Source organism: Taudactylus pleione, unplaced genomic scaffold, assembly GCF_031769625.1.
Source record: "Taudactylus pleione unplaced genomic scaffold, aTauple2 ptg000454l, whole genome shotgun sequence".
Taxonomy (NCBI): Eukaryota; Metazoa; Chordata; class Amphibia; order Anura; family Myobatrachidae; genus Taudactylus; species Taudactylus pleione.
Window position 1 is genome coordinate 17,936,947 of NW_028284856.1, and position 72,089 is coordinate 18,009,035.

Sequence of the window (72,089 nt, forward strand, 5' to 3'; positions counted from 1 at the left end):
GATTTAGTATTTGACTTAAATGGCAGACCTGCAGATTTTGAAGCCGCCATAGTGATTATATTATCCAACTCTGCTCCAAAAAGTACTTACCAAATAAAGGTAAGACTTTCAGGGCCCTCTTTGATACTGTCAGCTTTCCAAGATCTCAACCATAGGGCCGTGCATATTGATGCTGCTGATGCCCTAGAAGCTAAAATTCCAGTATACACTACAGCCCCTCCAAGATAGAATTCTGCTTCCCGTATGTGGGAGATATTCATCACCTGTTCTCTGGTAGCATTTGGTAGCGAATCTTCCAATGCCCCTATCCATTCTTCAACAGCTTTGGCTACCCAGGCTCCAGCCATAGCTGGACGAACAACTGCTTCAGATGACGAAAATATTGCTCTATGGAATAGGCAATGTAGCATTTCTGATTAAATGTGTTACATGAGCATCCACAGTAGGAGGTACCTCCCACTTAGTACATACAGATGGTGGGAACAGATACAATGATGCTATTCTTTTATTCACATAAAATCATTTATCTGGGTTACCCCATGCCTCCTCGAAAAGCTCTGTAAGCTGTTCAGATACAGGGAACTCCGTTTTGACCATTTTCCAGTGGTGATTAAACATTGGAGCATTCTTACTATGAGCTGGTTCATCTTCCTGAATATCTAGGACTGATCTAACCTCCCTCACCAAAGAAGGAACATTTAGCATGGATGGATAATCCTCCTCACCAGAACTATATCCTGGAGAGGAACCCTGTGCATCATCTGATTCCCCTGATGATGCGTCTGAATCCAAATGTTGGGCAAACTGATAGAAAGATAACTTGCGCTTAGTCCACTACAGTTCTATCAACATTAGATGGTGCCATCCTCTGACTAGAATGGCCATAAACATCCTTCCATGAATGATGCATAGGAGGTGCAAACATAGCATACTGTAGACACCCCATCCAAGCAGGCATCGTGGGAGCAACCATACGATCCACAACCTTCATCATAACCTGGGAAAAAGAGGCAATCCAAGATTGCTCTTGTCCAGGGACAGGTAAACTGGACTGGTGAGCTGGCTCTTTATAACAGACAACACACAAACCATCCTTTACCTACCGAGAGGACACATAAGCTGTACATGATTTACATGCAATCAGCATAGGCTGCTTCTCTTCCTGTTTCCCTTTATCTTTTGACATGTTCAAAGTAAAGGCAATAATTGCAATGTTATGTGACAGCCTTCACAAAATCTCAATGAATGTGAAGTACTCAGAAAGAAACCTCCACCCCAAGAGGATGGAGAGAAAACAGTGATAGTTACAATTGACAGATTTAGAAATAAAAGACAGTGTCAATCAACAGCTAGCAATCAGTCACATACAATGCATGTAAAATTGTCTTTAAATCAACTACCACAATGCAAAGGAATGGTAGGTCATTGAGCACCATATACCTTAACCATGGGAGAGGTATACAGGGAGACTGACCCAGACCCTCCTGAGACCAACCATTACAGGGTGCACTGAGCGTGGACGTGAGTGTCTCATACATGTAGAGGGTAGGCGGAGCATCTGGGTCAGAGGAGGAGCTGCCGGGGAAGCGTCTACCTTCCCTAAGCTGCATTAACCAGTCAGGTACGCTAGCCTCATGGCAGCAGATAGCGTCTGCTGCCGATCTCCGGCATCAGACGATAAGGCCCCGGCTGGTGTAGTAAGGACATGGATAATCCTGGGCCCTGACAGGCAGCAGCTTCTGGTGCATCTCTGACACCAAAAACAAGGACTGCTGCGCGCAATTCCTCGTAAGTGAGGAATCTCCTTACCTGACATCTCTGAACATCCGATGCAGTCCAGGTCGCAGCATTGCTACCTAAGCTCAGCTGCGATCCGCCGAAATCACCAGCACAATAACTGATGCTGCGGCGTGGCGGAGGTAGATGGAGATGCAGTGCGTGCATCTTAGTTCAGACACTTGGTACTGCCAACTCAGAAAAACATAACATAACATAAAATAAAAGGTTAGGACTGCTCTAAGCAGTCCTCCTGTTACAAAGATGTGTCTTGATCTTGTCGCACCAAACAAACAACTGAAGTCCTATGGCTAGGGGCGGGGTATATATGGGGAAGGACCTGGGGCATTCTGGGAGCAGAAGCTTTAACGGTTTGGTACCTGGTCTTCCAACCATAATATTCCCCCATGGTATCCCTGTGCATCCCTATGGACCCCAAAGAAGAAATATCAGAGTGGGCCTCCTCTAGAGATTGATGCATGGGACAAATGGGAAAGGAGGGTGATAGTATCTCAAGGTGCTGTTTCGGCTGCATACATTTTATTCCTGATGTTGTCCAACACTTTGTTTCCCATTTTATTGAGAATGTGTCATTACCATACTTCGGTCCAGTAGAATGTTTCTTGATACACTAGGCAAAGCTTCAGCCCAAAACCCCCACCACCCTCTCAAAAACCACTCCTCAGCTCATCACACACTCGACTTTGGTAAAACTAAAATAGTAAGTCTAATAAAGCTTACCTCCTCTTGGTTGACAAGGTTGCAGTTCCAATGTCTGATACATAACACTGTTCAGGCTCCACTGCTGCCCAAAAATCTAATATACTGTACACTTTCTGATTCAAGAGATAAGCAAAAAATAGCAAGTAACTTTGGCCCTCATTCAGAGCCGCTCGTTAGCGGCAGTACGCTCGTTCCGAGCGATGTTTGCACATCTGCGCATGCGTACGCTTTTTAGTACGCATGCGCGAACCAGTCAGTGCGGCCGAAAATCGTTTGTACGCTATATAGCGAGTGCCTGCTATTTTGAGTGACAGAATGAGGCGTATGTGGGTGGTAACAGGGGAAGGTGCTTGAAAATGGGGAGTGGAGATCCGAACGCAGGCGTGCTTAAAGGTCAAAACGGGCGTTTTATGGGTGTGTATATTTAAAACAGCAGCGTCATTGATCACGTCACTGGGTTATTTTAGAGCCAGAACTGCTCGCAAATTTGTGGTAGCAAACACCAACCACAAGAATAGCGAGCAGTTCATACCCTTGTCGATGTACTCGATTAATCTAATAAATAGCGGACATGACGTAGGATGCGAGCGGCCAGGGGGCGTTTTTAACAAATAAACGAGCGTATGTTTTGCTCGTTCGTTCAGACTTAGAGGTGTGAACAGACTGCAATGTGCGTACGGATCATTTGAATAGCCACCCCTTGTTTTTAAACGAACGACCGCAAATAGCGAACGGCTCTGAATGAGGGCCTTTGCTCCTTGTCAAAACCATGGTGCACTGCAGGTGGGGCAGATTTAAAATGTGCAGAGATTTAGATTTGGGAGGGGTGTGTCCAAACTCAAAACTAAGGGCCTGATTCAGAGCCGGACGCTATTTGCGGTCGTTCGTTCAGAAAAAGGGGGTGGCTATTCAAATGAACCATTCGCTCTTTGCGGTCTGTTCACGCCTCTATGTCTGAGTGAGCGAACAAAACTTGCGGTCGTTTTTTGGATAACTACGCCCCCTGGCCGCTCGCATCCTACGACATGTCCGCTATTTATTAGATTAATCGAGTACATCGACCAGGGTATGAACTGCTCGCTATTCTTGTGGTTGGTTTTTCCTACCACAATCTTGCGAGCAGTTCTGACTATAAAAGAACCCAGTGACGTGGTCAATGACGCTGCTGTATTAATTATGCACACCCATAAAACACCCGTTTTGACCTTTAAGCACGCCTGCGTTCGGATCTAAACTCCCCGTTTTCAAGCACTTTCCCCTGTTACCACCCACATACGCCTCCTCCTGTCACTCAAAATAGCAGGCATTCGCTATTTAGCGAACAAACAATTTTCGGCCGCACTGACTGGTTCGCGCATGCGTATTACGAACCGTACGCATGCGCAGTGAGCCGGCTGCACGACTGTTAGCGCCGCACTAAGCTGCCAAACAGCTGCTTGCCCGGCACTTTTGTTGGATTTCTCCTTGCATCCCCTGAGAATTTAATAGCTTCGGGAGCTCCCTCCCGCAACTATTCATCATCATATTGAGTAAAGCCACTATAGAAGCAGACTGAAGGTCAGAAAGAAGCTATAACTGGCCATCTTAGAAAAGTGATCCACTACAACCCAGACGGTGGTGAACTAATTTTAGGCAGATAGATCGGTCACAAAATCCATGTGGGTTCAGGGACAGACAGAGGTAGAGGTAGTCCCACAGGAGATTGCCTAGAACTCTTGTGCTGGGGACATCGGGAACAGGCTATCACAAATTGATGTATATTCTGGAGGAGTGTGGGCCACCGGTAACTCCAGAGAATAAATGTGTAAGTCTTACGTATCCCTCTGGATCCCTATGGACCCTGAAGAAAAAAAATACAGTTATGATAGACTTACCTAGATAACTCCTTTTCTTCAAGGTCCATAGGATCCACAGGACACCCACCCTGAAGCACCTGGCCACATGGGTAGTTTTTTCTTTTGGTCACAGATTCCCTCATTTTGTGTAATAGTGTTTCTGGTGTACGATTGCTCTTCCTTCTCCTCTTTCCTGCTTCTGCCTTGAGGCTTGTTAAATAAACTGAAGTCCTATGGCTAGGGGTGGGGTATATATGGAGGGGGACCCAAGGCATCCTGGGAGCTGAAGCTTTAACTGTTTGGTGCCTAGACCTCTCCAACCATAATATCCCCATGGTATCCTTGTGGACCCTATGGACCCTATGGACCTCGAATAAAAGCAGTTATCCAGGTAAGTCTACCATAACTCTAATTTTCTATGGGCAGATGGGTTTTCTTTAGTGCTATATGGGTGTTTATATTAATATATATATTAATTAATATATATATTAATATGTATATTAATATTAATAATGTAAATATTAATATATCTGGATATCTATTAATGTGTTGTATAATAACATTGTGTGTGTTTGTATACTAGTTTTGGTATGTAGTCAGGAAGCCGGCGGTCGAAATGCCGACCACCGGCTTCCCAACAGTGAAGTCCCGGCATGGCACTAAGGATAGGTGTCTAAATACCAATGTCTGTCATAAGCCCCACGACGAATTCATACCGATTCCCTAATTTTGTATTGGTGTATAGCTAAATTATTTGGGGGTGGTGTGTGTGTTTTCTTTTTTTTAGAAGTTGAGGAAGGGGATGCTTTATTGTTTAATAAGTACATACAGAGCACATGGGATTATATATATATATATATATACAGTCAGGTCCATAAATATTGGGACATTGACTGAATTTTCATATTTTGTCCTCTATTCACCACCACAATGGCTTTGAAATGAAACAAACAAGATGTGATTTAACTGCAGACTTTCAGATTTAATTTGAGGGTAATTACATCCAAATCAGGTGAACGGTGTAGGAATTACAACGGTTTCTATATGTGCCTCCCACTTTTTAAGGGGCCAAAAGTAATGGGACAAACTAAACAATCCTAAATCTAACTTTCCCTTTTTAATACTTTGTTGCAAATCCTTTGCAGGCAATTACAGCCTGAAGTCTGGAATGCATAGACATCACCAGACGCTGGGTTTCATCCCTGGTGATGCTCTGCCAGGCCTCTACTGCAAATATCTTCAGTTCCTGCTTGTTCTTGGGGCATTTTCCCTTCAGTTTTGTCTTCATCAAGTGAAATGCATGATCAATCGGATTCAGGTCAGGGGATTGACTTGGCCATTGCATAACATTCCACTTTTTAGCCTGAAAAACTCTTTGGTTGCTTTTGCAGTATGCTTCAGGTCATTGTCCATCTGCACTGTGAAGCGCCGTCAAATGAGTTCTGAAGCATTTGAGTGAATATGAGCATATAATATTGCCCGAAACACTTCAGAATTCATTCTGCTGCTTTTGTCAGCAGTCACATCATCAATAAATACAAGGGAACCAGTTCCATTGGCAGCCATACATGCCCACGCCACGACACTACCACCACCATGCTTCGCTGATGAGGTGGTATGTTTTGGATCATGAACAGTTCCTTTCCTTCTCTTCTCTTCCCATCACTCTGGTACAAGTTGATATTTGTCTCATCTGTCCATAGGATGTTGTTCCAGAACTGTAATGGCTTTTTTAGATGTTGTTTGGCAAACTCTAATCTGGTCTTCCTGTTTTTGTGGCTCACCAATGGTTTACATCTTGTGGTGAACCCTCTACATTCACTCTTGTGAAGTCTTCTCTTGATTGTTGACTTTGACACATATACATCTACCTCCTGGAGAGTGTTCTTGATTTGGCCAACTGTTGTGAAGGGGTTTTTCTTCACCAGGGATATAATTCTTCTGTCATCCACCACAGTTATTTTCCGTGGTCTTCCGAGTCTTTTGGTGTTGCTGAGCTCTCCAGTGCATTCTTTCTTTTTAAGAATGTTCCAAACAGTTGATTTGGCCACACCTAATGTTTTTGCTATCTCTCTGATGGGTTTGTTTTGATTTTTCAGCCTAATGATGGCTTGCTTCACTGATAGTGACAGCTCTTTGGATCTCATATTGAGAGTTGACAGCAACTGATTCCAAATGCAAATGTCACACCTAGAATCAACTACAGACCTTTTACCTGCTTAATTGATAATGAAATAATGAGGGAATAGCCCACACGTGTCCATGAAATAGCTTTTGAGTTGATAGTCCCATTACTTTTGGCCCCTTAAAAAGTGGGAGGCACATATTGAAACTGTCGTAATTCCTACACCGTTCACCTGATTTGGATGTAATTACCCTCAAATTAAATCTGAAAGTCTGCAGTTAAAGCACATCTTGTTTGTTTCATTTCAAAACCATTGTGGTGGTGAATAGAGGCCAAAATATGAAAATTCTGTCAATGTCCCAATATTTATGGACCTGACTGTATATATATACATACATACACACATACTGTATTCTAACAAGAGATGCGGCACTCACGGCCTATGGTAAATGATCCACAATGCAGCACATTTATGCAAACATTCCAGTGTTTTATTATTAACCGCATCAAACACCGAAATGGCATACATCTGTGGAGTTGTGGATCACCGTGGGCCGTGAGTGCCGAAGCTCTTGTTGGAATATGTTATCTTCATTTGAAGTCACTGGGCAATTGTAATTTTACTGTGAGTGCCAGACCTGTTGGACTATCTGTCAGTCTGTCTATCTATTTATATGCATACTGTGTGTACTAGTATATATATATATATATATATATATATATATATATTGTGACAGGGACAGCCTGGGTTTACATGAGGTCAATGTGGAGCAGCAGGTTTGTGCAGAATTGGAGCAATAAAACAGCATGGTAATGAGCTCCAGTCCAAGTTTTCCTGTACTCTGTTGTAAGTCACAAGCAAGGCTTAAAGCTGTGTCAGTGCAGGGCTACAGTGATCCTAACGGTGAATTAGTCGCCCAGGTTATAGGCCCAGAGTGACTAGTGTTAGGGATCCTGGACCTGTGAGTCCACTAAAAGAACTGTATTTCTGTTTGGAAGATTCTGTGTACCAGCCTGTAACGTCTTGCTTGTGAACACTGCACTGTCTTGTATACCTGCCTGTGGTGAGAAAATAAAGCTTCTGTTGGATTTTACCCAGTCTATGTGATTCTTGTCACAATATATATATATATATATATATATATATATCTTGACCATCGCGACCATCATTGTGGCCGCTCGCTATAGCTGTGGGTGGCCGCTCCAAAAAGGAGAAGGGACGGCCCTGATTCAGAGCGAGCGCTCTGTCAGAGCGTCTGGCTCTGAATCAGGGCCACTGTCCTTTAGCATACATGAGCTTAGGCCTGAACACACACAGGCATATAACACAAATAAACAAATAGAGTAAATGTCCCAGCACTCTTTGTGCTTAACAGTCAGCAGTGGCTTGCAACCACAATTGGCCATGCTCTGCCTGTATAATCCTTGGTCCCTGGTACTAGAACACTAAGGCCTACTACCTGGCCACAAGACAGCATCAGGGCCAAGAGCATCAGGTGTGTTAGAGTTTAAAACTCTTCCTCTGCTGCTCAGTAAGGAGTATCAACTGGGCCTGTGCAACTGTGAAAACATGGAGTTCCACACCTCTCTTGCTGCAAACTGTACTGGGTTCACTCTACACTCCCTTGGAGGGTGCTGATCCCACAGGAATGTGGGCAATTTAGGTGAGAGACAACCCCTCTCACCACACATTCCCCCTTTTGCTTTTCCAAGCTTGGGGAAGGGCACATCTTCTTTTGCGACAGCTGATACCACTCAGCTTTCTCAAATTTTCAGGACGTGTCCACGTTTTTATGTTGAGCTCCCGGTCGATGCTGTATGACAAACTTGTACTGCTGGATGGTCAAGATCCTGTGCGTCACTCTGAGGTTAACTTCTTTGTTGAGGTGCATCCACCTCAGAGGTGCGTGATCCGTGACAAAGACAAATTCTCTTCCCAGGAGATAATACTTCAGGGCTTCTACAGCCCACTTTATTGCCAAGCATTCTAGTTCAACTATGGCATATCTTGTCTCTCATGGTAACAGCTTTCTACTTAAGTAGAGGATCAGCTTTTCATCACCCGCAATGGACTGTGATAAAACAGTTCCCAAACCTGTTGTGGAGGCTTCAGTTTGCAGGACAAAGGAATTTCGGAATTCCGGTGCCTGTAGAACCGGTTTCTAACACAGGGCCATCCTCATATCTTCCCAGACTGCTTAAATTGTTTTGGTCCAGAGAATCTTTTCCGGTTGAGCCTACTTGAGGGTCTCAGTCAGGGGTAAAGCTCTGGACACAAAATTTGGAATGAAACAGCAGTAATAGCCTAGCAGCCCAAGGAAAGTTCTCATTTGTTTCTTGGTGGAAGGTCTTGACCAGGACTGAATCGCCTCCACTTTCAGCTTTTGGAATTTCACTTGCCCATTGCCATTCACATAACCAAGGTAATTGGCCTCTGAAAGTCCATGAAGGCCAAAAGAGAGCATTTTATATTGAAACAGGCCATCAGGGGTCGAGAAGGCAGTCTTCTCCTTGGCAGTCTCACTTAAGGGAATTTGCCAATATCCCTTTGTGAGGTCCAGGGTCGTAAGATACCGGCTACTCACCAAAGTTTGTACTAATTCGTCCACCCGTGGTAGCAGGTATGCGTCAAACCTGGAAACCTGATTCAATTCAGCCACTTAAAGTCATTGCAAAAATGTATGGCTCCTGATGGCTTGGGGACCAACACAATAGGACTTGACCAGTTACTGTTGGACTCTTCAATGACCCCAAGTTGGAGCATCAATTTCACCTCTTGCTGGACTGCTTGCCGCCATGCCTCAGGGATGCAATACGGTTGCTGCTTTACAGCTACTCCTTCAAGCATAATTATCTCATGCTCTACTAAGGCAGTGCACCCTGGCAAGAAAGAAATTACATCCTGATTATTGTGAACTAAGGCTTCCACTTCTTTTCACTGTTTTGCTGACAAGGTATCCGCGGTATCCAGCGGAACTTCTGTAGGGCCAGGAACTTCTGTAGGGCCAAATAAACAAATAGAGTAAATATCCCAGCACTCTTTGTGCTTAACAGTCAGCAGTGGCTTGCAGCCACAATTGGCCATGCTCTGCCAGTATAACCCTTGGTCCCTGGTACTAGAACACTAAGGCCTACTACCTGGCCACAAGACAGCATCAGGGCCAAGAGCATCAGGTGTGTTACGGGTTTTAAACTCTCAGGGGTCGAGAAGGAAGTCTTCTCCTTGGCTGTCTCACTTAAGGGAATTTGCCAATATCCCTTTGTGAGGTCCAGGGTCGTAAGATACCGGCTACTCGCCAAAGTTTGTACTAATTCGTCCACCCATGGTAGCGGGTATGCATCAAACCTGGAAACCTGATTCAGCCACCTAAAGTGATTGGAAAAATGTATGGCTCCCGATGGCTTGGGGACCAACACAATAGGACTTGACCAGTTACTGTTGGACTCTTCAATGACCCCAAGTTGGAGCATCAATTTCACCTCTTGCTGGACAGCTTGCCGCCATGCCTCAGGGATGCAATACGGTCGCTGCTTTACAACCACTCCTTCAAGCGTATTTATCTCATGTTCTACTAAGGCAGTGCGCCCTGGCAAGAAAGAAATTACATCCTGATTATTGCGAACTAAGGCTTCCACTTCTTGTCACTGTTTTGCTGACAAGGTGTCCGCCAGCCAAACTTCTGTAGGGCCAGGTGAACTAGAGTGGTCCCCAGCAGGGCCGGATTAACAATGGGGCGGGTGGAGCTGGAGCTCCAGGCCCTCCCATAAAAATAGGCCCACAGCATCTGCTGTGGTCTGGACAGTCAGTGACAGGGGAAAAAAAAATCCTGTGTATCACCAACATCTGCATTCTGCAATGCAAAGGCCCGCCCCTTCACTTCCCGGCTGTCTGAAGCCCCTGTCTATTCAGTTCACACACATACATAGCCCCGCCCTTTTACTTATGACCACTGAAGCCCCGCCCACCTGCAGTCGGATGAAGCCCCGCCCACCCGCTGTCCGCCGATGCCTCCCCACCCGAAGTCAGCCAAAGCCTGACTCACCTGCGGTTAGATGGATCCCCACCCACTCACCTCTCCCTTGCTCAGCAACTGAGTTGGCTGCTGGAGTGAGCACTGTGACATTATTAGAAAAATTGAGCCGCAGGGGAAATACCGACCTAAGGAAGTTGAACACATGGACAGAGGGCAGCTGAAGTCTACCTGCATCCCAGCAGGTCGGTGTAAAGTCTAGTGTGCTGCTCTGTGTGTGATTGATGTGTATGTGTGACCTACCCTGGGAATCTGTGTGTATATACTGATCATATATATATATATATATATAGGCTTCTCATGGAGAGGAGTTAAACAAAGTAGGCAAGTGTGTGTGTGTTTGTATATATAAGTAAAGGGTCCTGGCATCTGCCCCAGGCTCCCCCAGCATCACCTGGCTATCCAGCTCCCAGCTCTGTCCCATCTCCTCTTTAACTGCTACACCCCCCCCCCCATGCTGCTCTATTCAGCTCCAATATATTAATTTAATTTATATAAAATATTTGTTAAAAAAGATGGGTGCTCCAATACCAATAATATAACATAGGACTGGTGCCAGCAATGAAAAAATATATTGATAACAACAAAGCAAGGTATAGCTCTAACACCTAGTTTATGGGAATCAGTTTGTAATGCCGGTGGCTGTTTAGCTCCGGATCAAATAACGACAGCAGCAGCCTGACAGGTCGGAATCCCGACTGCATCAGGTAAGTAGTCTAACCCTCCCCTCTCCCTACCCCTCCCTTAGTGGTGCCTAACCCTAACCTCCCCCCTTAGTGCCTAAACCTAACCCCCCCTCCCCGCACCCTAAACCTAACCCTCCCAGGGGGGGTGCCTAACCCTAAGTCCCCCCGGGGGTCCCTAATGCTGAACATCCCCCCCCCCATGGCTACACACTAAGACACCCGACTTGCCTTTGTTCGGTGAGTTTGGTTTCAGGATTTAGTAATGGGGCCAATAATAGGCATCAGGATTTTGACAAAAAGAAACTATAAAGATATAGTATATAGGGCGCTGTGATGAGAGGTCTTCCTAGCAGGTGCGAAAGGGAGGTAGTCAGCCTCCTATGTGACAGTATAAAGGAAAGAGTGTGCAGCGCTAACAAATTTGATACAATTTAATACTTAAAACAAAAGCAATATAAACAAAACACATTAAAAACATGAATAAATGAATATGGATTCACAGCAAAATGTTAATAGAGGTCCAATGACATGAAACCTCATGAATCATGCATGATATTGACCCTGTAGGCACTAATTGCTGCAGCAGTAATAAAGGGATGGACACTGATGTAAATATCTTTCAAAAAGAACTTGGAGTATAGTTGTAGATCCAACAATGGGGAAACGGTTTACCAGCTTGGATTCAGATGAAACGAGGATCCCAAAATTAGCGATGGTATCACAACCGGCGAACATCCAACGCAAGGAAGTACCACTGGGAAATCTATGCTGGAACCTAAAGTAATGTCCCAAGTCCAATAAAGTGCTCCAGTACAGATCCTGGAAAGTGTCCAAACAATAAGTGCCTGATTCAGGGAGAACCACCAACGCGTTTCACTACCACCTGGTAGCTTTTTCAAGGTGATGCCTATCTTTAGTCCCATGCCGTGATGTGGCTGTCGGGATGTCGGCGGGCAGGATAGCGCCCACTGGTATCCTAACTACATCCCAGTTTCTGCTTAATAATCATTTTGGTTATTGAACGGTATGTAGTCACTATGTCAGTGGTTAACATGTTGACATTCACAATGTCAACAGCAGGTCAGCATTGATGATGTTGACATGGTTAAAATGTCAACATCATTAATGTCAACACCTGCAAAATGTCGAGTTTGACAGAATGTCAACATAAGATCTGTTGACTTTGTCATAAGGTCAACATTTCCTGGAGGGTTAAAATGAGCTTTAGCGTTACTGTTAGGGGATGCTGTCATGTGCGGCCGCCGATCACAATCCCGATGGCAGAAATACCGACGCCTATTATAATTATGACGCCGCAATCTAGAACAACGCGGGACCGAACGAGGTATGTACGGTCCACGCGTCCTCATAGGAGGGTTAGGTTTAGGGCATCCCGGGGGGATTTAGGGTTAGGCTAAGGGAAGGCCCTCCATGGAACTAGGCACACACCATGGCACAGGCCAAACTCCCTGTGCTGTCCACGCTCCCATGTCATTAGTCACACCGCCTCGGCTTTAGTCACAGCCCATGCAAAGATACACAATAGGCCCTTCATAAATGTCAGCTCCAGGCCTATGTGGACCTTAATCTGGCACTGGTCCCCAGGACCACAACAAGGTATCCTTTATTCCAACGTTTTGGGCATAGAGCCTGTCATCAGGGATAAAGTAATACATACAATACATCCACTTAAATATCCCACCACCTTAAACACTCATTCCTCTCAGTGCACTCACCTGGAACACCGCTGCTGCCTGTCCATCCACTGTGACACAGACGCATCAAGCATTGCGACTCCAGTGATGTCAATGCGCCATGGCATCCAGGGGAGAACGCACTGGCCCACCCTTGTTACCATGACAACCTATAATACAAAACAAAATACAAACATTTTTTTAAAAACACGTAGATACATGCAAAATCACGTAAATACATGCAAAACATTTTACATATATATGATATGTGAGCGCTAAACACTACTAAAAGAAATAATCTATAGAAATACCAATAGCTATCATGTGATATATCTGCACTGAAATAATATCCTAACCAATAGTCACCACTATACGTCTGGTTTACAACCAGGAGTCATAATGAAATTACAAAGCACAATACTAACAATGTCAATAAATCTAATTAGGCTAAATATAAATGTGCTGCAAAGGATGATTCACTCATAAAAAGCACTGGCGACCCAATGATTCATTGAGTCCCTTAGGAGCCAAAGTATCAAGCCTATCAATCCAACGGCACTCTAATAGTTCTGAATCTCCCCAGGGAATCAACGTTTAGTTCTGTCCGGAACAAACAAAAGAATACTCAAACTATAGTTCCCTGGGTCAACAGGTATACCACTTATAGTGATGGCACAACTAAAATCATTAAACAACTGTGGCCATTAGTCTACACTGATAAAGAACTACCTGGATTAAGGGACTCAAGAGTCATGCCCTGTTAGACCAGAAGCCAAAATTTGGGGAACAGATTTATTAACTTAATGTGGCGAAGTTAATGCAGAAGAACAAACCCACCCACTTTCTGACCCAGAGCAATGGCTATCATAGATGTTTAGGGTGTATCACCTATAGATCAAGTTACCCTAGGTGACAGTTTTAGACAGCCATATACAGGGAAGAAATTTTATATTAGGTATCCTGTAACTTGTAGTACCACGTATGTGGTTTACCTCCTGTCTTGCCCATGTGGTTTGCACTATGTGGGCAAGACAAAAGCAAGTTAAGGATATAGTGGCTCTTCACAGGTTAGCCATCAAAGCAGCAGGTAGCATGGGTCACAGTGACCAACCAGTGGCCCGCCATTGCCTTATGGGTAGACATAGTGTTGCGGATATACGTGCTAGGATCATAGACCATCTTCCACCCAGTATCAGAGGAGGTATTAGATCAAGACAACTTTTACAATTAGAGTGCCGTTGGATTGATTCATTGGGTTTGATACTTTGGCTTCTAAGGGACTCAATGAATCATTGGGTCTCCAGTGCTTTTTATGAATGAATCATCCTTTGCAGCACATTTATATTTAGCCTAATTAGATTTATTGACATTGTTAATATTGTGCTTTGTAATTTCATTATGACTCCTGGTTGTAAACCAGGCATATAGTGGTTAGGATATTATTTTAGTGCAGAAATTATATTGCATTATAGGTTTTGGTATTTCTATAGATTATTTCTATTAGTAGTGTTTAGCGCTCACATATCATATATATGTAAAATATTTTGCATGTATTTACGTGTTTTTTAAATTTTTGTATTTTGTTTTGTATTACAGGTTGTCATGGTAACAAGGGTGGGCCAGTACGCTCTCCCTTGGACGCTGTAGTGCTTTGACATCACTGGAGCCACGACGCTCAGTGCGTCTGTGTCACAGAGGACGGACGGGCAGCGGTTGGGTTCCAGGTGAGTGCACTGAGTGTTTAATGTGGTGGGGTATTTAAGTGGATGTATTTTACGTATCACTTTATCCCTGATGATGGGTCCTATGCCCGAAACGTTGGAATAAAGGACACATTGTCGTGACTATTGAGTGTTGCCATTATTGACCTGCATATATATATATATATATATATATATATATATTGTGACACAGTCAGATTAGGAGTCCCTCTCCTGGGTAGGGGACTCCTTCCTTACACACACACACAGCAGCAGGGAAGCAGAACACCAGTCTGGATGCAAGTACAAGCTGGTCGGCGCCAGTCTTTATTGTACAATGTCAGAAACATAAAGAAAACATAAATATAAATCCTAGCCCTGTCGGGGCACTAACTTCACAGGTAGTTCCCTCACTACCAGAACCTGGCAGGGCCTAATGCCCTCACCAGCAACAAAAGCACAGCACAACATTCACGGTTAGGTTTCCAAGTGTCTGAGCAAACTCCCTGCCTGCTCTCCCAGGTGAGACAATCAGCCCTAAACAAACTAGGCTTATATTGGCCACTCTCAGGTGGAAAACTAACAATCCTGTTACCAGGCTGCAAGAACCAAAACCTGGAGTGGCCGTGGTTGGAGCCCTCCCTCTCCTCTCACCCACAACCCCCAGGTCCCAAACCGGCTTTTCAAAAAGCCGAAACTCAAGCCTGCTATACTGCAGACTTTCTCCTGGGGGTTTAAAACACAAAAGACAGGAATCTGGGACAAATGTACCTGCCACAGACCACTTTACCAGTGATCCTATCACATATCCCCCCCCTTTGTTTCGACCTGTGGGGCGGAACAACTGAAGCCCCCAAACAATGAACGCGTGACAACGCGTCAGCATTGGTCAGCTAGCTTCCTGGCCTGTGTTCCACTGAAAATGTAAAAGTTTGTAACGCCAAGAACCATCTTGTAATTCTCGCATTACTGTCCTTATTTTCAGACATCCACTTCAGAGGGGCATGGTCAGTGATCAATTTGAACTTTCTTCCGACCAAGTAGTACCTGAGAGCCTCTAACGCCCACTTTATGGCCAACGCCTCCTTCTCCACTGTGGCATAGTTTCTCTCATGTACATTCAACTTTCTGCTATGATAGAAAATAGGGTGTTCCTCACCCTCCTTGTTCTGGGACAGGACCGCTCCTACACCTACTTCTGATGCATCGGTTTGTACTATGAATTCCCTTTCAAAATTAGGAGTCATCAGGACTGGTTGGGAACACAACGCTACTTTCAACTCCTGAAAAGCTTTCTCTGCCTCAGGACTCCATTCTACCATGACTTTTTGTTTGCCTTTGGTCAGGTCAGTCAGTGGGACTGCCATGGTGGCAAAGTTGGGTATAAACCTCCTGTAGTACCCCGTAATTCCCAAGAAGGCTCTCACCTGCTTCTTATTCAGAGGCCGTGGCCAGTTTTGTATGGCATCAACTTTATTGAGCTGAGGCTTTATCAGGCCTCTGCCAATGGTGTATCCCAGATATTTTACTTCCTCCATGCCTAGACAACACTTTTTTGGGTTGGCTGTCAAACCTGCCTTATAGATGAAGTCCAACACTGCTTGCACCCTGGGTAAGTGAGACTGCCAATCAGGTCTATGAACGACCACGTCATCCAGATAAGCAGCCGCATACCGTCTATGGGGCCTTAGAATCCTGTCCATCATTCTTTGGAAGGTAGCAGGTGCCCCATGTAGCCTGAAGGGCAACATCTTGTACTGAAACAAGCCCTCTGGCACTGAAAAAGCTGTCTTTTGTTTGGCGCTCTCGGTTAATGGTACTTGCCAATACCCTTTGGTTAGGTCAAGAGTGGTTAAATACCTTGCCGTCCCTAGTCTCTCAATCAGTTTATCCACTCTTGGCATCGGGTAGGCATCGAATTTTGAAACACTGTTCAACTTTCGGAAGTCATTGCAGAAACGCACACTCCCGTCGGGCTTTGGAATCAACACAATGGGACTTGACCATTCACTATGTGATTCTTCAATAACCCCTAACTTTTAGCATATTTTTAATTTCTTTCGACACCGATTCTCTTTGTGCTTCTGGTAACCTATATGGCTTTAGATTAACTTTGACCCCTGGGTCAGTGATGATGTCATGTTTAATGACCGAGGTTTTCCCAGATACGTCAGAGAACAGCACCCTATTTCTAATCAGAAACTCCTTGACCTCTTGTTGTTGAATTGCCGACAGGGTTTTTGCCACTGTCACTTCGGGAACTAAGGGCCCTGGACTTACTGGATGGTCTCGGACGGCCGACAGTACCGTTCTATCTTTCCAGGGCTTTAACAGATTTATATGGTATATCTGTTCAGGCTTTCTTTTCCCCGGCTGGTAAACTTTGTAATTGACCTGCCCCACTCTTTCGAAGATTTCAAAGGGCCCTTGCCATTTAGCCAAAAGTCTATTTTCCACAGTGGGAACCAACACTAACACTCTGTCCCCAGGAGCAAAGCTGCATAACTGAGCATTGCGGTTGTATACCCTCTGCTGTGCCTGTTGAGCCTGTTCCAGGTGCTCTCTCACTATCGGCACTACCGCAGCAATTCTCTCCTGCATTTGAGAAACATACTCAATCACCGTTTTGTAAGGACTAGACTGCCCCTCCCATGTCTCTTTGGCAATGTCTAGTAACCCCCTTGGGTGTCTCCCATACAACAAGTCGAAGGGTGAAAACCCGGTGGAGGACTGGGGAACTTCTCTTATGGCCAACAATAAATACGGCAATAAGTAGTCCCAATCCCTACCATCCTTGTCGACCACTTTCCTAAGCATGTGTTTTAACGTCTTGTTAAACCTCTTGACCAGCCCATCGGTTTGGGGGTGATAAACCGAAGTTCTTAACTGTTCGATTTTGAACAGGCGGCATAACTCTTTCATGACTTTGGACATAAACGGTGTACCCTGGTCAGTTAGTATCTCCTTAGGTATACCCAGCCTGCTAAAGACATGAACTAGCTCTCTGGCAATGGTCTTGGTTGACGTATTGCGCAATGGGATCGCTTCCGGGTACCTGGTAGCGTAATCCATTATGACCAGAATATACTGGTGTCCCCTGGCAGACTTCATTAAGGGTCCAACCAAATCCATCGCTATTCTTTCAAACGGCACCTCTATGATAGGCAATGGAACTAGTGGACCCCTAAAATGTGGCCTGGGAGCATGATACTGACACTCAGGGCAGGATGCGCAATAGTCAGACACCTCTTTATGCAGCCCAAGCCAGATAAACCTCTGCATTATTCGCTCAGTGGTTTTCTCTACCCCTAGATGGCCTGCCATTATATGACCATGGGCCAGATCCAACACTGTTCTTCTGTAGGCTTTGGGAACTATTAATTGTTCCACAACATCTTTCCCCTTCTTAGTCACCTGATATAACAAATCCTGACACATTGCCATGTGGGGATAGGACAAAGGACTATCAGGGTCTACGGGTTTACCATCAACTACTTTTACATTCTCCCTGGCTTTTACCAAAGTTGGGTCATTCAACTGCTCGACGGCAAAGACCTCTCTTCTGACCTCTAAATCAGGCAGACGATCACCTGGCCCAACAACACTTCCCACCTCAATGGGAGGCACATCAGTTGGCGGGCCACCGTCACGTTCCGCATTCTGTAGTTCGCCAACCATAGTAGAAAAAGGGAAAAACTCTGACTCAGAAGAAACTCCCTCCTCCACTACATCGACAACCTTCTCAAATGGATCAGGGTTGTTCACCTCTGGAACAAAACGGCTTTCCCACAACTTCCAGAAGTGAGCAAAGTCTCTCCCCAATATTGCATCGTACACCAGACCATGCACCAAACCCACAGAAACTATAGCAGAGCCACATGGTGTCTCGATGTTCACCTCGGCCGTAACATAATATCGAGTATCCCCATGTATGCAGGTCACACCAACAGTTTTCCCTGTATGCCTCAAGGGGTTCACCAGCTCAGCTTTTATAAGTGTCACCAAGCTACCAGAGTCTAACAGTGCCTCTACTCGGTTGCCATCTACAGTGAGTACACAATATCAGTCTCAGCCTGCCGGTCAGCCGTACAGGCTATCTGTGCAAAGAAAGACCCCCTGCGGTAGACATGAGCAGTATCACATTGCATAGGTTCAGTTGTAAGTGCACAATAAGCGGCAATATGGCCGAAGCCACCACATCGGAAACACTGAGTCATATTAATGTCTAGTCGTTTACGAGGCAAGAACCTTCCCGGCCTGGCAGGCCTGTCTCCAGGTTCTACACCCTCAGTCTTAGGTACATTCCACCGCCCAGCACCCTTCTCCCCTGGAACAGTCTTACCAGTGTCTGTGGGAGTTCGCCGGTGCGCCATCGGGGCTCGGTGGGGCATACTCATCAGCTCCTAAGCCACCACGTACCTCTCCACCAGCTCAACCAACTGGTCCGCGGACTTAGGGTCTGCATGGCTCACCCACTTGCGCAGAGTCACAGGTAATGATCACAGGTACCGGTCCATCACGACCCTTTCCACGATCTGTGGTCCCGTCAGCGTCTCGGGCTGTAGCCATTTTGAGGACAGATGGACGAGGTCATGCATCTGTGAACGTGGAGGCTTGTCCTTATGGAACTCCCAGCGGTGGACCCGTTGGGCACGAACAAAGGTGGTGACGCCCAAGCGAGTTAGGATCTCCTGTTTTAGTTTTTTATAGTCCTTGGCATCAGCCAGGCATAAGTCGAAATATGCTTTTTGTAGCTCCCCAGACAAAAAAGGTGCCACCAGACTTGCCCACTGCTCCTTGGGCCAACTCTCCCTTTCGGCCGTTCTTTCAAATGCGGCGAGATAGGCCTCCATATCATCGCCCGAAGTCATCTTTTGGAGGAAGTGACTGGCTCGTACGGAGTGAGTGATGGTGGGAGGACCAGTAGTAACATCTCTGGGCCGGGCGACCAGGTGCTGTATCACCTCTCTTATGGCCTGGCTGTTTTCCGCTAAGGCCTGGCGGGTTTCCTCGATGGCGACCTGTTGTTGCCTCTGGGCTGTCTCCAAGGCCAACAGTTGCACCCTGGTGGATTCCTGTTGAGCCCTGGTAGATTCCTGCTGAGCGGCTGTAGCTTCCTGCTGAGCCCTGGTAGATTCCTGCTGAAGTTTGTTTGTCTCCTGCTGAGCTGCTGTAGCTTGGAGCAAGGCTTTAATAATGTTCTCCATTTTGTCCTGGGGTGTAGGTTGGAAGCTGAACCTTGCCTCTCTAAGCATTGGCTGACGCCTCCTCTATGGGACTCCAAGGACACAGGGTTATTTCCACACTCACAAATTGGGTGTCTGTCCCTTTAATTTTTAAACGGAAAGTTTTCCTCTTGCTGCAACTTCAGTGTGTGTGGGTGCCCGCATTCTCCACCATATTGTGACACAGTCAGATTAGGAGGTCCCTCTCCTGGGTAGGGGACTCCTTCCTTACACACACACACAGCAGCAGGGAAGCAGCACACCAGTCTGGATGCAAGTACAAGCTGGTCGGCGCCAGTCTTTATTGTACAATGTCAGAAACATAAAGAAAACATAAATATAAATCCTAGCCCTGTCGGGGCACTAACTTCACAGGTAGTTCCCTCACTACCAGAACCTGGCAGGGCCTAATGCCCTCGCCAGCAACAAAAGCACAGCACAACACTCACGGTTAGGTTTCCAAGTGTCTCTGAGCAAACTCCCTGCCTGCTCTCCCAGGTGAGACAATCAGCCCTAAACAAACTAGGCTTATATTGGCCACTCTCAGGTGGAAAACTAACAATCCTGTTACCAGGCTGCGAGAACCAAAACCTGGAGTGGCCGTGGGTGGAGCCCTCCCTCTCCTCTCACCCACAACCCCCAGGTCCCAAACCGGCTTTTCAAAAAGCCGAAACTCAAGCCTGCTACACTGCAGACTTTCTCCTGGGGGTTTAAAACACAAAAGACAGGAATCTGGGACAAATGTACCTGCCACAGACCACTTTACCAGTGATCCTATCACAATATATATATATATATATATATATATATATATATATATGTGTGTGTGTAATTTCAAAGCACTAGAATTATCAAATTATATGTCAGGACTTTGACTATTTTAGTACATAAAGATAAACTACACTTGCCAAAGCTCCATTGTGGTCGTTGGAGGATCTATCCTGGTTGCTGGCTTTCATCACATGCAGTGTGCAGAGAGTTAAAGTGATTATCTGTTTCTTAGGTGTCGTCAGGTTGTTGGATTCCTTGATTGCTTATTATTCCAAACCTGATTCTATTTGGGTCACATGTTCTGAACTTCCAAATGGATCACAGACCTCTAGTTTAAAGCCTGTTACTGACTATGCCTCATTGTCTGTGCAACGTTACTTTCAGGTCTTCCTTGGACTCCTGCCAGATCCCTGCTGTGCCTGGTGCATGCTGTGGACCTCACTACATTCTTGCTCGTGTTCCGGTTCAAGTTCTGATACAGGTTATCAGCTGCACTACAGAGCTCAGCATTGCCATTGTCTTTCCGTTGTTATCCTGCTCTATTACTGCTATTCCATTCTACGCTACACTATTTGGTTTACTTGTTATAATTGACATACAGACACTGGGGTTACTTCTTCTACAGTTGTCAACTGCACCGTTACAGTCTATCCTCATCGGAACCCCATCACATCGCAGGGCTCAACCCTGCTCTGGACCTTCATCCTGCCGCAGGGCTCAACCCTGCTCTGGACCTTCATTACGCCACAGGGCTCAACCCTGCTCCGGACCTTCATCACATCACAGGGCTCAACCCAGTTTCGGATCCTCATCACGTCTCAGGGCTCAACCTTGTTCCGGATCTCCATTACGTCTCAGGGCTTAACCTCGTTCCGGTTCTTGTTACATCTCAGGGCTCAACCATGTTCCGGACCTCCATCGTGATACAGGGCTCAACCCTGTTATTGACCTCTATTCTATTCTGAGGCCCTAGCCTCGTGTCGGACTCAGGGTTTCACCCCACACCAGTTCAGTGTGTACTTCGAACTTTGTTTCTCACAGGGGCATACCCCTGCACCTGTTAGTGCATGTCATGAACTTTGTATTATTGAGATTTAATGTGGAACTTTGCCATACAGTTTTTGTTCTTGAATAAATTATATTTACTTTTATTTCGTGCTAGTGATATTTCATGAAAAGGTAGTTCCTAAAACCACCTCAGTTTATATTTCCTAGTAAGCCTGACTCTTCCCAGGAGTCTCAAGTGTCTGTAGCCGTGACATTATATGAGTGAGTTTTTTGTTGTTGCAAGTTTCATGTGGTTATTTTTGAAGGACAGTTAGTGTCCACACTCTACTACAGCTGGTAACGAAATGAGAAATGTCGTAGTAGAAATTTAAGATGAACTTCAAAGTGTGGAGCATTTTTTTTTGTTAAAATTAAAATGTACTGTGAAACATGGACCCCAGTTATGTTGATAATGTAAAACTGCATGCTAAAATAACCATAACAATTGGGCAGCTGGAGGAGGTTGCGTCACATTCAATTAATGTCTTTAAAATTCACTGTAATCCAGAACATTGTACAAGTTTTCACCCACACATTTTTCAAAGCTCTTTCACGAGCAACAAAAGATACGAAAAAAGAGAGAGAAAAATATAACATTGCTGTTTTCTTTTCTTTATATATTTACAGTATGATTGAAGGCAAGTTAATTATCAGTCAGTTGTAATTAATCATCCGAACTGTCAAAAACTGCAAATTTTTCAAAAGCAAGAGTATTTTTTCTCACAGCACTAACAGTCAAAGAAACATAAAGTGGTAATTATTGTTCCATTATTTATGCAGCTATATTGGCACCAGAGTCCATCATCTGTGAGTTTCTAGTTATCGTGTGCTACACAAGATAAACTGACATGTTACTCCCATAGCAGCTAAATGCTGTTGAAAGTTAACAACTGTCTCATAAAACAGCTACTCTGCAAAATTTCTAGTTGTTTTGGTGATACCACAGAGGAGAATATATGTCCTTTTTAAACAGTTCAGAGAAAAACAGTTGGTTTACTCTCTATGGGGGTGATTAAATTCAGTGTGATGTTGAATAGCTCCAGGAAGGAGTTTCCGAAGCTATTCAATTGACCACGCTGTTAAGCTCGACTAGAACCACTTAAGGCAGAGAATGGCAGTTCCCAAGCCTTTAGCTGTTTAATCGTGTTAACAGGCATTCTCAGACTAAAGTTCCGGCCGCGAGATTCAAGGGTTCAAGCAGAAATCCTCTAGTCGGACTTAACAGTGTGGTCAACTGAATAGTTCCAGGAACTCCTTCACAACCATTGAGGGCAGCTGTATGTCTGCAGTAAGACTTGTGTGTGATAACATAATTTTATGTATTCACCTATCATAATTCCGGTTCTCCCACTGAGCCACTATTGCTTTTGACCAGACAGACTAGCAGAATATTTTAGTCAGGCACCAGAAATTATATTGGCTACTGCTGGTATTGGCCCCATCAATTGTTAAGTCTTCCTGGTGCTCAAGGACTGGTGCATCAGAGGAAATATGGAGTGATTAAAGCATTTAGGGTCCTATTCATCAAACGATAAATCGCCAGGTAACCAGGCTGAAACGCTAGTTTCCGCATATTTAAGTTTCCGTGCCATTCATCCTCAGGGGTCCGATAGGACCCCCTTGGTATTCAACAAACTCCGAAAACTGAAAGTTTACGGAGTTTGCTGCCGAGAACAAGCGCCATCTTCAGACGGCGCTTGCTCTCGTAGCTCCTCTCCTTCCTATGGGAAGGCGTTTCGGGGATCCCTCCGCCGCCTCCTCACTACCTCCCCGGCAGCTGTACGCATACGTGACCTCGGGTCACGCATGCATAGCCGGACCGATGGGGAGGAGGTAAGTAACCCAGCTACATCTGTAGCTGCAACACTAACCGAGGGGACAGCTGCTTTTCGGAGCAGTTGTCCCCTCACCAGAGCTCCGGTGTAATCTATCCCCCACTGCGAGTTATATATACTTAAGTATCCCTCACAGCAAGTTCAATACTTCATCATCGGAGGCCATTGACCTTCGATGATGAATAGGCCACTGAATGAGGTCTGGCTTGCAAAATTGTATGGATTGTGTTTGGAGTGACAGTAAAATAACTTGTACAGTTGTTTACATTGTTTTGCAGTTGATCTTAGTTAGACATCTGTTATCCTTGGGAGTACATTAGTATTACTTTTCGATCATAGTTTAACTTTCATACAATTTTAATTTTATGAAGTTCTTAAAAAAATGAATGCAGTACTGTTTCCAGTCACAGTGAATAATATCCCTTCACATAGTCACTTTATAGTCTACTTCTACCTGAGCAGATGTTAGTCACATATCCTACCACACAAGTACAGAGATCTGGCTAGAAGGGTAAGGTGACATTTAGCCTTAAGGGTCTACTCTCCCTTCGTGAAAATGAAAACGAATGAGAGTGACTTCTCATATTTCTCTCTCTCATGGGAGATGATGTGACCTTCGCTTTATCACTGATCCATGAATAATTGTAAATACCACTCTGCTTCAAACCTTTCAATGCAATAGCATTAAGTACAAAGCTAAACTTAAAAGTCAATAGCAATAGTGTTAACCTAGAGGAGATATGCTATTGCGAATATATGTTTTCTGGTTCTTTACAGCTGATATTATTGCCTAAATATATTATTATATTTTCATTTATTTGTAAGAAAAACGGCCTTTCAGTGGCAAACTATTTAGAATAAATTATGTACAAATACCCACCTGCACATAAAAAAATGATATAAAATATATAACATGTGTTATAAACTTATTATAATGAATAATGTTTAATATTAAGTTACATGGACACCACTGTAGCTCACCAATACGGCTGCTTTCAATTGAACTATAGTTTTCAAATGTTATGCTACTACGGCGATGTGTTGTTATTCACTGACTTACTGTAAGCCAGACAAGGAGACTAGAAAACAGTGGTTCCTGATGATGAAGCTGTAGCATACTTGCCTGCGCCACCAGAATGGCCGAGAGGCTCCATAAAATTCTCAGCTTATACTTTCCAGAAAGTTGGCAAGTATAAGCTGTAGGTCTTGTAGATGCTTTGGGCAGCTGTACACAGGGTGCCTGCCTGTAGTATCCAAAAGACGCTATGGGCGGCACTGGCGCAGCGATACTGGCTGCAGGGTGCCATTCCAGGCACACTGCTAGCTAGAAGCAAGAGTTGTTGGGCAGCAACGGTGCTAACAACAGAGCCCTGCATTCTGTGCGGCGGCCCTGGTCGCACACCACTAGTTACGGCCCTGCATATTAATTATAGTTTATTATGGATTGTCACTAGCATATAGCTTTCCTGTCTAAGGACAAGAAGCTCAGGCAAGTTTAAAAGTAGTCTGCTTGATTGTAAAGGCTGGTATACACTAGATGATGTTTAGTGTTTACGACCTCGTTAGCGATGGGACTTGCCGATGCTGACAGTGACAAAGCGACAGTGTGGGCCAGGCTGCATTCTGCAGCCTGGCCCCCACTATGGGTATTGCCTGTCGGACCTGCGTGCAGGGCTGACGGAGGATGTCACTGACGACATGCTGGAGCGCTAATCGTCGGCGACATAGTGGCTACACATATGTGCCTGATATGTCTTTCCGATCCGACGGATTGGATGACATATCGTCTAGTCTGTACGCAGCACTAGGTTGCTGATGAATCTGCAATCAACACTGTTCACTAAGGACCTCATTCAGAGGCGCTCGCAAAATGCGAGCGCTTGCTCTGAATGAGGGCGGCCGCTTCTATTTTCAGAGCCGGCCTCCTGACCACTCGCTAGGCTGTGGGTGACCACCCACAGCTTTAGCAGGCGGCCAGGTTGATGGTCGCGATGGTCAAGGCCATTGTCATCGACAGCCGCCCCTTTTGTAGTGAGTCCCGGAGCGAGAGAATTTCTCTCTCGCTCCGGGGCTTGCGCACGCATAGGCGCTTGCGAGCGGGTCTGAATGAGACCCTAAGTCAGTTCCTCTGTACGTGGTGCTTCTAAAAGTAACATTCATTAGAAGATCAAAAAGTATTTAGTAAGATAAGGGCACTGTACAGTGTAGGGGATTTATTAAAGAAAACTAAATATCATGAAAAAAATGACAGTAAGTATCTCATGGCAAAGTATTATGGGCATTGGTTCACAGTATGCAAGCATCCGGCTGAGCCAGAACACTTTTTGTATTTCAATTTTGGGATTTAAAAAAAAAATATATCAGTTTTATTACTACCTGGTAGTGGAATATACTTGTATGAACATCATGACCCCTTAGGGAATATTAAAATCTCACTGAGTAAATAATTATTATTTGAGTGGGTAAAATAATCTTTACAACTACTTCTCCCTTTTTCTTAGCTTTCTGATGCCAGAAATAGGGAGAGGTAACAGACTGTCTAATCCCCCTTTGAACATGAAAGGTGTTGTTATTTAAGGTATTTTCTGCAAGACTTTTGCGTAAGATAATGACATTTACATGTTTTCATTACTCAGACCTAGCTTTTTATCTGAGACTGCAATTGCCATACCTTTTAGTAAACCTTTGCAGGATTAACAGCAATACATAATCTTTTTATGAATCTCAAAAACAGGATCTCATATTAAAACCTCAAAAGGAGGTTTAATAATAAAAAATTGCTTTCAAACATCAAACAAAAAACATACAAGCATAATTATATTCTCTCCTGTAAATACAATCTCCTGTGTTATACATGAACTACATTTTATGACTTTCCTTTCTATTCTATTTTGAGCTTTTTCTTTTAAAACTGTTTCTTTGATTCAATAACATGCAAGCTACAAAATAAATGTGTCCAATAACATTGAAAAGTTAATTGCTGTAAAATAGATAAAGCTAACTCTCAAGATCAATCACTATACAGGGGCGCCGAGGGGCAGGGGTGGGTACTAATTACCCGGGCCCAGGCAGGTTGCAGTGGCCTGGCGGGGCCCGGGCCAGCAATTGTCCCTCTCTTCCGCAAGAGCTGCTGCTTCCCAGCACTGTGCAAACTATTTATCCTTGTTTTTTCCCCCAGAGGGGGCATGGCCATGCTCCCTTTCGTACCCGTGCCCTTTATACTGAAAGTCACAAAAAAACACTAAAGCACTAAATCCAAAACATAAGTGACAACCGCATACAAGAGTAAAAAGAGGGCCAATAATGGCAACAATTTTGTTGAAGCAGTTACGGTAACTTAAACAGGCAGATCCTCACAAAAAATTAGTCTTCGTGGAACATTTATTAAAGTGTAGTTTTACCAAACCACATGCTTCATGCCATTTCTATTTATGAATTGTAAACCGTGCAATTTACTTAAGATCAAGTAATATTTTTACACATGAAATTAATACAAATGTGCCTGAATGAAACGTCTCAAATTTTATGCTATTGGACTATGGCCCTCATTCAGAGCCGTACGCTCTGAGCAGAGCGCACGCTCTGAATGAGGGCCGGCCTCCATGAAATGGAGCTTCCTTCTGGACGCTCGTATAGCTGTGGGTCACCACCCACAGGCTATACGAGCGTGTAGTTTGATGGCCGCGATAGTCGAGACCATCGCGACCATCGAATTTGCGAGCCGGAGCCTGCGGTTGAGGTTTTCAACCGCAAGCTCCGGAGTGATTTTGGCTCTATCAGAGCCAAAATCACTCCCACTGACATCACTAGTGATGTCAGTGGGCCGGCTTCTGACGGGAGGCGTTCCCGTGGGAACGCCCCCGTCAGGGAGGCACACCCCCGGCACGCCTACCAAAGGGGGCGTGCTGTCAATCAACATTGACAGCACGCCCCCTTTGATCGGACACAACGAGCGAAGGACTTTCCTTCGCTCGTCGTGTCTGGCGCATGCGCACGACGGAGCTCCCTCCGTCGTGCGCATGCTCAGTCCAGAACATCGACCCACTTGCGAGCGGACAGCCGCTCGCGAGTGGGTCTGAATCAGGCCCTATGATTCTTATAAAAAGGCCCTTAAACCTTTCTGTTTCAGAAGGCACTTGAAAATGCATATGATTAATTAAATGGTTGGTGCGGTTGGATTGGCTACTCTGCAGTATAGGGAGGTGAAAAGCCTTAGCATTGGCACATTCCCCCTGCGTCTCTCCAGCATATCCCCCCTTTCTCCTCAGTCCAATGTCTTCAGGTCCATCCCCATCACTTCATCTCCAGACCCCCACAACCACCACGTCTCTCCAGCTCAGCTCACACTTACTGTTTGCTGCACGCTACTTCTATTTGCGGACCACTTGGCCTCTCTCTTATCCAGTGGTGTGACATCATGACGTGACACGCACTACATCTGCAAAAAAAACTTTATTGTGCTGGCTGCTGGGCTTCTTCATTCTGCCTGTGCCCTGCTGAATACTGCAGTGGCACAAGCAAGGGGGACACATGAACTGGACTCCCAAGATTCCTGAGGGTCCAGGGCTCCTGGGAATATCGGTGCCCGGTAAGTGCCCCCCTTGTACCCCTTTACACTCTCATCGCTGGCCCTGAAAAGCACAATGGCATAAGCTAAAGGTAGCCTTGCATAATATATCAGGAATGTTGAGATTGGACACATGTTGGTCTTCATTTAAGAGTGTATATATATATATATATATATTTATATTAGGGATGTGCAGTCTCGGATTAGTTCAGATTTCCCGCCAATTTCAGATTTTTCCCGCCAAAAATCAGGTCTCAGTAAGAGACAAAACATCATCTTTCATGGACAAACGTCATCATTCCAGGACAAAAGTCCATGAAAGATGATGTTTGTCCATAAAAGATGATGTTTTGCCTCTTTCTGAGACCCGATTTTTGGAGGGAAAAAAGCCGCCAAAGCTCTCTCTGGCACAGGGCACCAACAAATCTAGTTACGGCTCTGGTCTGAGGGATGGACACTGGGTATTTAAAAACAAATATTTCTTTGGGTATATATTATTTTTTAGCTGGCTTACATATGCTAACTGCAAAATAGGTTTATTAAGTGCAATAATAGTACATATACGGACTATAAAAATTTGAGATGACCATCCTAAGAGACAAACTTAAAATACCCAGAACTATAGTCTGTAGCGTAACTAGAACTTTATAGGCCAAATAGCAACATTTTGAAAAAAAAAACAAAGCTTAGAGAGACAACCTCTCTATGGTGGTTGTTTATTTTATGCACAATAGTAGTTCCATTGATCATTTTATGACCCATAGTATTGCCCAAGTTCACATTATGCCACACAATGCTCCAAGGGCCTGATTCAGACCCAGTCGCAAGCGCTGAGCGCTCGCAACTGGGTCGATGTTGGCCCACAGCACATACGCACGACGGAGCCGGCTCCGTCGTGCGCATGCACGAGACCCGGATAGCGACGTGTAAGCCGTCGCTCCGGGTCTCGCACCAAAAGGGGCGTGCTGTCGATGTTGCGTGACAGCACGCCCCCTTTGGTGGGTGGGCCGGGGGGGTGGCTGCCCAGACGGAGGCGTTCCCATGAGAACGCCTACCATTTGGGGGCGGCCCCAATGACATCACAAGTGATGTCAGTGGGAGAGCTTTCGGCTCTGTTTGAGCCGAAAGTTCTCTGGGGCTTGCGGCCACGAGACCCTACCACAAGGGTCTCGTCGCAAGCCCGATGGTTGTGATGGTCTTGACCATTGCGACCATCATCCTGGCCACTCGCATTAGCTGTGGGTGGTAACCCACAGCAATGCAAGCGGCCAGGAAGCCGCTCCATAAAAGAAAAAGACGCCCTGATTCAGAGCGAGCGCTCTGTCAGAGCATCCGGCTCTGAATCAGGGCCCAAGTTCATATTATAGGGTCTATTCATAAAGCAGTGAAAAGTCCTGTTTAGCTAAAAATAGAGCTTTTCACTGCTCTTGGCGATTCATAGAGGGGATTACTGTGGAGAAGGGTGTTCCGTCTCCAGCGGCACCCATGCTTTGTGTATGAATGAAAAAACTCAGCTTTCCATTCCTCTCTTGTGGTACATATTTGCCATCTGTTTTTGGGGTACAGACTGATTTCCCCACTTCTGACAGTACTTTCTGCCTGTTCCGCATTCACCACTTTCTGTTTTTGCCTGTTTAGGAATTGAATATGGAGAAAAGCAGGGAGTGGCTTTATGTACGTCACCAGGTACCATATTTCTTTTGCCTCTGTGTTCATATTGTGTGTGAAGATATGGTGACGGTGTGTTTTTATGTATACCCAGCATTTCAACATGTGTGAGGGTCATAACTTCTGGGACTACTCTTCCCAGGTAACACAAACCTTCGGAACTCAGGGAGAGCCATTTATACGCTTTTCTTCCACAGATGAAATATACATTATCAGGGAGAACATAAGGAATGGTATGCATCATTATCATTAAACACATTTTCCTTGCAAATAATCCTATTTCTGGTTCTTCCATCTGGTACATGCAAGTTTCTGGCTGTATTATTTTAGCACAATAACCATTTGGCACCTTACCAATAATTTCTTTGGTGGAACTCAATGTATACCGATACCTAAAATGTTTCCCACCAGACTTAATGGAGCGTAACAGATCATGGTTTATGGATTCATTATCAGCTCATTGTGAGAAGGTCATCGTCTGATTATTCCCCGTCACTTCCCAACTCCCGGGTCTATTGGGGTTGGTTATGTTTAAGCACAAAAGTGATCTATCTACTTGGAATTGCTGGAGTTTGAAATGAGGTGGTTTGGATGAGAGGAATTTTCCATCCAATGTTTTCCCTTTTTGCAATTCTAAAATTTCTGTGATATTCAGCGGAAATGTCACCAACCCTACGTTATGCTGTCCCTGTGGCACATGTGAACACACCCAGCAATCAGTTTGATTTAACACTTTGCCTACCATGCTATGATAATCCTCTAGAGGATACCCACCCCAGTACGGATTATATTTAGGTTGGCACCTTTGGATACAGTTCTCATCAACTAGGGACCCACAAAGCTCACAAATACAGGAATCTTCAGACGATAAACCTCCACACCTTCCCCGAGTATCCGGAATGACAGCTCTCTTAACAATAACAGTACTAAGATTGGTCAGACACTCCCCTGATTGGCATTGCACTCCTCCTGACTCCACTCCATCAGCACTGCCATCAGCTCCTGTTTCCTCAATCGATCCCCCATCACAGACACTGGATATCCCCGAACTGACCAGGATGGTGAACAATCTAAAAGAGAAAATGAACACAACAGGCCTGTCCATTGTCACAACAAGATCTGTAAATTTCAGTTCAGGTATCTCACTACAACCTGTTCAATCCTCCCGGAACAAGCTCGCGATCGACAGGTCCACGCTATCGGCTTTGTCTCCGACTTGTTTCTCCACCGGTTGATTGACCTTTTTCCAGTGAGTGGAATGGACCCAGGTATCTCTCTTGGCCACCTTCAAAGATGTAGTACTCGTCAGCAGCACCTGGTATGGACCCTCCCACCGATCAGTCAAACAACGTGAACGCAAGAAATTTCTGATCATTACATATTCTCCTGGTTCAACATCATGACAGTTAGTTTCAGGCATATCATTAGACAACAATTTCAGTTTCTGCTGCTGTTGCTTTAACTGCTTACTCATTGATATAAGATACTTTACAGTTACCTCGTTGTTACCCTTCAGGTCTTCCTGTGGACTTTTAATCAAATGAGGTTGTCTACCGAACAATATTTCAAATGGAGACAGATTCAGCGGAGGTCTAGGAGTGGTCCTTATGCTATGTAGGACCAAAGGTAACGCTTCTGGCCATCCTAGTCCAGTCTCTGCCATGATTTTATTTAGCTTATTTTTAAGTCCCGTTCATCCTCTCTACCTTGGCACTGGCTTGCGGTCGGTAGGGGGTATGAAGTCGGCTATTAATACCCATCAGCTTACACATATTTTGAAAAACATCACCTGTGAAATGGGTACCCCTATCACTCTCGATGATTTTAGGGATACCGTACCTGCATACAAATTCCTGAACTATTATCTTGGCAGTGAACGCAGAAGTATTAGTGGCCAATGGGTAGGACTCAACCCAGTTAGAAAATACGTCTGTGCACACTAATACATACTTAAGGTTCCTGCAAGGTGGTAATTGGATGAAATCAATTTGTATCACCTGGAAAGGTCCATCAGTCAGTGGAATGTGGGACGGTTCGGTAGGGATCGCTTTCCCTATGTTCTTTCTCAAGCAGGTCAGACAGGACATTGCTATCTTTTCTGCTTGTGAAGAAAAACCTGGTGCGCACCAGTATGCCCTCACCAACTTGCACATACCCTGTTTACCCAGATGAGTCAGGCCGTGTGCTGCCTCAGCCAGGCTGGGGTAATATGCCTTGGGGGCTACTGGCTTACCATGTCCGTCCCTCCAGAGCCCAGAGGACTCTTGCCCACATCCCTTGGACTTCCAAATTTATTTTTCCTGAATTGAACACAAATTTTGCATCTCAATTAATTTCAGCATATCAATTGTTTGAAATGACATAATTGTTTCAGTTGGAGAAAACATTTTTAACCCTGCTGCCCATTTTGCAGCTTCATCAGCTCTGTTGTTGCCCAGTGACACCGGGTCATCCTCACATGTATGGGCTTTGCATTTAATTACTGCCACCGCTGTGGGCAGTTGGATTGCTTCTAAAACATGTTTTATGTGTCGGGAATATGCAACTGGTGTGCCTGCTGCTGTCATAAAATTTCTCAGACGCCACAGAGCCCCAAAATCGTGCAACACCCCGAACGCGTACCTCGAGTCAGTGTAAACGTTAGCAGATTTGCCTGCTGGCAGTTCACATGCTCTAGTCAGTGCTACTAACTCTGCCACCTGGGCTGAGTGAGGAGGACCGAGAGGTTTAGCTTCTATGATGTCTGTGTCATTTACAACAGCATAACCTGTACATAATTCACCTGTGTCTGTTTGTCTATGACAACTCCCATCCGTATAAAAAGTTACATCCACATTCTCTAAAGGTGTGTCAAGTATGTCAGGTCTAGCAGCGAAGGTCTGATTCAGATATGTCATACAATCGTGCGTATCATTATGTCTGCCGAACTCACCTCCCGCCAGCAACTCCTCTCCTTCCACCCTTTGTACATCATGTTGTACATATGGTAGGTATGTTGCTGGATTCAGCATACTGCAATGCTTAATAGTAATATTTGCAGGAGTGATTAGAGCTAGTTCCCATTTGGTGTACCTAGCCGAGGAGATGTGTCTGGTTTGAGCTGAGTTCAACAGAGCAGATACAGCATGGGGAGTGTAGACAATCATATCATGGCCCAATACTACGTCCTCACTTTTAGTCACCAATAGAGCGGTAGCTGCTACACTTCTCAAACAGGTGGGGAGTGATCTTGCCACAATGTCCAATTGGGCACTGTAATATGCTACGGGCCTACTGGCATCACCATGTTTTTGTGTAAGGACACCTGCAGCACAACCATCGGCTTCCATACAATACAAATCAAAAGGTTTTTCATAATCGGGTATTCCCAATGCAGGAGCTTTCGTCAGATGGAAAGCCTGCTCTGATTCCTCTGTGTGTATGACACAATCGGGCTTTGATGAAGAGACTAATTCCTGTAAAGGTAAGGCCAAAATAGAAAAACCTGGTATCCACATTCTACAGTATCCACACATTCCCAAGAAGGTACGAATTTGCTGTTGATTTTGTGGCAGTGTCATGTTTTGTATGGCCTGGATTCTATCTGTTGTAAGGTGTCGTAACCCCTGGGTTAGGCAGTGTCCCAAATATTTTACTCTGGATTGGCACGGCTGTAGTTTGTCCTTAGCCACCTTGTGTCCTGTTTGTGAGAGATGAAGTAACAGAAGTTTAGTATCATTCAAACATGACATAAATGAGTCAGAACATAAAAATAAATCGTCCACATATTGAATTAGAACAGATCCATTGGCAGGTTGAAAAGATTGTAAACAGTCGTGCAATGCCTGGGAGAAGATACTGGGGCTGTCTATGAAACCTTGGGGTAATCGTATCCATGTGTATTGTAAACCTCTGTATGTAAATGCGAATAGATACTGACAGTCAGGATGGAGAGGCTTAGAGAAGAAAGCAGAACGGAGGTCAATGACAGTGAAATGGGTTGCATTTGGTGGGATCTGCATCAAAATTACATCTGGATTTGGCACTACAGGGAATTGGCTCTCTACTACCTTATTAACACCTCTAAGGTCTTGTATCAGCCTATAACCCCTCCCACCACTCGGGATAATGGGACTGTTGGCTACACTAGCTGTACGAACTAAAATTCCCTGTTGCAATAATCGCTCAATTATTGGAAAAACCCCTAATTCTACCTCCTGTTATAGTGGGTACTGGGGAATTTTTGGAGCTTGCCTTCCGCTTTTCAAATTTACCATTACTGGGCTTACGTTTGCCATTAATCCAGTGTCCTGTCCATCTTTAGTCCAAATGGAATCTGGAATTAGGGACAACATTTCATTTATCTGAGATGGATTTTCATTTAAACGTGTAGAGTGATACATTATCCTTTGGAGAGTGTTCAATATATCCTGCACCTCGTGTGCAACTCTCTCTGGGATATCCAAAAATACACCATCAGGGGTGCAATATATAACACATCCCATCTTACATAACAAGTCTCTGCCCAATAGGTTAGTAGGAGCCGCAGCAGCCAGGAGAAAAGAATGCCTGGTATGCAACAGCCCAATAGTAACCTCTGTGGACTTTGTTAAAGGATAATGTTCCACTTTACCTGTTACACCCATTGTTGGCACTGTGTCGTTGGTCACCTGCAAATTAACGGGAGATTTTATCACTGACCTGGTCGCCCCTGTGTCTACAAGAAAAGGATATTCAGTACCAGCTACATCAACCATCATGACCGGTTCTTCCCTAGTACTTCCCGTTAACCTGACCATCTGTAGACTACAGGTATGATCTGACCCCTAGCGTTGGCTACCATTCTCCAATAAAGCATTTAAGGCTACAATTGGAGCTAGTGCATGCTGAACATTTGCTGGCCTCTGTGCATATCCCTTATGGGGATATCCAGGTCTTCCCTGATGTGGGATCCCTATTCTTTTTACTGTACAGTTTCTACTTAAGTGTCCTGTTTGTTTACAGTTAAAACATGTTCGTGTATTGGGTGAAGACATGTGGTGTTGTGAGGTTTGCGCAGAGGGTAAAGGTGGTGGATATGGGTAAGGATAGGGAGGGTAAGGGTATTGTGGGGGATAAGAAGTTGGTGGGTAGCCTGGGACCTGTGGTTGCATCGGGTTAGTGGGATAGAGTTGTGTTTGTTGTTGCATGGGGTTAGTGAGAGCACATACTTGTTCAGAAGTGAGTGTGTGTGCAAGTGCAAGTGTGTCTGTTGGCTATGATGTTACCGTCATTCCCTCCAGAGCTTGTATACCGACAGCCATTAGTTTTTCGCTCTGGGCTTCTGTCTTCTTGGAGATGTTTTTATCATGTTCAATGGCGGTTTCTATGAGGGTATCTATTGTGAGTCCCCGCCAGCCAGGCTGTGAGGTCTGAACCCTAGTTTTTAAACTCTCTTTCAGACCATCCACAAGTACTGTGACTATCATTCCCCGGTGGTGAGTGCTATCTTTAATATCCTCTATCCCAGTGTACTGGGTGATAGCCTGCAGGGTCCGATCGCAATAATCTTCTGCAGTTTCACTCTCCTTCTGCTTAATGGTGAAAATTTTGTTCCAGTTAACTACTACTGGAAAATATATACCCAATTGAGTTACAATGCGGGAAATGTTACCTTGGTTTACTTGGTCTGTTAAGGGAACGTCACCATCCAATACACAATCCGTGATAAATTTTGTCACGTCGGTATTGTGTGGCAGACAGGCCCTTAACACCACATGCCAATCTTTATTAGTGGGTTCATATGAACTACCCAAATTTCTCAAAAATCTTTGACTTTTGGCTAATTCCTTTTTGGGATTGGGGAAATCATTTATGATGGAATTTAGTTCTGCTCTTGTCCAAGGACAATGCATTACTACTTCCCTCGTGGGCACTATACCGTTTGCATCTGCATTTCCATTTGGAACAGTTATTGTCCGAATGGGATGCAGACCTGTAGCGCTGCTACCTTTGACCTGATTACCTGGCTGGGGGTTTAGTCTGCTGCTGCTACGTATGGTATGAACAACTTCCTCTACGGGTGCAGAGGGCATTAACACTTCCCTTGCTGTTACCGATGGAGATGGCGGCACCACTCGTGATTGTGGTGATGCAGCATCTATCATCTGCACAGCATGGGAAATGGCAGACATTACAATAGGCCCATCATCCGCATCATGAACATTTTCTTTATAGTTGCTTAAGAGAGGGTACAAGTTGCTTGTTACATTTTTATGGGTATTTTTGGTAACTGTACTTGCATCTCCATCCACATAAGGTGGGGGAGGTGAGCGTGAACTGCTGGCAATACTCTCCACAACGCTACCTTGCTGCACGGGCGCGCCATTTTGCAGCTCGCCCATATTGCAATTTAGCGCCGCGGATGTATTTTCTGGCAATGTGCTCACGACGCTAGTTTACGTCGTTTGAACATATTTAAGCCACGCATCCCCTTCATGCTGCCACAGTTTTAAACATTCAAAATATTTAACCTTATTCTCTCGGGAGCGCATCAAACTAATGTGATCCCGGACATTGTCTAATACATTTTTATCAAAACTACCAATTCTGGGAAACGGTCTAACACTCTTCCTCATCATATTAAACCATAAATCACAATACCTTATTGCATAAGTACCTTACTTAGTATGCATGATACGACGGGCCGATCCGATTAGTAGCACACCATTGTCTAACATCTCTACTGTTTGCGCGGCTCCCATTCTGAGACAACTCCTACACTTTTCAATAAAGATTTAAACTGGTGAAAGACAATCAAGATAATTTCACTTACCTGTGGACGATTTAAGTCGGCGGTGCCCACACACCTGGATAAGATTTAGTAAGGCAACTTCCACACCTGGATAAGATTTGAAAAAGCAACTTCCACACCCGGATAAGATTTAGTAAGGCAACTTCCACACCTATGAGAGTTTATATGTCGGATACTCTCACGCACCTCTCTACAACAAAGACAACATGTACACCTGCTACTGTGTATAGAACGATAAAGCTACTTACCGAGCGGCTAGACTAACCCTTGCACCTAGCCCTTAAAGGTCATACGGTACCCTTAACTTTGTTCAACAAATATTCACTGTTACACACTTTTTTCCTGTGCAGAAAAATAAACATTAACCCAGATATTGGTAACAATTGGAAATAAAAAAGTAAACCTTAACGGCTTTGTTAAAACACGTGACAGCAGAACCGGAAGTGCGTATACGCTATTGTGCGACCAGCCGCATACACAATAGCGACTACCACACAACCGTATAATGACTTTTTAACTGCGTACACAAAAGTGCGTCTTTGCTATGTGCAAACCTGCGACTTAGCCGCATACTCAGTACTGCGGCACCCCTTTAAACGTAAGGTTCTATCCACAGAGGAAAACAAACTTTTTCCTCTCTTGTCCCTGGATTCTAGTCAGCTTCCTTGATTCACACGGAGACGGATAGCGATCTTTCAGCACAAAGCGGTTGCAGGCAAACCCTGCATGTGGCCACTCCACCCTTTGCTGAAATATCGATAGCCGTATGAGTAGGTAAGTGACTTCACTATGAGCCCCCAACTAACTGGATCAGAACCTCTATATACCCCTGCCTGTACCTTCTAAAATCTTTCCTATAAACCTCTAAGGATGACGCTAATTTGCGTACGCAATCATACAGTAAATAAAGACTTAGACCTGGAATCTTTAGGTTCCAAAGCACAAGTGTTATTCAAGTAAAAGTTCAGACAGTTACACGCAATTGATCCAGACACAATTTAGGCGCAAAAGGAATTATACAGACCCAAGTACAGTATACATACGCAGCGCTTCCGGACCCGAAGATAGGCATCAGCAAGAGACCCATCGTCATTCAGCATTCAGCATGAACACTAAGAACCCAGCGTTTGAGCACACATATTTATACCCCCCCAGAATAGACAGGACAATAGAGAAGTTTGTTGTTGATGTCATTGGTTCCCAGGGGAGAAGCATCTGTTACAGAGCATTTAACAGGCTGGTTCAAATAGACTCTCCCTGCCTCTAACAGCTGGGGATCTTTCCCTTCCCGCCCCCTGCAACAGTCCAGGAATGATGATGTTCGTCCGTGCAAGATGACGTTTTGCCTCTTTCTGAGTTCCGTTTTTTTGGAGGGAAAAATCCGAACTCCACGTGCAAACTCGAACCTATCCGAGCCTGCACATCCCTAATTTAAATAGAAGGCCCCTTTTTCTGAACGAGCGAGCGCAAATAGCGTCTGGCTCTGAATCAGGCCCTAAGTCTTGGAGAGAGATAATGTACCAATCAGCTTCTTACTGCCACTTTACAGGCTGTGTTTGAAAAATTACAGATAGGAGCTGGTTGGTTGGTACTTTGGTACTTGGTACGTTGGTACTTTGGGGGTCATTCAGACCCGGTCATTAGCGCCGATGTGCTTGGACTGGGTCAATGGCCCCCCACAGAGCATGCGCACGACGGCGCTGGCGCCGTCGTGCGCATGCGTGAGACCCGCTACGACCGACAGCGCCGGTCGTAGCGGGTCTCGATCCAAAGGGGGCGAGCTGTCGATGTTGATTGACAGCTTGCCCCGTTTGGAAGGCAGGCCGGGGTGGTGGCAGCCCAAACGGAGGTGTTCCCATGGGAACGCCTACCGTTTGGGGGCGGCCCCACTGACATCACTAGTGATGTCAGTGGAGAGCTTCCGGCTCAGACAGAGCCGAAAGCTCTCCGGGGCTTAAGACAAGGGAGACCCTACCCTAGGGTCTCGTCGTAAGCCCCGATGGTCGCGATGGTCTTGACCATCGCGACCATCACCTTAGGCGGTCGTAAGGCTGTGGGTGTTCTGTTAACCCACAGCCTTACCACCGCAAAGGAGGACGTCTTGAAAATTCAAGACGTCCTCCCCTCATTCAGACCGACCGCACGCTCTGTGCGACCGGCTCTGAATGAGGTCCTTTATCTCCATACACTTTATCTCTCTCCAAGGCTTACTACATAAACCCCTAAATGTGTATTGAAGGTTTTATTTGCAAATATAATTATTGCTCATGGATGTGATATTTTGTGTTTGGGATATAAGGAAATGGGTATAATTTATAGAGATGAGCGGGTTCGGTTCTCAGAGAACCGAGCCCACCCGAATTTTGCAGATCCGAGTCGGATCCAAGCAAGCTCGGAGTTTCCCGCCTGACTCGGATCTCGAAACCGAGGCAAAACCATAGAGTCGGCAATCTCGTGGTTCGCGAGCTTACGCCTCTATGATCAATGTAGTATATAGGGACCACGCCGCGGACGCCATTTCACTCCGGCTGTGGAGACTGAACAGGGAGGGTGGGTAGTGTAGGGCTGGGAGAGTGGTGCTGTGTCCTGTGTCCAGGGCTGGTGCATTGCTGATCCATTCCGGGCTGGTGCTGCTGAGTGCTGATCCATTCTGGGCTGGTGCTCTGCTGTCTGCTGTGTCCATCTGGGCTGGTGCAGAATATATCTGGGCTGGTGCTGCGTCCATCTGGGCCCAATTTCTGGACTCCCCAAAAAAATAAAAAATCTATATTGTAAAAAGAAAGAAAAATAAAAGTGTCTTTTAGTGTAATATTTTTCTGTGTGTGTGCGTGTTAGGCTTAACCACACAAGTTCCAGCCAGCAACGCAAGTTGCAACCCAGTGCTGCCCAACTCCAGTCGTGATCAATCGCTGCTCTGGGCCCAAGTTCTAGAGCTGAAAAAAAATAAAAATCAATTGTCTTTTTTTCTAAAAATTGTCTGTGTCTGTGCATGTTAGGCTTAACCGCACAAGATCTAGCAAGTCAGCAACGCAACCTAGTGCTGCCCGACTCCAGTCGTGATCAATCGCTGCTCTGGGCCCAAGTTCTGGAGCTGAAAAAAACTAAAAATCAATTGTCTTTTTTTTGTCTAATATTTTTGTGTGTGTGCACGACTGCACGTATGTGAATCTTGTAACCGCACCTTGGCTACAGTATTGATGCTTGTGACACTGCTTCAAGACCACAGAAAATATGGAGGGCTGTCACATGACAGGAAAGCAAGGCCAAGAACCACATGTTGTAGCTGCCGTCAGCATTGCAAGGCCGTCAACTTCCTCGTCCTCTTTGAAGGCCCATGCCCCAGGGCTTAAGTCATGCCATCGATATGGTAAAGCTACTTGTACTGAAGTTAAGAAAAAAATTTAAAGGAAATTTGCCTTTAGATAAACAAAAAATTGGCAATATGCCCTTCACTACGCGAAGTGGCAAGGGAAAGGATAAGGCCTTGGCCTTTCTTTAGGAAGACTGCTGATTCTGATAGCCCTTCGGAAAAAACAACTGTGTGCTCTGAGAAATTGAAATCACAAATCCCCGAAGAGAGGGCAAGTGTGTCCGCAGTTGCCATGTGTGAGCCAGACCTAAATACTAGTGTACTGGAGTTCCAACATTTGTGTGCCCTCTGTAAATGTGGGGAAGGCCAGTCAACATCTTGCAGACGTAGTCAGTGAGGATGCTTCTGTGGAATTGCACATGGAGGAGGAGGATATTTTGGTAGTTGAAGGAGCTAAGGATGATGAAGATGTTGATGGTGAAGATGTTGGTGATGAGGATGTTGATGCAGAGGATGTCCTTGGTGTAAGTAAGGCAACAGCTGTTGCCCAGGGATTGAAAGAGCCAAAGCCCATTGTTGTCATGCCGTGGCAAAAGACAAAAAAATCCACTTCTCACGTGTGGAATTATTTCCACCCCAATCCAGACAACAGTTGTCAAGCCATATGTAACCATTGCAAAGCAAGAGTGAGTAGAGGGAGGGACCTAAATCAAGTAGGAACCTCCTCCTTGTTACGTCACTTGGAGCGCATTCATCAAATATCAAAGTGTATGTCACCAAGTTCCAAAACTCAGAATGTAACAAGTACAGTGTCACCTACCTGCTTCCTCTCTGTGGAATCCAAGCGCCTTCGATCTCCAACATCAACACCTGCATCATCATCAACATCCTCATTCGTGATCGGAAGTAATTTCAAAAACAATTGACTATTAAACAGTCCTTTGATAGAGGAAGTAAGTATAACAGCCGTCACCCAGTTTCACAGCAGATCACTGACGCCATGACGTGCTAGTATTAGATGGTGAAATAATAAAAAATGAGGATGATAGTGTGGAGGAAGTGCAAAAGGAGGATGAGGGGGAAATTTGTGTCCTATCTGACGCTAATGTGGATGTTGATGATAAGGATGTAGTTTGCGTAAATCAGGCACCAGTGGCAGCAGTTCTAGCTAATGATAAAAAGAAAGCCAGAAAAGCAACGTCTTGGGTGTGGAATTATTTTTATCTAAATTCTGACAACAGTTGTGAAGGCATCTGTTCCATTTGTAAAGCCAAAGTTAGCAGAGGAAGGGATGTTAACCATCTAGGCACCTCCTCCCTGTTATTTCATTTGCAGCGAGTTCATACAATTTGTTTAACAAAATTATAATTTGCAAATTAATAACAAGCAGTCCAGTATCAGCTACCAGCAGTTTGGACCAGCACATGCAATCTCCACCACCAACACCCTCAACATCAACCTCCTCCTTAATAATTGAAGGTAGTCCTTCCAAAAAATGTGTTGTGGGGGCCCAAACAAACCAAAGAGTTCAGCCACTAAAGTGTCAGTCCTAGTGGCTAAAGTGCTTGGTTTGTTAAACTGTGCATATCCTATTTAATATCCCACATTAGAGTGGGTGGGAGGGACAATTCCATCTTGCACCTCTTTCCTTTACATTTGGCACAATTTGGGGCATTGCCGACTGACATTATTATAGTTTATTAAACTGCCATCCTGTCTGCCACTGCTGTGTGGCAATGTTTCATAGATGTCCTATATTTTGTTAAACTGCTGTGTGTTTGTGCCGCTGCTCTGTCGCTTACTTTAGCCAGCCAGCTCGCTGCAGCCTTTGGCCTGTATTGGTGAAAAATAGTGAAATCAATATTGTGAGCTGTGAGGTGGTTAAAAATGCCTAGAAATGCCTGAAAATGATTGTTATTAAGGTTAATAATACTGTAGGAACAAAAACAGGCCCAAATTATGTGGTTTTAGCTGTTTATATATTTTTTGGGAAAAAATACAGATCCAAAACCAAAACCTACAAACAAAACACCAAGGAAAAAAATCCAAAAACCAGATTCAGATCCAAAATCAGGGGAGATCCAGATCCAAAACCAAAACACGGGGGTCGGCGCACATCTCTAATAATTTAGAGATGAACAGTTTGGTTTTGTCTCGGTTCTTCTCGCTAAGCTTGGATCTTAGAATGAGACAAAACTTTCTCGGTACAGATGTCCATGAAAGATGACGTTTTACCTTGAACTTGGTGGAAAGATCTGGGCTAAAACCAAACCACTCATCTCTAATTTAAATATCCCTTAAACTACAATAGAACAGATGTGACATATATATGACAAAGGACAAGGGAAATACAGGGAAATAACATTTTATCTGAACATTTGAAATCACATTTAGAACATACTTTTAGAGAGCAATTGATGTTACTGTGTTGCCACCTTGAGGCAAAGTTAGTTATGGTAAGAATGTTCACATCTTAAAATATGTTTAATTTTTTTTTTTTTAAAAAGATAAATTTTTGAAAAGAAATTTTTTTTTACTTGAAAACATACTGCTGCCAATGTCTGCCATTATTTTAAACATGAACAAGAGTGTGCAACCATTTATCTAAGCACCAAATATGTAAGGCTAAATCAGAGGCGGAACTACTGCCATTACAGGCAGCAACAGATTGGGCCTAAACCTCATTGGGTGGTGACAAGGAGAGGACTGTTCAGATGCATGGAGATGATCCGCCTTAGGGGTGTGTTATGGGAGTGTCACAGCCATGTCGCTGAAGTGGTTGCATATACAGATGTTCAATCTCTCACATTGGAGTCCACACTCAGAAGGGAAATCTGCAATTAGCATATGGCTGGTGCAAGACACACCAAGTGGTATTTGAGCGTCTAAAGATAATAAAGATATTTGAGCATCTAAAAACACTCAAAATGGGCATCTCAGTCCTTACACATTCAAACACAGGGATGTACAACAGGGAAGGGCTTGTAGCAGTATTTCCATAAAGTCACAGATATGCGACCAGCAAAGGACGAACACACGGACGCCATTGTATCTGACTCAGAATTAGGCCCCAGGGATGTGCAGTCAGGGTAGGCAGAGCCTCCCCTGTCATACTCCCTCCCCTATCATACTCCCTGTCACACTCCAGAGTTTTGATATAAAAACGATTAGAACAATACTAAAAAGATATTTATATAACTTATAAACATCTTCTTTAGTGTAATAATGATACTGCTGGTCAGGGATTCTTCATTAAAGATGTTCCTTGCTACAGGGTTTATAGGTGTGACAATTATGGTTAAAGAACACAAAGGGACAAATGTAATTGGGTGAGAGTTTGGTTGAATTTTATCTTCAAAATGGGAAAACATCTGGATGAGAGTATAAATTGTGAGTATTCTGAGTCTAAAAACTTGCGAGTTTGCATGTTCTCGGACTCTATTACATTGGCCGAGTTTATAAAGTGTGAGAGTTTACTGCTAACCTCTCACATTTTATAAACTCTCACCCTATTATATTTGGCCCAGAATGTTCAGAAGAGCAGAAAATTTTGGGTTCTCAAACTAAATTTTGCTTTGGGATCCTGCTATGCCTTGTTTACCAATCAGACTGATTGAATTTGTAAACACTCCGGAAAACTTTATTTCCAAACTCTAATTCGAAAACTTTTTTATTTTAGAAGAAATTTTTTATTTTTTTCCAAGATTTAATCAATGGATCGTCATTGGATGGTTATGGAACATAAAATAATTATCTCTCATTCCAGTTGCACTGGACTTAATTCATCTTACTCCAAATTCCTCCCACTACATTATATACAGCATAAGATGTGTTATATATACTCTTTTTTTACGGGGAGTATAACATATAAACAACTATACAATACAATAAGTTATTTTCTAATGGGCGCATGTACTAAGCACTGGTAAGTGATAAATTGGAGAATGATAAACTACTAACAATCAGCTCCTAATTGTAATTTTTCAAACACAGCCTGTAACATGACAGTTAGGAGCTGAGTGGCTGGTACTTCATCACTTTCCAATTTATCATTTTCAAGAGCTTAGTACATCTCCCCCTAAATCTGCCAAATCTCTAAACCTGTTATTGGTGAGGGCATGGCATTACAGACAGAACGGGATGCAATCGGGAAACCGGCTGACGTGATCCCGACAGCCGGCTTCCCGACTGCTTTATCCCGATGTGGGTTAAATGACAGGCGTCTATATCTAGACGCCTGTCATTTTCCCGACGCCAGGAGACAGGCGCCTGGCATCCCGATTGAAGGGATGCCGGGCGCCGCGAGCGGACAGCCGCGCGGGGGGAGAGGGTTGGGTATAGGGCACCCGGGTGGGACTTAGGCTTAGGCACCCCCCCGGGAGGGTTAGGCCAGGGGGAGGGAGGGTTAGGGTTAGGCACCCCCGGGGGGGATTTAGGGTTAGGCACCCCCCCGGGGGACTTAGGTTTAGGCAGCGGGAAAGGAGGGGGTTAGGGTTAGGCACTTACAGGGGGGATTAGGGTAAGGCACTTGGGGGGGGAGGTTAGGGTTAGGGGGGGTTAGGTTAGTCTATACTTACCTGAGGACGATCAGGATTTCCAGCGATGTCGGGCTGCCGCTGCCGGGATCTGTCCATCTGTCGGGCTGCCGCTGCCGGCGGTATTTCATACCGATTCCAGACAGAACTACAGTTGGTGCAGGGAGTGCGGCTGCTATGGGGCCGTGGCTGCCTCCAGCGCCCACAGCTCCCTCTGCACCCAGTCACACATGCTACACTGCACGGTCTTTCTCAAGAGCCAACTGCTGCCTGCTCTGCTGGGATGTCCACACCTCCTCCCAATGGGAGGAGGCATGGACATCCCAGCAGGGTACGCAGCACTTCATCAGAGCCAAATTACAGGAGAAGCGAGAGGGTAAGCTATTGTGGAAGCTTAGAAAGGACAGCAGCAACAGGAGGCTTACAGGAGAAGAGAGAGAATTAGCTGGGAGAAGGAAGCAAAGCAGCAGGGGTGGTGCAGCTAGAAGAACAGAGAGGGTTAGCTGAAGGGGGAGGAGCAATGAGGAAGAAAAAAGGAGAGCAGGGAGAGAACAGAAAGACAAAGAACAGAAAGAACAAAAAAGAAAGAAGGGAAAGAGCAATAGGTAAAGGATGGAGGAGAGAGCACACATGATAAAGGAGAGCCGAGGGGAATAATGATGTTTGGTTGGGGAGGGAGGGGGGGAGACATGCCCCTTCAGTGGAGTGCTGCAGAGAAAGGTGTTTCCCTAGAAGCTGGGGGTCTTTCAAAATGTTGCTATATGGACCACAAAGCTACGCCCCTGGTTACAGTGCTCAGCAGGTATCATTCTTAGTTTATAAAAGTTACCTGTGTGTATATAAAGCTTATTAGACATTTAGGGGTAAATTTACTATAGTGAAAGGGGGCGGCAATGCTCTTTCTGGCACAGGGCACCAAAAAGTCTAGTTATGGCTCTGTTTAAAGGATCCATGGCCCAGATGCTGTAAACTCCATTAGTGAATTTAGTGAATTTATGGAGACCTGAGCTCAGTGTTGAGCAACAGGTGTCTGTTTTAAAACCATTTACTTTACTATCAATTGCTGCTGAACCTTAAAATTTTTGCCAGACTGGGTTGGTATGATATGAAATCTCCCTGGATCCTTCACAAAAAGTTCCTTCCTTAATAAAAAGAATCTGCACCTGGAGCATGGGTGTAGCTATAGTCAGTGTAGGGGGTCCATTGCTATAGGAGCCTAGAGCCTTAGTGACCACGGTTATATACGATACTTGATTACCAATTTCCTGATTTGTCTACTAAGCAATTGAGTCTGATTCATTGTCCATCCTGAAATTTCAGTGAATTTTGTAAGGGGATCTTGTAATGTGGCATATTCTGAACTGGGCACTATAATATGGTATAGTATGAACTGAAGGGCACTATGTTATGTAATATGAACTGGGGCACTGTAATGTGGTATAATTTGAAATGGAGGGCAATGTAATGTGGCACCATATGAACTGGAGAAACTATAGTGTGGTTTAATGTGATCAGGTGCCACTGTAATATGCGATAGATAGATAGATAGATAGATAGATAGATAGATAGATAGATAGATAAAAAAAAGTTGAAATGCAGGTAGGTTAAGATTTACAACCTTAATATGCTAATCATGTGACTTGCTATAGAACTGCAGTTATCAACTGTATTTGGTAATATGTCTACTGACCTTATAATGTAAGCTTATTTTATCCTAAATGATTGATAGATAGATAGATAGATAGATAGATAGATAGATAGATAGATAGATAGATAGAAATGGTGAAATACAGGTAGATTGTGAAATATAACCCTAATAGGCTGATCATGTGACTTGCTATAGAATTGTCAGTTATCAACTGTATCTGTTAATATGTCTATTGACCTTGTAAAGCAAGCTTAACCTAAATTATATATTATAAATACATTATAAATAGATAGATAGCAATGGCAAAATGCATGCATCAGGTGATTTTTTTTTTACCTCAGTATACTGACCATGTGACTTGTTACATCATAAACAGCCTTTGTGATGTTTGTGATGTAAGCCTACAGTATTTTAACCTACATTATAGATACAGTATATAGTTTAGATAGATAGAAATGGTGAAATGCAGGTCGGAGGTGAATTATAACCTTAATAGACTGATCATGTGACTTGCTATAGAACTGTATCAGTTAATATGTCTACTGACATTGTAATGTAAGATAATTTAATCTAAAAGATAGATTATACATAATGTGAAAAGGATCACATGCGCTGGCAGTTTACAGTTCACAAGCAAGTTGGTAACACATGCAGGAGGTGATTGTCATCTCAGTATACTGACCATGTGACTTGTTACATCATAAACAGCCTTTGTGATGTCACTCAGATTTGGTAGAATGGTCACCATTTTGTAGAGAACTGCCAGTTATTAACTGTATCTGCTGATATGACATGACACAATGTAAGGTATATATATGCATATTTTATCCTAATGTATATATCTTATATATGAAAATAATGATTGATAGATAACATTGGTGAAATGCAGGTACAGATGCGTCCTCCATCGTTGTTTCTGCAGCCACGTTAAACAGCCCTTCTAGTTGCGCCTAGTTCCATGCGAGTTTACTCATGCCGTGCCTCTGTTTGTGCGTCTTTGTTGCCACAGATGCATCTTATTCGAAATGTGATTCGAATAAGACACACATGCACACTTTGCTTATTAAAAAGATATGTAGCATGTGTATGTTCTGTGAGCGACTGCAGCTGTATCTGCATACTAAATGCTACATTACAGTGTCGGTGGCTGTTTTCCACACCATGTTCCGTTCTGATAATTCTTACAGACTCGGCCACACACAGAAGATACTCATGTTTCATATAATTTTAAGCAGCAAAGTCTGCTTGTGCGACTTATTCATACTGCATTGCGAATAAGACGAGTCTGCGGTGAAAAAGATGCACAGCGCTGGCCGAGTTGCATGCAATGCTGAATCAGCCCCATAGTCTGTAATGCAATCATTGGTGGATGGATGCAGGGGTAATGTGTTAGTTGTGATCTACATGCTTCTTTTTCACATGATTTAGGGCAAAATAGAGTAAAGGTAGATTTTTAGTCGATTTTATTAGGTCGACTATATTAAACGAATAAATATGGAATCGAAAGCCCTGTTGGGCCTGAACAATGACATCTACTGATGCAGGGCTGTTTTTAGTAGCCCCTAAAGCATATTTTATTTATTTTCTTTATTTTAATTTTACAAAGAATAGAGCACGCAGCATAGACTGTCCTAGGGACATCTGCGCTGCCGCTCCATCACCCCTCCGTGATGCCAGTACTGATTTGGGGATCTTGGCGGGCGTTCCGGGGGTCAGCACTAGCCAAAGCCCCCGGAGAGGACCCAGACTGCACCCGGACATCAGGGGACCGCTAGTGGTGGCCCGCGCTTAATGGCAGTCGATACCTCCGGTCTTAAGGGACAGATCGGAGGTGGCTGAGTGTGGACGCAGGCTCCGGCCATCTTGCTCCACTGGACCACCACTTTGTGTGCGGGAAACCAGCATCCTAGGGTTTGATAATCTGCCAGGGGAGACAGCTTCTCTGTTTAAGCGGCTCCTCCCCTCAACTCAGCGTGCCTTTCCACTGCGGTCTTCCCTGAGCTGCTCTCCTCCTCTGAACACGCCCCTCTGAGGTCTCCGGTGGCCATTTTCTCTATGGTGCAGTCGCAGTTCTCCCAGGACTATGCGTGGCCCAGTCCCCCTGCATACCTCTCCCCAGGGTCAGCGTATGTAGCGCAATTTCCCACCAGACACTGCATCTGGGTAGTTGAGAATAGTGCCACTTTGCCGCATCTTTCCTGCATTGTATGTGACTTGTGCTAGTGTTGCCTGTCTGTGTCTCTTTTTTCTATCTTTCAGCTTATGGCTATACCCTTTCTCTCATTCTGCCCTAATACATGTGTTGTTAGGGTAGCTCATACCTGACCTCATATATATAACTCAATATTTCTGAGGTCTGTCACATACTGTTGTGTGCAGCACTGTGCCATATTTTGGCAACATGTTCCTGCAGCTTACCTAAGCATAAGACAGGACCAGTATATTGCTCCCTGTTAGTATTTATACATACTCGTGGTTGCTTTGTACACAGGGCCTGATTCAGAGCCGGACGCTCTGACCAGAGCGCTCGCTGTGAATCAGGGCCCTCCTACAAGAAAATGGAGCGGCCTTATGGATGCTCGCATAGCTGTGGGTTACCATCCACAGCTTATGCGAGCGTCCATGATGATGGTCGCGATGGTCAAGACCATCGCGACCATCGGGCTTGCGACGGAGACCCTGCGGTAGGGTCTCGCTGCCGCAAGCCCTGGAGTGATTTTGGCTCTATCAGAGCCAAAATCACTCCCACTGACATCACTACTGATGTCAGTGGGGCCGGCTTCAGACGGTAGGCGTTCCCATGGGAATGCCTCCGTCTGGAAGCCACGCCCCCAGTACGCCCACCAAAGGGGGCGTGCTGTCAATCAACATCGACAGCATGCCCCTTTTCGTGCGAGACCCAGAGCGACGGAGAGCCCGTCGTTATCCGGGTCTCGCGCATGCGCACGACGGAGCTCCCTCCGTCATGCGCATGCACAGTGGGGCAACATCGACCCGCTTGTGAGCGTCCTGCGCTCGTGAGCGGGTCTGAATGACCCCCACAGTGCGCTATTGTGCGTCATTTACCTTACAAACATGTCTGACAAGGGTAATGAACACATTACTGTACATATGCTGCAATCTTGCTGATTATGTACTGAGATTTTCAGTGAGGAGATGGGTTATGTATGAGGTGTTATAACCCGCCACATGCCTCGAACCCCCCGACATCAGTACAGGAGCCCACTTGGGTTTTTTTATCTCAGATGCTGGCGGACCCGGCTGTTGTTCTTCCTATGGGGGAACCACAGCATCCCGTCCCTCCCTCACAGGGACTACCACTGATTATGCAGACCCCTCCTGTACCACAGCACGCGGTCATTCCCACAGTGGGATTACTACAGGGTAGACCTCCACCATGGGTGGATGTTTTCTCTTCCTCAGTACAGAGTCTGGCTACGACCTCTATAGCCATTCAGACCATGTTGCAGAATAAGAAACCTGTACGACCAGCTAAGCGTCCTGTGTTGTCAATCTCAATCCACACAGCTGTCAGAATCTGAAATGTCATCTGATGACGGAGAGGTGGCTGATGCTTCTAACCCTGACTCCCCTTGACAAGAGGCGGAGCCTAAGTCAAGGATTAATATTCCTGCCTTGGTGCGTGAGGTCAGATCTGCATTGGTTATAGATGATGAACCAGCCCCTAAATCCAAACACCCTCTGTTTAAACAGATAATGGTGTCTTCGGCAGTATTGCCTCTGTCATATCAGCTGGTGAATCACATGGCTAAGCCCTGGCAATCGCCTGCTAAGAGGTATCAACCTCAAAAACATTTGACCTCATGTTACCAATTTCCTGAGGCTTATTGTAAGAAGTGGGAATCACCCCTGTGGTGGATTCACACGTTACACGGTTAATTAAAAGTGCAAAGTTACCTACGCCATCCATTTCTTCCTTAAAGGATCCTACGGATAGGAAGGTTGAAACTTGCCTAAAGTCTATATAATCTCTTTCAGGAGATGTTTCCTGGCCGTCCATGGCTATCTCTGGAGTAGCTAAAGCTATAGAGAGTTGGGCTGATACACTTCAGGACTCCTTGGAAGTTCCAGAGAATCAGGTGTCAATGGTCGGCCATATTAGGGATGAGGCTGCATATATCGGTGAGGCCGCTCTGGATGCTAGTTTACTGACATCTAGGGTCTCGGCTGCGACTGTGTTTGCTCGCCATTCTCTGTGGCTACGCTATTAGAGCGCAGATGCCGATTCGAAGAAATGCCTGGAGTCCTTACCCTATAATTGGGAGATTTTGTTTGGTCCAGACTTGGACAAGATTGTTGACACATTGGCCAAATCCAAATCTGCATTTCTGCCCTCAGCATCTGCTCCTGCAAAGTTTCGAAGCTCCTCCTTTTGGTCCTTTCGTCCCCAAGGAAAATCCAAAGGGCAGTCCTACCCTAGGCAGTCCGCTGCCAAGAAGACTGCCAAGCCTAAGATACACGCCTGGAGCACAAGACACCTGGCCTCCAAACCCACAGCCTGACGGGGTGAGCCTCCCTCTGGGGGACCACAGAGTAGGAGGCAGATTTCTTCAGTTCGCCCAGTGCTGGTGTCAAACCACCAAGGATGCTTGGGTAAGAGAAGTGGTCTCTCAGGGGTACGCCCTCTCATTCCTTCGAAGGCCTCCCCACCAATTTTTCTGCATAGGCCCACCTTCCGACAAGACCAAGGCCTTGCAGATCCAGAAAGAAATACAGTCCTTGCTGCAGGCAGGGGTAATTGTACCAGTTCCACTATCTCAATGAGGGATTGGTTATTATTCTACTCTACTCTTATTATTCTACTCTCTTTCTGGTTCAGAAACCAAATGGGTCTCATCGGCCTATCCTCAAACTGAAATATCTGAACAAGTTCCTCAGGGTGCCCAGGTTCAGGATGGAAACCTTACCATCCATCCATCATACTAGCCTGGGGATTACATGGCATCACTGGACATTCAGGATGCATACCTACGTGTTCCCATAACGCTTTCTCACCATCGATATCTGCAGTTTGCTATACTGCAATGACACTTCCAGTCTTGGGCGCTGCCTCCTCTTGTTGGCGAGTTCTCCAGAAGTGCTTCACCACCACCTGCAACTTACAGTTTTTTGTCTACAAGCGCATGGGTGGTTAATCAATTGGAAAAAGTCCTCCCTAATTCCCTCACAGAAGATGCTTCATTTGGAAGCCCTTCTGGACTCTCACCAGCAGAGAATCTTTCTAACTCCAGAAAAGATCTCCATGCGAGTACGCAGATGTCTCCGCAATCGCCGGGTGTCAGTCCACTCGGCGATGCAGGTTCTGAGATGGATGGTGTCCACATTCCACATGGTGGAATATGCTCAGCTCCATTCCAGGCCCCTGCAGGGGCTGATCCTCTCCAGGTGGAACAGATTACCCCACCAGATTAGAGCTCAGACAATGGTACTCTCTCCGGAGGTGCGTCTGTCCCTCTCTTGGTGGTTACAGACAACTCATCTAACCTAGAGTTGCCCCTTTTGGATCCCGCACTGGATACTCCTAACACCGGACACCAGTCTCCGGGGATGGGGCGCAGTGACCGGTCCACACTCCTTTCAGGGCTGGCGGACAATGGTAGAGGCATTCCAGCATGGAACTTCAGGCTTTGTACAGGGCCCTCATGATGGCAAAGCACATTCTTCACGAAAAGCCTGTGCAGGTTCAGTCTGACAACGCCACCACAGTGGCTTACATCAATCATCAAGGAGGCACTCGAAGTCGGGCAGCAATGTCAGAAGTGTCACGCATGCTGACGTGGGTAGAATCTCATCTCCCGGCTATATCGGCAGTGTTCATTCTGGGAGTTCTCAATTGGGAAGCGGACTTCCTCAGCCATCATGACGTGCATCCAGGGGAATGGCCTCTTTGCCAAAAAGTGTTTCAACTCCTAGTGGACAAATGGGGTCTCCCACAGGTGGAGGTAATGGCCTCCCAACACAATCACAAGTTACCAGCGTACGGTTTGAGAACAAGAAGATGCCGAAGCAAGACTGGTGGATGCTCTGTAAGTGAAATGGACCTTCCTGTTTGCATACCTATTTCCTCCAGTCTCCCCGCTTCCTCGGGTTCTTCAGAAGTTCAAGCAAGATGGAGGCACTGTCCTGCTGGTGGCTCCAGCTTGGCCCAGACATCATTGGTACTCAGATCTTCGCAGTCTCTTAATCGACACTCCTTTTCTGCTGCCTCAATGTCTGGACCTGTTGTCTCAGGGTCCTCGCTTTTACCAGGACCTGGATCATCTGTCTTTGACGGTGTGGCTCTTGAGACATCCCTCCTAAGGTCCAAGGGATTCTCTTGCTCGGTCATCAATACGATGCTTAGAGCGTGTAAACCTGCCTCCGCCAGGATCTACCACAGAGTGTGGCATACATATTCTCCAGTGGTGTCATACAAGAGATTACGAGCCTCTGGTGTTTTAAATTTCCAGAATACTGGCATTCCTTCAAGCTGGATTGGAGCTCTGCCTATGCCTGGCTTTGTAGAAGTGCATGTCTCTGCACTTTCAGTGTGGTTCCAACGTAGAATTGCTCCGCTTCTGGATATCTACACCTTCCTCCAGGGTGTCTTCTGGATTCAACCTCCCTTTGTCCCCCCAGTGGCTCCTTGGGATTTGGCAGTAGTTCTTCAGTGGAATTTCAGTGGTTATAGCTAAGACTATTTTTCTTCTGGCTATTGCATTTGCCACAAGAGTGTCAGAATTGGGAGGACTCTCCTGTCGTCCTCCTTTTCTGATATTTCACCAGGACAGGGCGGCGCTTCATACTCGCCCTGAGTTCCTTCCTAAGGTTGTTTCTAGTTTCTATATTAATCAGGAAATTATAGTACCGGGCCTTTCTATCACCAGACCTCTCGGCAGGTGAGGCCTCCTTGGATGTGGCCCGCGTACTCAGGATTTATGTTGACCGTACCAGTTCTCTTTGGAAATCAGACTCATTGTTTGTGCTCTATGGATTTCACAAAAAGGGATGGCCAGCCACTAAATAAACATTGGCTAGATGGCATTGTATGACTATCTCAGGAGCTTACACGCAGGCAGGCCTGCCAGTTCCGACTTCTGTTAAGGCTCATTCTACTCGCGCTGTGGGTCCCTCGTCGAGAGCTCGCCGTGGCGCCTCGGCTGTCCAGCTTTGTAAGGCGGCCACGTGGTCTTCTGTCCAGACCTTTCTAAGGTTCTATGCATTTGATACCTTTGCCTCTCAGGATGCTTTCTTTGGGCGCCAGATTTTCCTCTCAGCGCAGTAGCTTCCCTACCCTTAAAAGGACTGCTTTGGGACATCCCCAATGTTTCCCTGTGGAGTCTATGGACCCTGAAGAAGAAAATGAGAGTTATGGTAAGAACTTACCTTTGTTAACTCTCTTTCTGCGAAGTCCATAGGGTCCACAGGGCACCTGCCCTGATGCACCTGGCTTCATATGGGCTATCTTACTGGTCACCGGTTTCCTATCTCCTTCTCTGTGAGTGTGATTCTTGCGTGTTCCAGTCTTCTTTCTCTCTTATCCTCCTCCGGCCTTTGGCTTGTAGCCTCTGGCTCGGGGGCGGGGTATAGGGAGAGAGGACCCAATGCATCCTGGGAGCTGAAAAGCTTTAACTACGTGTTACCCGGATTGGCTACCATCACTTACACCCCAAAGGTCTCCCTGTGGACCCTATGGACTTGGAAGAAAGAGAGTTAACAAAGGTATGTTCTTACCATAATGCTCATTTCTTCAATTCTGATATTTCTCGTAGCATGAGATAGAAGGAACTGTTCCAAGAGTTGCCTAACCTGTCTATATGCTTGAAGGGAAGTGTCACTTGGCTGGGAAGCATACGCATAAAAAGTCTCTGCAGTACACCTCTGAAGTGCATTATAGATGGATGTGAATTCATTATTTTTAGGATTAGGTTTTTGGCTATGTTTGAAGTTTATCAGGGCCATAGAGGTCTACATGGTCTCCATCAAGTAGGCCGTGGAGTCTCTGATTTGAATTTTTATTTTTTGCACAATCTGTTTTATTAAGATCAAAAACAACATGACATACATAAGGCCATAAATGGCCCAAGCTGAACATAACAAAGATGAATTATAAACCAATACACGAAAGTAACATCACACGCATATTTTTAAATATTATTATTATTACTATTATTATTATTATTATTATTACTATTATTATTATTATTATTATTATTATCATTTATTTATATGGCGCCACAAGTGTTCTGCAGCTCCTTACAAAGTACATAAACAAATTGTAGACAAGCAACTTACAGAACAATACAATACAGGACCAGGACATGGATAATATATATTGCTACATTAGTGACCATAACACCCAGATAAGCAACAGAGCATAAGCAACCAAGTGTTAGGTGCCCTGGCTTGTTATTATTATACTTACCTTGCCACGGAAGCACAGCTGATACATAGGTGAGCGCTAGATATATTCGAGTTGATATAGAAATGCACAACCTGGGGGAGTGGTGACCTCCCTAACAATAGCAGCTCCCAATTAACTCTAAATCTATCCAGACAAGCGCACTGTTAAGATCCTTAATTCTGTTATATTCTGGATTAGAAACCATGCAGTTTGTTTTAGCATAATCTTAAAGAGTGCACATTGCATTTACCTATATCTGCATATGTATCTGTATAAAGATTTCTATTTATGCTCACTCTTCATATACACAGGTCCATCTCCTATGTGACGACACTCAGCTGTTTTGCTTTCTTCCTGCTGCTCCTCATATATTTTCTGGTGGACGTTAAAAGGGTTTGGATGGGTGCTTCATTTTTTTACCCAGGTAAGAGGATTACGTGCAGTGGATGTGGCTTTTGTTTTCATCTGAAACCCTGGACACGACGGTGCATTTAAAAAGAATAATGATAATTGATATATTAGTCTAATTATTATTATTATTATCGTTTATTTATATGGTGCCACAAGTGTTCCGCAGCGCCTTACAAAGTACATATACAAATAATTTGACAACGGACACAGTAAAAAATAGGACAAGGACATGGATAATATACATTGATACTTAAGTGACCATAACACCTAGATATGCAACAGAGCGTAAGCAACCAAGTGTTAGGTGCCATGGTGGGGGGTAAGAAGTAGATGAAACTAAAGTAGGGAGAAGCACAAGAGGGTAGAGGGCCCTGCTCGTAAGAGCTTACATTCTAAAAGGGAGGGGAAGACAAAACGGTTTGACACAGATGGGGTAGATGGGGAGGAAGGAGCATGTAGCAGGGAGTTAGAATGATAGCTGGAAGGCTTTGATGAAGTAGTGGGTCTTGAGAGCCCGTTTGAGAGTCTGATGGGGAGTGGGAGAGAGTTCCAGAGGTGGGGGGCAATGCAGGCAAAATCTTGGAGGCGGGAGTGGGAGGAAGTAATCAGCTGGCATGAAAGGCGGCGTGCATTACTTGAATGAAGAGAGCGGAGAGGAGAGTGAAGGGAGATGAGATCAGAGATGTATATGGGAGAAGATTGGGTGAGGGCTTTGTAAGCGAACGTGAGAACCTTAAATTGGGTTCTAAAAGGAAAGGGGAGCCAGTGGAGGGCTTGTAGGTGAGGGGAGGCAGATGTAGAGTGTTTGGAGAGGAAGATAAGCCATGCAGCAGCATTAAGGATAGACTGGAGAGGAGAGAGAATATAACTCTGATTACCTGTAAACACTAGCCACAACATTTAACACATGCTTTTTCTATTTAAATTAATGTGTCATGCAAAATGTTTAGCAAGTAAGGCAAAGTAGGTATTAATCTGTATTGTATAATATGTGCCCTTTACTAGGGATAGTTATACAATCTGAATACAGAAGATACTTAAATAGCTTACATTTGTTGTCTATTCATATGTCATTTCCACAGTGCAATGTGTAAGTTTTAGTAAATATAAGCAGTAATGTGCAGAAGTGTAAAGGGTGTAAAGGAAGTATAGTCATGCACTTGCCTTATTCCACTGGCTCTCACCTTCAGGCTGCTGAGCTGTTGTGGACAGTCCTGGAACATAGGGCTCGATTCATACCCGCTCGCTAGATGCGTACGCTTGCACCCAGCGTATGCAAATTTTGGCAGTCAATTGCACGGCAAGGCATAAGCACGGCCACTATGTCTTGGCGTGCGATCGCTCAGTGTATGCAGACGCCCATCAGCCTGTCTTAAGATGCCCACTTGCGCACGTCATCTCCAGGAAGTGTATGCAAACATCGGTACATCGGGTACCATTGGATGTGATCGCAGTGCTTGAGGCTGACCATACCCTACCACAAGCACTGCGAGCAGTTCAGTATAAAAACCAGCTAGGTGACATGTACTATGACGCTGCCTCTAAATTGCGTTTATAGTGGCCACCGTTCGCACCTCCACTCCCCCGTTTATAGAGGACAGCCCCTGTCACCGCCCACAAACAGCCTTTCCTGTCACTCACTCTGCTGGGCTGTCTATGCGCAGCTAACGAACGCTTCCCGATCTCTCGCTGCAGGTCACGCATGCGCATTACAATGCGTACGCATGCGAACAATGCGAACATCGGCCAGCTACGAGCGAACGCATCCTAGCGAGCGGGTCTGAATCAGGTCCTTAGTTCAGATGACTTTCTAGGTAAGAGAAAGATGTGAAGATATTTACACAATGGTAAGACATGGACAACACAGTTGCTGGATCAGATGAATGGTCATCACTGGCACAATTGCCTCAGGTCCTGATTTTCACCCATAAGTGCTCTCACAATAGATTAAAATGAAGGCAGTAGCACCAATGGGCCTAGTGCCCAACTAACAAGTGGTACAATTCCCTGATGGACTAGGGAGAATGTTACAAATACTGGTGCCCCACTGGAGACTTACCAGATCTGGCCGACCTCGGCAGGCACAAGGGAGTACAATCTGTGCCGGCCCTTTCCCACAGGGGTCAGCGTCGCTCCACTGCTGGGCCTTGTCAGCTTGCCTCTCACCGGCAGCTTGACTCACGTCGGGCTTCACTTGGACAGCAAGGGGGCCAATATAAGCTCATTTACTAAAAAAACTCCCTTGTTGATAAAGCTTTACGTCATATTTCTTCTTGTCATGTAAACCTCTGTCTCCTTTCCAGCATCTTCTTTCTTGCCAGCAGAGCCTCTTTTCCGCTTTGGCACTCTATATACTATCCTCGGGAGCTCTTCTCCATTCCATCTCCACCTTTAAATGGTGCATGTAACGTTCTCTCTGTTCAAGTTGGCAAATATAGAAATCACGCATGACTATCGACGTTCAAGCAAGCTAAAATAAGCCTGGCGAGAAGGGCAAGGGGGCAGGGTCAGCCATGACTGAAACTCCCTGTCCAGCTGTGATTGCCCATCTCGCAGAGAGTCCTGATTGGCTTGCAAATGCAGCCCACCATTGGCTGATGTTGAATCTATGCAGAATCTAACAAGATAAGGCAGAAGATCCTCTCGTACTTACCAGACCAAGTTGCAGCGACGGTGGCGTCCTCACTGCAAGATCCGTCAGCATCCAGGTAAGTGTTTCATCTCCCCGTGGGCACTCACTTCCTGGCTGCTCTCCGATTCTCTTCCAGGCCAGCTCCAGTGGTAACACCTGTTCTGCCCTTGTTCTCTCCACCCCGCAACAGGTGCACTCCTAGTACTGACGCTTAGCACACATCCACATGAGCAAGAGAAGATCCTATGGCTACAGGTTTCAGACTCTTTCTGCACATCTCTATTCTATAACTTTTAACAAATATACAAATGTCACATTTTATAATCATTAAAAAAGAAAAACATAGTAACTAACATAGAAAATCAAAACCTATCCATGTAATTATAGCTCTTAAAACCCTTACAATAAAGAATAAACCCAAGTTATAAAAATCTGCATGTCGGCAGCTGACAAGAGCAGTCATGTAGAGCTGGAGCTCCTGCTTGGATTTCAATAATAGCCTTATATTCTATATTTAGGAGACCCACTTTCTCCCATCCGTATAGAGCCACTCCACGCCGTGGTGCGCGGAGCCAGGAGAGGTCTTATACCGCTTAGCAGGTTGTGGCCCACTGACCCTCTAGACGCCATGGACTGGATTTTCGCCACGGCCCGGTGATGCCGCTCCCTCTATTGGAAGCCAGGGACTGCCTTCACCCACTATTCCACTACTCACCTGGAGTCTACGGCGGATCCCACTCATCGGAGAGCCACAGGTACCGTACTGCCTCCTTTCCTGTCGGGTGGATGCCTGTGCTGCTCCCGTGATAGGCACTCTTAGATGCGGGACTCAGTTTGGGCCTGCCAGCCAAGGAGGACCCACGTGTCCTGGAACACACCTCTGTCCCGCTGGTATCTGCATTGCTGCTCTCCCCATGCCGGAATTGCCCAGACGCCTGTTCCTGCTGACTGGCGGTTATTTCTCCTGAGAGGGGTGAAGGCTCCAGCTGTTGCTCCAGCGGCGGTCCATTGCTCCAGCAGCCTCCTCATTGCCGGCGGCACCTGGGCGGTCGGCTGGTGCACTCCAGGGGCCTCCATTCGGACCACATTTACTGCAGCGTGCAGAGAGCCTGCTGGGTCCCTCCTATTCTGCCTGGGCAGCAGCTGTGAGCAATCAGGGACACTGTTGTCTCTCTAAATATCTATCCCTTATTCAGCCTTATTTTCCATTACAAAATCGCAGTGCATGGTTCCAGTGCCCATACTCTCTAATGCTCCATCTAGAACCTGCTGCTTAATATTCCTTTGTGATTAGCCTGATCACCCTATTAAACAAACAGTAGTTGCAGTTTGTCCCCCTTATCAAAATATTTTATATTAGGTGGTCCATAATATCTTAGCAATAACTTTCATTACTTAGGCTCTGGCATCCTCTTGTGGCTGTTTGCTATAACTCTTCTCTATAATACAGTATATTGCTCTAGCAATTTCTCTATCTTTAAAAAGTCATAGCTGCATAGCTTACTGATCAGCTAATATTAGCTGTCCCTTTGGTGCCACGACCAAGTTTCATTTAACTTTACACATTTGATACTTTACCGTCTTTCATATGGCTCCTTAATTACCCGGCCATTTGTTACTTTTGATACTTTACCGCCTTTCATATGGCTCCTTAATTAATTGGCCCCTTTACTTTATCCTTTTTTCTTGTTTATCTTATACTACTGGTGATTCATTCATTCTATCAATCATGTGTAAAACCAACACAAGAACCAAATAATTGGTGGGTGGTGACATCACTCAACATTTCTCAAACGACAAAATGTCTCAATCGCAAAATCCTCCTTCTCCGTCACTCCTACCCTCTGATGAGTACGGGCCTCCCTCCTCTGCCCCTTACACTAAGGAGGACATACAAGCCCTGCAGTCACTAATCACTGACTTTAAGAAATCCTTATCGACAAGGTTGTTTCATCTATTAAGTCTGATATTTCCTCCCTGGCCTCTAGAACTACTAAATTGGAATCCCGTCAGGACAGTCTCCACAAAGCTCAGATGGAGACCCATAGATATTTGGACCATATTGCTCAAGAACTCTCTGATCTCCATGCGAAAATGAAGATCTTGAAAACCGAGAGAGAAGAAATAACCTTCGAATTCGCAATGTGCCTGAATCCATAGCGCCGGACACTTTAGAACCCTATTTACACAGATTGTTCACTTTTCTTCTTCCTGACCTGGGATCTTGTCAACTGCCGTTGGAACGAGCTGATTTGGCTCTCTGACCCAAACCCTGGGAAGGTGACCCCCCCCAGAGATGTTATTATGAGATTCCTTAGCTTTAAAGATAGAGAATCCGTTCTAACCCCAACTCGTGGCAAGCCTCATACTATCTACGAAAATGCTAAGCTTCAATTTTATCAAGATCTAGCACCTACGATGATTATTAAATGAAGAGAACTTTGGGATTTAACGGAGGCCCTACGTGACCGCGGAATACGTTACCAGTGGGGATTTCCATTCAAGCTTATAGTTGATTTCATGGCAAGACTATTATTATCCGGGATCCTAGAGAAGGGAAAGACCTTTTGACTCACTTAGAAGAATCGGGTCCCCCTGCTCATTCATCTAAAGACAACCCTTGAACCTTCCCACTCTTCATTGACGGAGACCTTATACCTTGTTACTTTTACTGGCTCAAATATATTACCACCTGATGTTATTGATTATTCCTTACAAGTTTTATTGATAATAATATTGAAGTAGATATATATCTATCATATATTGCACGTATATGTTGATTGTTGATACTTATTGTGGAATTTACACATTTTACTGTCTTTTGTTTATAATCAGAATATTAAGAATACAAATTACTATTTACTTATAGGTTATACACCATTTGCTTACCTTCAATTCTTGATTCTCTTATAAGGTTTATTCGATATTAATATTCGTAACTAATGTTTTATGTCTTATATTGTTCTAACCATTTTAACTAGCAATACTTTTTATTCTTAATGTGTGTATTTCACTACTATACTGGCCTTGCAATGTTTAAACTGTTGGTACATACCCAGAGGGTTTTTGCTTTACCTAGATCTGATTTTTTTTTTTCTTGTTCTCTCTCAGAATAACTTAATACTCAATAATTTAGCTATACATTTTTCGATTTTTACTTTTCCTACTTAATTATATACAATACTTTCAATTCTCCTAGAGGTTATACGGACTGAGTCCTGATTATCTCTTTGGACTCTATACTCCTAATTTCTGTATGCACTAACCTACGCTGGATTCGTGGATTCCGCATTCAGACTCAGCTCTTATTTTACCTTTTCCTTTTTTCTGATCTCTCTTTTTTTTTCTTCTCCTCATATGCAAATCGGGATTTCAGTTTTGTTTGTTTCTTGCTTATTATTTTAATTTTACTCCCTTTTACTTTTATTCATTGAAATTTTCAAGATGCCTTTCACTGTTGCTTCCATGAATGTCAAGGGTCTTAATACCCCTCAAACGAGCTCATTACTTTTCCGTACTTTTCGCGGTCTTAAAGCCGAAATAGTACTACTACAAGAAACCCATTTTCACGCTTCCTGTCATCCATCTCTTCCATCTAAGAACTTTTCCACTGTGTTATATTCCTCAAGCCCAAGTGAACATAATGGTGTAGCAAATCTAATTAATAATAAACTTCCTTTCACTCAACATTCTGTTTTTACTGGAAAACTGGGGCACTTAGAGGTGACAGTAGCTAATGTGTATGCTCCCAACACAGGTCAGATTTAGTTTTTTTTTACTTTTTTTTTTCAATTTTGAAAAAACGGAGAGTGGATACCTCATAGTGCATGGGGACTTCAATGCCGTTCTTAATCCAGACCTAGATTAATCACATTCTTCAAATCGTACCCAGACAAATCGACTCGCTAAAACCCTTACTAAGCATACTCCAGACTCGGGACTATTTGATGCCTGGCGTGCACTTAATCCATCTTCTCGAGACTATACCTTTTTCTCCTCTCCCCATCATACATATTCTAGAATAGATCTGTTTCTCTGTTGTACTCAAGCTTCCAAACATCTCCTAGAGGTAAATTTACTAAAGTGAGAGTTTTTAGAAGTGAGTTTTAAAAGTGATGTTGCCCATAGCAACCAATCAGATTCTACTGAACATTTAACTAGCACCTTCTAGAAGATAATAGCTAGAATCTGATTGGTTGCTATGGGCAACATCACTTTTAAAACTCACTTCTAAAAACTCTCACTTTAGTAAATTTACCCCCTTGACTCAACTATTATACCTAATTCGTGGTCGGACCATTCTATCCTTACAACCTCTTACAATCTTCTCGATACACCTGCATCGAGGCCATCTTGGTGATTAAATGAAACCCTCCTGAAGATCCCACAATTTCAGACTAAGATCAGATCCGCATTGGTTGATTATTTCTCTACTAATTCGGTGGACTCCTCCTGCTCACCTCTAGTTTGGGAGGCCCACAAGTCCGTAATCCGCGGACACATTATTAGCTACGCTTCTTTTAGGAATAAGGAGCGTAATCTTATATTGACTTTTCTGATTGACGAAGTTAAACGCTTAGAAACCTCCCATAAACATAATCCATCCCCCCTTATTTATGAAAAACTCACATCTGCCAGAAATGACCTTAATGCCTTTCTATCTGAAAACACAGAGAAATCCCTCTGCTGGCTCAATCAACGGTTTTATGAAAAAAGTAATAAAGCAGATATGTTATTACCCAATAGATTCAAATCCCAGAAGGCTAAAACAGCTATACAGGCAATACAAAATAGGAATGGTGTCCCTCAATATAACCCTGTTGCCATAAATGGTATCTTTCAGATATACTATGACCAATTGTATAATCTTATGGATGCAATCAACGCAGATCCTTGTATTAATTCACAAACCATTGACTACCTAACCTCCTGTGGTCTTTCTGGTATTGACGCACAAGTGGTGGATACGCTTGGACTTCCTATTACCGAGGAAGAATCACTCCTTGCCTTTAAAACCCAAAAACCTTCCAAGGCACCTGGCCCTGATGGTTACCCCATATCCTACCATAAAACATTCCATGACGGGGCGTGGCCTGGATGGGCTGGATGTAGGAAGCTGATATCGTAGCTCCTAGGCCCTAATATCCTAAACACTATCCTGATCCCTGTACCCGGTCCCTGGCACTGGTATTTCCTTCAATACTTACCACTCCCTGCTCCAAGAGTCCTAGGATCAGTCTGGGTGTGCTGGCTGCTGTGCTGTGAGAGCCGAGGATCTCTCTCTGCAGCGTCTCCTCGTCGCGGGTGCCATTTTGGATTCAGCCCCCGGTGTCTGAGGCGGCTCCTGGCTCCGGCGCTCGTCTCCTCTGCTGTCTGGAGGGTACCCTGGGGGGCTGGGGAGGTGAGGGACCCTCTCTCATTTTCTGCACAGTGTCCTGCTTGCAGCTGCAGACCCGCGATTCCCGGTCGCTGCGCGGCTGGAGAGGTTCTCCCGTTCTGGAACTGGTGGGGCTACCAGATCCAGCTCTTTAGGGACTCCGTCTCACTCCTCTCAACCCTCATCTCCGCCTGCTCCTGAGGATTCTCCTTTGGAGCCTGAGATCACTATGCATAATTTAATGCAGGGAATCACCTCTTCAGAGAAAACGCTGTCTGGCAAGATTTCTGAAGTTCATGTGGAGCTTTCCCTTATCCGTCATGATATGCAGACGATGCGAGAACGAGTTGGTGAGGCTGAGACTCGTATCTCCACATTAGAGGATATCACTGCTCCGGTTGCGGGACGGCTTTCAACCTTGGAGTCCCAGATGGTGGCCCGTCGCACCAAAAACTCCAATATAGAGGGCCGACTTCGCAGAAATAACATCCGTTTTTTTGGTCTACCCAAAAAGTCGGAGGGTTCTCAACCGGAGTCGTTTCTGGAAAAATGGTTGGTGGACACCTTTGGCCGGGATGATCTCACTGCCCACTTTGCAGTAGAAAGAGCGCACCGTATCCCTGTTAGGGCAGTACCTCCTGGCGCTCCCCCTCGCACATTCATTGCGAAGAGCCTGCATTTCAAGAACAGAGATTCGATCCTTCGTTTGGCTCGTCTACGTGGTCCTTTGGAATATAATGGAAATCGGGTGGCAGTGTTCCCGGATTTTTCTATGGATGTCCAGAAGTCTAGGTCCCAAGTTATACAGATTAAACGTCGCTTACGTGATCTGGGCCTCTCCTACGCCATGTTGTTTCCTGCCTGTCTGCGCGTGGTGGCTGATGGATGATCTCATTTCTTTGATTCCCCACGTGAAGCTTCGTCGTGGCTGGATCTTAGGGGCCGTGGTGAAGATGCTGCTCTGGACTGACCTGAGCTGTGTTTGTTTCTTAGATAATCTGATGATTATTAGCTCTTAGTTGGTCTCCAATTCATAATATTGTTGTGGTACCCATTTCATACCGTAATTTTAGGTGCTGGGTGCCGGGGAGGGCAATTCTGTTTTAGGCCTGGCCGACACTCCACCTTACGGCTGAGGTAAGAATTGCTCCCCCCTCTCTCTTACTCTTTATTATAACTAAATAAAATAAGGGGTTTATTGGGTATTTTGTTTCGGGGTTAGTAGTCAGTAGGTTAGGGATTTAGGCATATCTGGTTGGGGTGGATATACAGGGTGGGTTGCGGGTTTTTTCTTCAGGGTTATTGTATGGGAATTTATTTTATGTTTCTATTCTACGCCATTGCAATGTCATATTCTAAACTAGTATGCTTTTATTTATTATATTCTCAGCTTCTACTGTGTTCTCTATTATGAAATGCTGCCATGCCCCGCTGGGTGCCCCCTGCTGTGATGTCTCAGTTGTCTGTATGTCCTCTACCCCCTGGTGTGTGGCTAGCCCCAAGATGTCTACTAGTTTAGGTTCCCCTCTCCAAATTCTCTCCTGGTATGTCTGGGGACTCAATGACCGGGTCAAGCGCTCCTTAGTTTTGACTCAGGTGAAAAAGGCTCAGGCTGATATTATTTGTTTGATGGAAAGTGGAAACACATTTAGTGGGTGGGAAAGTTTTGGCTTTGCGTAAACCTTGGATAGGCTTGGCTTATCACTCCACACATTCCTCGTATTCCAGAGGTGTGTCAGTCCTTTTTCGTAGATCCCTAAGTTTTGTGCTGGATGAAGTTAGAATTGACCCTTTGGGTAGATATGTCTTCAAATGGGCATCTATTCACTCCTCCCCACTCCATATTCTTGCGGTTTATATTCCCCCTCCTTATACTAGTGAGGTCCTGAAAAAGTCTGCTAAATTTATTTCCTTATCCCCTGATACCCCGTTTATTTGTGTAGGGGATTTTAATAATGTCCCTGCCCTGGATAGGTGGCATGAAAGTTCGAGTGTGTCTGGTCCCTCCCCTCACTCTTTTGCCAATTTGGTGGATGAGCTTGGGTTGGTGGATATTTGGCGGGTTCGGCATCCTCACATGGCTCGGTACTCTTGCTTTTCAGCCTCTCATCATTCCTTTTCTAGGATTGATCTTGCTCTGATATCTGGGAGGCTGGTCCCACAGGTTGTAGAGGTGGAGTGCCGGTCCCGTGGTGTGTCGGATCATGCCCCTTTAATACTGACTACTGATGTTGCTGCTCCACGAGGTCACTTTTTTTGGAAATGTAATCCTTTCTGGCTTACATTAATGGGCGGGGGCTCGGAATTGGAATCCCAATGGGGTGATTTTTCCGCTGAGAACACTGGTTCTGTTTCCTTTGAAATGTTGTGGGATGCCTTTAAGGCTGTCCTGCGTGGTTCTTTAATTGGTAGGGTGATAAGTATTAAAACTTTTCATAAGAAAAAGGAAGCGGAGTTGGAAAATCGTTGTACTTTGTTGGAACAGCGATATCTGTCCTCGGGTTCTATTACTGCTAGCTCCTCATATATGGAGGCCGCTAAACTTTATCTGATTTCCTCTTAGATAAGTCCAGACGATGTCTGCCATTTGTTAGGCATAGTCATTATTCAGATCTGGGGCTTTTCTGGCGTATCTTTCTAGGGAGGTCCGACCCGCCACAGTCATAGCTCAAATTCAGGTAATTTGCACTCCTCTACACCTGCTAATACGAAGGTGTTTTATGAGTACTTTGCTAGTCTTTATTGTTCCCAGGCCCACTATACTTTAGATTAATTATTTGAATATTTGGGACATATATCCCTCCCATCCATTTCCCAGGACAGCAGAGCATTCCTTGACTTCCCATTTACTGTAAAGGAAGTTGGGGTTGCTGTTTCTTCATTTCCGGAAGGTAAGGCCCCAGGGGTGGATGGCATTCCCATTGAGATTTATAAGAAACATGCCCTTTTCTTTTTTCCCAGGCTTCTTGACATTTTTAATGAACTGTGTGACCTAGGTACTCTTCCCTGTTCTATGTCAGAGGTCATTATTGTTATGATCCCTAAATCTGGCAAAGATCCCCTTGATCCTGGCTCTTATCGCCCGATCTCCCTCCTTTCTACGGATATTAAAATATTGGCTAAAATGCTTGCACTTAGGGTTAGTAAGGTAATTAGTGAGGTGGTGCATCCTGACCAGACTGGTTTTATGCCAGGGAAGTCTACCACACAAAATCTTAGGAGATTATACTCGATTTTGCAGCTGGCGGACTCTGTGGATGACGGGGCAGTGGTGGTATCCTTGGATGCCGCCAGGGCCTTTGATTCTGTAGAGTGGCACTATCTTTGGGAGATCCTGTTTAGTTTTGGGATGGGACCTAGATTTATAGCTTGCGTTAAATTACTATATTATTCCCCTTTAGGGCGGGTTTGTATTAATGGATATGTTTCTCCTTCTTTTCTCCTCTCTAGAGGTACTAGACAGGGCTGTCCTCTTTCCCCGACTCTCTTTGCCCTGGCCATCGAGCCTTTAGCATGTCTTATCAGAAGTCACCCCAAAATACGGGGGATTCAGATACAGCAAAGGGTCGACAAGGTGGCTCTCTATGCGGATGACATGCTGTTATTTTTGTCTGATGCATCGGAGTCTTTGATTGCCCTTCTCTCCGTGGTAGATTCTTTTGGAAGTTTTTCTGGGCTGCACATTAACTGTAACAAATCTTGCATTTTTCCTGTTCATGGTCCTTCCACTCCTGTTGGTGCTGTGAATACTCCCTTGGAATGGACCTCCAGGTTTATATATTTGGGAATTTGGGTAACGTCCTCTATGTCGGACTTTGTCCCACTTAATGTCCAGCCACAAGTTGACTTCTTGAAATCCAAGCTGCACATCTGGAATAAACTTCCCTTGACTGTTACAGGTCAGGTGAATTTGGTAAAAATGGTTGTTCTCCCCAAATTTTTGTATGAATTTCAGCAGGCCCCTGTTTATATCTCTCCTCGTATGTTTAGACTGATAGATAGTTATATCACCTCTTTAATTTGGGCAGAAAAACGTCCTCGAATAAAACTTAAGACCCTATGTAGACCTAGAGCGTTGGGTGGCCTAGCACTGCCGAATTTCTGCCTTTATTATTTGGCCTCTCAATTAGTTCATCTATTGGGGCGGGTTTTGGGTGAGGAGAGCCAGGATTTCCCTACTTTCTTGGTACATACAATTTCTAGATGTTCCCCTTTGCAATTATTACTTGATGACAGGTACCCTACGGGGGGAGCTCCATTGGTCATACAGGCTCATAAACTGTGGAAACAGGCCCATGCATTAGTGGGGGCAGAAGGTATTGATCCCGATTTGTCTTTATGGCATTCTTCTGCTCTCGGAGAGCTGTCCCTATTAGATTGTAGCTCTTTGTGGTCCAGGAGGGGGGTTTTCCCCCTCGGACAGTTGTATAGTGATGGGGTCTTAAAAACTTTTGATACTGTTAGGACTGAATTTGGAGTCCCGAACTCTATGTTTTTCCGCTACTTACAGCTTCGACATGCCCTATCCGTCCAGTTTTCTTCTGGCCCTCCGCAATTTACTCCTGATCCTGTTAGGGCTTGTGCTGCAAGCGACTAGTGGTAGGAGATTGATTTCTCGAATGTTTTCCTACCTCCTAACCGTTAATTCTGATGACACCCTAGCACCACTTACACTTAAATGGGTGGATGATTTGGGTCCATTAGATGATGATGAGTGGTCTCTAATGTTGAGAAGTCATGTGACTGCCACTTTGGCAGTGCAACTTCAACAGATACAATTTTTTTTATTACACAGGGTGTATCTTACCCCCTTATTATTGAATAGATTTGGATCTGGAGCTTCAGACAAGTGTCCTAAATGCTCTACTCCCCAGTGCTCATTTTGGCATTTCCTCTGGGAGTGTTCTGCTGTCCAGGTATTTTGGTCCCAAGTCACTAACTGCGTCACCAACACGGAACGTGGTATCCCCATTTTGTCCCCTAAAATGTGTATCTTTGGATTGGGTCTCTTGGACAGGGCTAATCATTTGACGGTCCAATATGTGATTAATGCAATGACTCTGGCAAAGGTTTGTATTGCCCGTACTTGGATGGCATCTAGGGGCCCTACTTTTGCTGAATGGTGTGGGTTGATGAATGAAGTGGTGGGGCATGAACGTTTTTTATATACTAAGTGTAATTGCATTCTGAAATATGAGCGTATTTGGGGCCCATGGATCTCATCTTCCCATTATGTTACTGGAGGTGGGGGGATTTCAGACGCTGATGGGTTAGCGACCAGCGAAACGGCACAATAAAGTATTGATATTCTGAGTTTTTGTTTATGATATTTCTGCTATTTTGAATGGCTGAGATTTATTCTGTGCAGATATTTTTGTTCTGTATCATTTATATATCAGATTTGACTGTGTATTGGTATTAATGAGATTATATGTTAATGGCTGTTTATTATTATGATTTCCTTTTTCTTTTCTTTTTTTTTTTCTCTTTGGGGTCTCATAGGCTGGGTGGGTTTTGTTTCTTGTATTGAGTTTTGCTGTGGAATTTTTTTTATAAATAAACTCAATTTAAAAAAATAAAATAAACATTCCATGCATCCTTAGTCCCACACCTAAGATGTTTAATCAAATTTTAGGTGGCTAAACCTTCCACCCATCTACTACTATAGCTACTATCACAGTTATTCCCAAACCAAATAAGGATCCTCTCATCGCTTCTAATTATTGACCTATATCACTACTTAATGCAGACTTGAAAATGTTTGCAAAGATTCTTGCAACTAGGCTTAATCCCATATTACCCGAACTTATTCACCCAGATCAAGTGGGCTTTGTCCCATCTAGGCAAGCACTTGTCAACACCAGATGAACAGTGGATATTATTCACTATATTAATACACAACAACTTCCTTCTCTTGAGCTTGCTCTGGACGCGGCGGCCTTTGACAGGGTTGCCTGGCCATTCATGATACACGCGCTCTCTGCCTTTGGTTTTAGAGGTAAATTCTTACAAGCCATTAAAGCCCTCTATCATAACCCTACTGCCTCTGTTCTTGCTGGGGGATTGCTTTCAAATCCATTCACCATAACCAATGGAATGCGGCATGGATGCCCTTTGTCGCCTCTTATTTTTTTACTGATCATAAAACCACTTGTTAGAAGGATACGTATTAAACCCGATATTACTGGTGTGACTGTTGGGAGTTCTCAATATACTCTGTCATTATTTACTGTCGATATCCTTCTTACCCTGACTAAACCTCTTATCTCTCTACCGAATTTGTTTCGTGAACTATCTATATACGGACATCTGTCGGGCTACAAAATTAATCATAGCAAATCGGAGGCTCCCTCTCTCCATCTCCCGAGAGGTCTGAAACAACTACTACAACTGAACTTTGAATTCAATTGGAGAAAAGACTCCTTGTCATATTTTGGGTTTATCACTAAAACCAATAATCATCTGTATAAGGCTAATTACCCCCCACAGTTTAAATCAATTGAACATGACTTACTACAATGGAAGACCTACTTTATATCATGGGTTGGCCGTATAAATGCCATTAAGATGAATGTTTTACCTAAATTGTTTGATCTGTTTCAGACGCTAAATTGTTTTTGATCTGTTTCAGACGCTCCCGGTTGCGGTACCTTAATCAACTCCATTTTTTGTAGTGCAATTTTATTTGGAATTATAAAAACCCAGAATTAGAAGGGAAGTTTCGGCTAGATGATCATCAGATGGGGGATTAGGATTACCAATGCTCCTACTGTACTATAATGCCTCTCGTTTCAGTCAAATGGTGGCTTGGCATGCCCCTACTTTCACTAAACGATGGGTTGATCTAGAGGGTTCTTTGGTGGGGGTGGTCTCAATCTCATACTTACCTTGGCTGCCACGCAAACACCAACCTAGGACTATCCTCTTGGCCCCAGCAGTAGCTTTAACACTCTCTATATGGGACACTTAAAAAAAAAAGCTTACTCTTTCCACATACCTCTCTCCTCAGACCCCATTATGGCACAATCCTACCTTTTCATCGGGATTCTCATCTGCTATGGCATCTATCTGGTCAGTGGCAGGTATCATCCGCTTTCATCATATTGTGGGACAATTTGCCCCACAAACCTTTAGTGATTTTCAGGAGAAATATAACATCCCCGACTCCTCTCACTACCAATATATACAACTCCGACATTTTGCTACGTCAACGCTTTCTATTCTCCAACCTCATACTCCATCCCCAATAGAAAGACTTTGTATATAACGACCTACTGATAAGGGCACCAAGGGCCTCATTCAGAGGCGGTCGTTAGATGCAAGCAGTCGCTCTGAATCAGGTCGGCCGCTTGCATCTTGAACAGCCGCCTCCTTGTTGATCGTTAAACTGTGGGTTAACACCCACAGCTCTAACGACCGACATGGGTGATGGTCGCGATGGTCTTGACCATCGCGACCATCGGGGCTTACGACCAGACCCTAGGGTAGGGTCTGGGCACTCGTAAGCCCCAGGGAGCTTCCTGCTCTGTTCGAGCAGGAAGTTCCCCACTGATATCAGCAATGTACAATTATTATGTTTCTGTGATTAACAGTTTATCTCTAGATTTTATGTCTGTTGAAATGCTATACTGGTTTTTGATGTTAAGTCCTACAAAATCTAATAAACGATTTAAAAAAAAAAAAAAAACTGCATGTCATTAATGATCAGCTTCCCTTTTTGATTTTATTAATTTTCTGTTAAATATTTGACAAATTATGAGTGTGTCTTGAGAAAAGATGAAACTATACACAAAAAGTTGCCTTTATACAGTATTGTTTTTAAAACGGATCTTCTATAAAGATTTTCTACCTTAAGAGATGAGTCTATGAAGTTCTGTCTGTTGCATAAAGCCTGCCACCATAAGTTTGATCATTCTATGTGGGTTCTCATCTACTGTTGTTTAGCCACTGGTTTTACATTCTAAAAGGCTGTAAGACAGAAAGAAATACAGCACTTTGCCACTGTATACCTGCACTCAATGTTTTGCCATACCCTGCCACCAAGAAGAGATTCCACCCTCCCAATGCCCTCTGTACCTCTTCTGGGTGGCAGCGGTGGCTTACACACTCACACACATATTTTTAAATATAACTCTACCTGTAAACACTAGCCACAACATTTAACAGATGCTTTTTCTGTTTACATTAATGTATCATGCAAAATGTTTAGCAAAAAATACAAAGTAGGTATTAAACTGTATTGCATAATACTTGCCCTTTACTAGTGATAGTTATACAATCTGAATATAGAAGATATATAGATTACATTTGTTGTCTATTCATGTTATTTCCACAGTGTAATGTGTAGGTTTTAGTAAATATAAGCAGTAATATGCAGAAGTGCATAGGGTGTAAAGAAGGTATAGTAATGTACTTACCTTATTCCACTGGCTCTCACCTTCAGCCCGCTGAGCTGTTGTGGACAGTCCTGGAACATAGTTGAGATGACTCTCTAGGGAAGAGAAAGATGTGAGGACCAGACAATTACACAATGGTAAGACATGGACAGCACAGTTGCTGGATCAGTTGAAAGGTCATCACTGGCACAATTGCCTCATGCCCTGATTTTCACGTATAAGTGCTCTCACAATGGATTAAAATGAAGGCAGTAGCACCATCTTGGTGCCCAACCTTTAATAAGGTGCTCTCTTACAATCATCTATTGGACCTTCCTACTCTGTAGCACAGGCCTAAAGCCTAATGGTGAAACAAGCCTAGTGCATGGCTAAAAAGGGACAGATAACAGGGCTTAAAGCCTTGTGCACAATGGGCCTAGTGCTCGACTAACAAGTGGTATAATTCCCTGATGGACTAGGGAGAATGTTAGAAACACTGGTGCCCCACTGGAGCCTTACCAGATCTGGCCGACCTCAGAAAGCACAGGAGAGTACAATCTGTGCCGGCCCTTCCCCTGGTTGATAAGACTTTTACGTCATATTTCTTCTTGCCATGTAAACCTCTCTCCTTTCCAGCGTCTTCTTCTTCTTGCCAGCAGAGCCTATACTATCCTCAGGAGCTCTTCTCCATTCCGACTCCACCAATAAATGGCGCACTTAACGGTCTCTCTGTTCAAGTTGACAAATATAGAATGGCGCATGCACGACTATCGACGTTCAAGCAAGCTAATATAAGCTTGGCGAGAAGTGCAAGGGGGCAGGGACAGCCATGACTGAAGCTCACTGTGCAGCTGTGATTGCCCATCTTGCAGAGAGTCCTGAGTGGCTTGCAACCGCAGCCCACCATTGGCTGATGTTGAATCTATGCAGATTCTAACAAGA